The 69,563-nt window shown below is 44.2% G+C and overlaps 7 protein-coding genes and 1 non-coding gene across 10 annotated transcripts in view; 2 read left to right on the top strand and 6 right to left on the bottom strand.

Annotated features, from left to right (window-relative positions):
* Positions 1-3,247, bottom strand: part of LOC4335718 (nudix hydrolase 12, mitochondrial) — a 3,791-nt gene extending 544 nt beyond the window's left edge. Inside the window, exons 1-3 of the mRNA XM_015778234.3 lie at positions 2,649-3,247; positions 2,406-2,489; positions 1-347 (exon numbers count right to left, since the gene is read on the bottom strand). The exon at positions 1-347 is cut by the window's left edge and continues 544 nt beyond it. Of these exons, the coding sequence (XP_015633720.1) occupies positions 1-347; positions 2,406-2,489; positions 2,649-2,864 (647 nt within the window). The 5' untranslated portion in view covers positions 2,865-3,247. The remainder of the gene's footprint in view (positions 348-2,405; positions 2,490-2,648) is intronic.
* Positions 3,248-22,257: 19,010 nt separating this feature from the next.
* On the bottom strand, positions 22,258-26,378 carry LOC107277301 (small ribosomal subunit protein eS27). Its single transcript, XM_015781364.3, has 4 exons — positions 26,293-26,378; positions 26,094-26,195; positions 25,088-25,116; positions 22,258-22,617 (listed from the first exon to the last, which is right to left on the bottom strand). The coding sequence occupies exons 1-4, from the start codon at positions 26,293-26,295 to the stop codon at positions 22,491-22,493; spliced, it is 261 nt and encodes an 86-aa protein (XP_015636850.1). The 5' UTR covers positions 26,296-26,378; the 3' UTR covers positions 22,258-22,490.
* A 940-nt stretch (positions 26,379-27,318) lies between these two features.
* On the bottom strand, positions 27,319-27,399 carry TRNAL-AAG (transfer RNA leucine (anticodon AAG)). The gene has a single exon. It is a non-coding gene; the product is annotated as a tRNA-Leu (tRNA).
* Positions 27,400-29,171: 1,772 nt separating this feature from the next.
* LOC4335713 (uncharacterized) lies at positions 29,172-43,725 on the top strand. 3 transcript variants are annotated; one of them, XR_010740765.1, is made up of 29 exons: positions 29,172-29,405; positions 29,551-29,725; positions 29,842-30,510; positions 30,725-30,862; positions 31,000-31,098; positions 31,223-31,348; positions 31,876-31,938; positions 32,080-32,172; positions 32,754-32,864; positions 33,040-33,203; positions 33,779-33,857; positions 34,130-34,234; positions 35,085-35,141; positions 35,460-35,504; positions 35,599-35,689; positions 36,068-36,141; positions 37,382-37,456; positions 37,543-37,630; positions 38,343-38,415; positions 39,839-39,898; positions 40,131-40,224; positions 40,373-40,471; positions 41,090-41,200; positions 41,897-41,966; positions 42,054-42,209; positions 42,299-42,379; positions 42,463-42,525; positions 42,597-42,680; positions 43,213-43,725. XR_010740765.1 is itself a non-coding variant. In XM_015780210.3 (29 exons), exons 1-29 carry the CDS (start codon positions 29,224-29,226, stop codon positions 43,321-43,323), a joined length of 3,441 nt encoding a protein of 1,146 aa, XP_015635696.1. In that variant the 5' UTR covers positions 29,172-29,223; the 3' UTR covers positions 43,324-43,725. The 3 variants fall into 3 exon arrangements, 2 of the variants coding, with proteins under 2 accessions (XP_015635696.1, XP_066165644.1); XM_015780210.3 differs by having other exon boundaries at positions 41,892-41,966; XM_066309547.1 differs by lacking the exon at positions 42,597-42,680 and having other exon boundaries at positions 41,892-41,966.
* A 719-nt stretch (positions 43,726-44,444) lies between these two features.
* On the top strand, positions 44,445-45,710 carry LOC4335712 (pollen-specific protein C13). The gene is made up of 2 exons (NM_001402360.1): positions 44,445-45,016; positions 45,203-45,710. Exons 1-2 carry the CDS (start codon positions 44,854-44,856, stop codon positions 45,535-45,537), a joined length of 498 nt encoding a protein of 165 aa, NP_001389289.1. The 5' UTR covers positions 44,445-44,853; the 3' UTR covers positions 45,538-45,710.
* A 106-nt stretch (positions 45,711-45,816) lies between these two features.
* On the bottom strand, positions 45,817-48,569 carry LOC4335711 (probable glucuronosyltransferase Os04g0398600). The gene is made up of 4 exons (NM_001402361.1): positions 48,205-48,569; positions 47,044-47,432; positions 46,612-46,853; positions 45,817-46,527 (listed from the first exon to the last, which is right to left on the bottom strand). The coding sequence occupies exons 1-4, from the start codon at positions 48,320-48,322 to the stop codon at positions 46,014-46,016; spliced, it is 1,263 nt and encodes a 420-aa protein (NP_001389290.1). The 5' UTR covers positions 48,323-48,569; the 3' UTR covers positions 45,817-46,013.
* Positions 48,570-51,101: 2,532 nt separating this feature from the next.
* On the bottom strand, positions 51,102-53,828 carry LOC4335710 (cytochrome b-c1 complex subunit Rieske, mitochondrial). The gene is made up of 2 exons (XM_015781275.3): positions 53,531-53,828; positions 51,102-52,063 (listed from the first exon to the last, which is right to left on the bottom strand). Exons 1-2 carry the CDS (start codon positions 53,718-53,720, stop codon positions 51,417-51,419), a joined length of 837 nt encoding a protein of 278 aa, XP_015636761.1. The 5' UTR covers positions 53,721-53,828; the 3' UTR covers positions 51,102-51,416.
* A 3,274-nt stretch (positions 53,829-57,102) lies between these two features.
* On the bottom strand, positions 57,103-62,082 carry LOC4335708 (glycine--tRNA ligase, mitochondrial 1). Its single transcript, XM_015780993.3, has 9 exons — positions 61,763-62,082; positions 60,472-60,854; positions 60,278-60,395; positions 59,877-60,071; positions 59,541-59,765; positions 58,999-59,058; positions 58,781-58,861; positions 58,289-58,694; positions 57,103-57,642 (listed from the first exon to the last, which is right to left on the bottom strand). The coding sequence occupies exons 1-9, from the start codon at positions 62,063-62,065 to the stop codon at positions 57,392-57,394; spliced, it is 2,022 nt and encodes a 673-aa protein (XP_015636479.1). The 5' UTR covers positions 62,066-62,082; the 3' UTR covers positions 57,103-57,391.
* Positions 62,083-69,563: the final 7,481 nt, after the last annotated feature.

Below are 69,563 nucleotides of genomic sequence, written 5' to 3'. Positions count from 1 at the left end.
TCGGCGGCGGCTGCGGCGGCGGCCTTGAGCATCGCCAAGCCGTACACTCCGGCGTGCTCGCTCGGCTCCGGCTGCGGCGGCGGCAGGAGAAGGAGGCAGCGGCGGTCGAGCAGCGCGGCGAGCGCCTCGCGCATCCAGCCGTAGCGGGAGAGGCGGAAGGCGTCGGCGGGGGGTAGCCAGCGGCGGCCGTGGGTGGCCTGCTCCGGCCACCGGTCCATCTCCTCGGTGACCTCGAGCTCGAACATGTAGCCCTTACACGCGCCGCCCCGGGGGCTCCGGCTCGCCTCGCCGCCGCCGCCGCTCTGGCTGCTCTTGCTCCTCATCACCCACATCCCCAGCGACACTCTCTGCATGCATAGTTGATTTGTTCAGAAAAAGAAACGAAAATTTTACACCGCATCAGCATCAGCCAAGGAATTCGTCTTCTATTTCTTTAGATGATAGAATTCGTTCAGTTCTTTACTTTCGAAATGCTATAGTTATAACTAATACAATGACAACCAATTATTCTCTCTACGGAGGTTTCTGTTCCAATTCGTTGTATTGGGATAGGTTATACTCCCTCCGTTTCAAAATGTTTGACACCGTTGACTTTTTAAGCCTATGTTTAATCGTTCGTCTTATTAAAAAAATTGCGAAATATATAAAACTATATGTATACATGAAAGTATATTTAACAATGAATCAAATGATATGAAAAGAATAAATAATTACTTAAATTTTTTGAATAAGACAAATGGTTAAACATATACTAAAAAGTCAACGGTGTCAAATATTTTGAAATGAAGCAAGTAACATTTAAGAACAGATGAGGAAGTACTTATATAATTTAGCAATTTAGGGGATTAATTAGATTATGTGTGTTGGGCGAACAGTTGACAGGCCACATGGTTGATGGTCTCCATGCATGCATGCAATCAATATAGTACAAGATAAGATGATATGAGCAATCTGTTGACTTGGATATCTGAAAAATTATTTCAGGTCTTTCTGACGAACGAACGACAAGGCCAGCCAAACGACAAATAAAAGAAGCAATGGTTCACACTTCACAGTTCACACCGAGGTGACACGATATGTAATCTCTCTTTCTTAATTTGTTGAAATAAAAAACATATATGATTTTGAGAGAACAATTGGTTTATTATTATTCCTTAACTTGTACTTCCTCCGTTTCATATTATAAGACTTTACAGCATTGCTCGTATTCATATAGATATTAATAAATCTAGACATAATACGGACAATGCTAAAAAGTCTTGTAATATGAAACGGAGGGAGTAGTATTTACTCTGGTTTTTATCATGTCACTGAGTCAACAGCCATGTCTTCCTGTCCTGTTGGTTCTGATCAACAAATGCTCCCGGCAAGTTTTGTCAACAGGGAAATTTCCCTGTCGCTTTCCTGGCTGGCTCATCACTGATCACTGTTGGCTCATTTACACACTGCTACTTTATGAAATAAATTATAAAAAAAAAGAGTAAGTTTTAAGATGGGTCTCTACTATTTACTTTAGAATAGTTATTAAAATTTAATCAATTATATCCTAAATATCAAATATTTTTACCTAGAACAATAGTATTAACTCTGGTTTGAGCTTTAATGGTCAGGCTTTTGTCGAAATACGGCATATGTAACTTGCACTTGTATCATCCACATGGTTTTTAGGCTGAACAAACTAATGTATTTTGGCTATAACTAATAAGACAACAAATAGAAGATGAGAGTGTTTGTTGTTATGCATAGTTGATTGTGGACACGAGCAAGACACAGAAGTAAAAACATCCACATTATCTAAAAAGAATGCAGGCCGGGGTTGCTTGCATGGACAATATTCATCCACATAAGGACGTAGACAGGCGACGTCGACACAGCTACGTACTTTTCTACAGGCTTCTGCTAGCAGATTGCTACAAAAAGACTTATTGCCAGTTTGCTTGCTTGGCACTGTGCAAACAGCATGCAAGAACGTGGTACACGTACATATATTGATATATACTCGCAATATTCAAATTTATAGTCAAAAATCTCTTTGTCTTTAGGGGATGAAAGGATTAGCTGAATCTGCTTCAGCTTGAAAATTTTGATCAACTGAAAGTCGTTCCGGAGGAGAGAAAAAACGATGAGAAATACGGGAAAATGGAAGCAGTGTACCATGGAGGTACGGTAACAGCGGGTTTATATCCTCTACCATGATATCACTACCATTACAGACACTGACGTGTAGGATAATAGGAGGTTACAACCTGCCCGTATATCAGTGATTGTGATGGTAGTAACATTATTACGGTAGAGGCTCATCACCTAGTAACAGCCGATGATGTAAATTATTTTCATTATCTTTAAAAGGAAATTAAAGAAAGAAAAATGGAGGCGGAGAGAGGTCAGGAGAGATATGGGCTTACGTTGATGTTGCCCTTGACGCCGGCCTCCTCCATCGCCTCCCGGCACGCCGCCTCGTACACGTCCTCGTCGTCCTCCCACCCGCCCTGCATGTCGCAGCCGGCGATCGTTAGTGATGAATCAAGCAAAAGAGCGAGCTAGCTAGCTAGGTGATCGTTCATGGCATTTTCATGGTATCGATCTGATGATGATGACGACGACGATGGCGCTAGATGTTGTTTGGTTATTATTATTGTTATTATTACCTTGGGGAAGACGAGGTCGGCTCGATTGGGCGTGGACACCATGAGCACCTCCAGCTCGCCGCCGCCGCCGCCGCCGCCGGCGGCGACCACACGGTACGGCACGCAGCCGGCGACGAGGCGGTACTCGCCGTCGTAGCGCTGCCTCAGCCTCCCCTTCCTCGCCGCCACGACCGCGACCTCCTCCTCCTCTTTCTTCTTCGACGACGACGCCGCCATTGCTGGATCGATCGATCGATCGATCGGAGCCGTAGATCGATGCGACGAGCTAGCGACGGGATGGGTGTCCTCGGCGAACTCTCCTTCCCGCGCGATTTATTTAAAGGGGCGGAGAGGCGGGGGTCGTCGTCGTCATTGGGTCAACCGCCATTAACGCACCCCCAGCAACACACAAAATTAAACAAAGCAACAACTCGATTCTTTCTCTTCAACTCCCAAGAAGAGGAAGAAAAGAAAGAAAGAAGAAGAAGATGGATAAAAGAAATCGTGGAGGAACGAATTGGGCGGCGCCTCGAGCCGGCCTATGATTGAGATCGAGGAGGTGCTCTGCTCCTGCTGGCTATTCTATTCTTGCTCTCTCTGTTTTTGGGTTTGTTCTTCCCGGGAGGAGGAGGGATGGACGGACGGGGGATTTATAAATAAATGTGTGAATAGGTGGGAAGGACGAAGCTACGTGAGAGGGGGCCGGGAGGGTGTGGGGCCCATATGGAAGCATATCCTCCGTGGCAATCACAGTGAAATATATATTCCCTCTAACATACTCCCTTTGTCCCATAAAAAACAAATCTGGCACCAGATGCGACATATCCTAGTACTATGAATCTGAACTAGCGTATGTTCAGATTCGTACTATTAAAATGTATCACATTCGATACTAGGTAAGTTTTTGTGGGACGGAGTGAGTATTATATACTCACAGTAGAAAACACAGGTAGGTTGTTCCCTTTTTTACCCAACTCTTCTCAATTGTCTTTCATATGCACGCTTCCAAACTACGGTGTGTTTTTTTAAAAAAGTTTTTTATAAAAAAATTGTTTTACAGAAATCATATTAATCTATTTAAAAAAATAGCTATTAATCGTACGCTAATGAGTCGCTTCGTTTTACGTGCGTGAGAGATTAGCTCCCAACACCATAAAACGAACATAGCCTAACTAAGGCATGAACAATGGTGTGATGTTAGCGTCTAATGGAAAATGTTTTATATAAATAATATACGGTCTAATGAATATGTTAGTATAAACAATATACAGTCCAGATATGTTAATAAGTACTACCTCTGTTAGATGTAAGCATTTTTTTAAGATGAGTACGAGTATTAAGGAAGTATGTGAAAATGATCAAAGAAAAATTATGATTGATTAAGAAAAGAAAATAGATAAAGAAATTAAATGTAGAATGATCGTGATTGGTTAAGAGGAGGATAGGTGAAGAAATAGCTTCATTTTGGGATATAGTATTATGCTTAAATTAGTTTCATTTAAAGACATAGGTAGTGCATATATACAGTCTGACAAGTCATCTATAGAATCGTATCATTAATTATATTTGTCGGTGACATGGGGCCGGGGGTATCGTGACTAGAGGCTTGGGTAGCCACGGTCACCCACGTGGCCTGACCCCCTCGGGGGGGTTGGGCCCGAAGGAGACGTGGCCACCCCTCCCTCTGTCTCCCCGAGGGGTCGGGCCGCTCCCGTTTCGGCCCCGAGGGCTGGGGCGCCCCGACCCCCTGTGGTTTTGGCGCCACGTGTGTGGGTTAGGTGAGCACAGCGGCGCTCACCTAACCGCATTTATAGCGGGCTAGACGAGCGCGCCACGCCGCATTCAATGCGGCGCAGCGCATGCTTATCCGGTCTGTGACCAGTCGCGGTATGTGACCGGTCACAGACCGGTCAGATCGCGGGTTAGGTGACAACAGGTGGCCTGTCACACGCCTCGCCCCGTCCCGTCGGAATGATGAGAGCTTCCTAGCTCTCGTCCCTAGCCGGAGCCGGCGTGCCAACTCCAGGAGTGGGTATGTCAGTCCCGGTCAGATTCATTCCAGGCTTCAGCGCAAGTATGGCAAGGAAGTCGCTGGCCAGTAAATGAAGGTTGAAGTGGGCGTCCACCGGGAGAGCTGACGAGCGGAGCAGGAGACGTGTGTGCTGCTTGTCAGAGGTCATTTTCGGCTGTAGATTAGCCCTCATTGCAAAAAGCATGTTTCTTTTCTTAGGCAGCTAGAGGCCTATGTGGTGACCCCTAACCAGATAAAATAAAGGAGGCCCAGGCCTAAAGAAAGAGGAGGTCGAACTCTGGGGAGGGGATGGGAGAGTCTGAACTCTCTCTCGCTCTCGAGCTCTCTGGCTCCAGAGCTTTCTGTATTCCTTCACACACAGATCCACCAGAACACAGGAGTAGGGTATTACGCTTCTCAGCGGCCCGAACCTGTCTACGTCGCCCGTGTCTTGTGCATTTCCTCTCTCGCTGACATTCCTCAGATCGAGGGCGAAGAACCTCACTTAGCGCCCCCGGCCGAACCGGCAAAGGGGGGCCTGCGCGGTCTCCCGGTGAGGAGCCCCACGCTCCGTCATCTGGCGCGCCAGGTAGGGGGCGCGCGTGTCTTTCTAAGCCCTCGTCCTCTTTCGTGTGCGCCAAGCTTCGCCCGCTCAGCCCAATGGCCGAACGGGCAGTGGCGCACAGCCTCTCTCCGAACGCTAGCGGTGACGACGGGGAGCAGAACCCGCGCCGTCGGGCTCGCACCCCACCGTCCCCCTCTCGCCGAAATCTTGGGCGGGGGGAGGCGCTCAGGGAGGTCGGAGGATCCGCGACTTCGCCGCCCGCGGGCGACGGGGGAGGACGACGAGACGGGGCGCGTCACCGCCTCGTCTACGGCGATGGCGGCACGCCCCAGGGCGCGCTCCAGGCTGCGGGCGCGCTCCTGCGTCACCCGCCCGTCGTCCCCGATCCAGAGACTCCAGCCCGACGTTGGCTGGATGACGTGGCCGACTTGGTCATGACGGCGCAGCAGCGACTAGGCGCCGGCGGGCGGTCCTCCGCCACCGAGGCCTCTGGTGCTGCCGCCGCCGGCTCCAATTCGTCGAGGTGGAGGGCGCGGCGAGCGGCGGCCGTTACCCGCCGTTCGTCCGCCATTCCCTCGTCAACGCCTCCAACCCAAGAAGATGTGCATGGGGGGCCGGATGCCCGCCTCGATATCGAGCGCCGGCGCGACGATCGTCGCGCCGCCCACGCAACGGAGGGCGCTTCCTCGTCCGGAGCGCCGCTTCGGTCCGGGCACGGGGGCCGGCCCCCCGTGTCCCCGGTTGGCGGTGCCGGCTGTCGAGCCTTTGTGGCGAGCCTTCGGAACGTCCGTTGGCCCCCAAGGTTCCGGCCCACCATCACCGAAAAATATGACGGAAGCGTCAACCCCGCCGAGTTTCTCCAGATCTACACGACCGGGATCGAGGCCGCCGGGGGTGACGACAGGGTCATGGCGAATTTCTTTCCCATGACCCTGAAGGGTCAGGCGCGGGGTTGGCTAATGAACTTGCCACCCGCGTCGGTCCACTCTTGGGAGGATTTGTGCCAGCAGTTCACCACGAACTTCCAGGGCACATATCCGCGCCCGGGCGAAGAAGCGGACTTGCATGCGGTACAGCGAAGGGACGATGAGTCTCTTCGCTCGTACATTCAGCGGTTCTGTCAAGTCCGCAACACCATACCGTGCATCCCCGCACACGCGGTGATCTACGCGTTCAGGGGGGGCGTGCGGCACAACCGCATGCTCGAGAAGATCGCCTCCAAGGAGCCCCAGACCACCGCGCAGCTTTTTGAGCTCGCGGACCGTGTGGCTCGCAAGGAGGAGGCCTGGACCTGGAACTCCACCGGTTCTGGTGTGGCAGCTCCGGCCGCCCCCGGGTCCGCCGCTCAGTCAGGGCGGCGGGACAGGAGGAGGAAGAAGGGGTCGGCCCGTTCCGACGACGAGGGTCATGTCCTCGCCGTCGAGGGCGCTTCGCAGGCCCCCCGAAAGGGGAGGCCTGCGAGCGACAAAAAGGAGGTCGGCGCTCCCAGCAGGGAGCGCCCAACCGGCAAGTGGTGTACCGTGCACAACACCTCCCTCCACGACCTCGCGGACTGCCGCGCGGTCAAAAGTTTGGCTGAGCGGACGAGGAAGTGGGAGGAGGAGAAGAGGCAGGAGCGCCGTGAGGGCAAGACCCCGGCGGCTCCCGCCGGCAACCGGCGAGGTGAGGCCAAGCAGAAGGCCACCGCCGAGGACGTCGACGATGGCGACGATGACCTGGGGTTCCAGGAGCCTGAGGCCACCGTCGCCACCGTCGATGGGGGAGCGTGCGCTCACGCTTCTCGCCGGAGCCTCAAGGCCATGAAGCGAGAGCTTCTGGCCGCGGCCCCTACCCATGAGGCGACGCGGCGGGCGCGGTGGTCGGAGGTTGCCCTCACCTTCGACCAGACCGACCACCCGCCGTGCGTTGCCCGGGGAGGACAGATCGCGATGGTGGTTTCCCCTACCGTTTGCAATGTGAAGTTGGGGCGTGTCCTCATAGACGGGGGTGCAGCCCTCAACATCCTTTCCCCCGCAGCCTTTGACGCCATCAAGGCCCCGGGGATGGTGCTCCGGCCGTCCCAGCCGATCATCGGTGTGACGCCGGGGCACACCTGGCCGCTGGGTCATATCGACCTCCCGGTCACCTTCGGTGGTTCCGCCAACTTCCGCACGGAGCGGGTGGACTTCGATGTGGCGGACCTCAGTCTGCCCTACAACGCGGTCCTGGGGAGGCCCGCGTTGGTGAAGTTCATGGCAGTGGTCCACTACGCCTATCTCCAGATGAAGATGCCGGGCCCCGGTGGCCCCATCACCGTCCATGGCGACCTCAAAGTCGCGCTTGCTTGTATGGAGCAGCGCGCGGACCACCTTGCCGTGGCGTCCAAGCCCGTAGGTGGCGACGAGAGACTCAGCACCTCCGTCCCGGCCGCCCCAAGGCGGCGGATGGTCACGTGCGACGAGGTCCCGGTCAAGGAGGTTGCCCTGGGCGACGGCCCGTCCAAGACCACACGAATCGGTGGTCTTCTGGACGACAAATAGGAAGACGCGCTCGTCTCCTTCCTGCGGGCAAACGCCGATGTCTTCGCCTGGAGACCGGCGGACATGCCCGGGGTCCCCAGGGAGGTGATTGAGCACCGTCTCGCCGTGCGGCCGGGCGCAAGGCCGGTCCGGCAGAAAGTGCGGCGGCAGGCCCCAGAACGTCAAGCCTTCATCCGCGAGGAGGTGGCGCGACTTCTGGAGGCCGGATTCATCCGCGAGGTCATCCATCCGGAGTGGCTGGCGAACCCTGTCGTCGTTCCCAAGGCGAACGGCAAGCTTCGGATGTGCATTGACTACACCGACCTTAACAAGGCATGTCCTAAGGACCCTTACCCCCTGCCACGCATAGATCGGATTGTCGACTCCACCGCGGGGTGCGACCTTTTGTGTTTTCTAGATGCATACTCTGGTTATCATCAGATTCGCATGGCTAGGGACGATGAGGAAAAAACTGCATTCATTACCCCCATAGGAACTTATTGTTATACGACAATGCCTTTCGGGTTAAAGAATGCAGGTCCTACTTTTCAACGTACTACTCGAATTTCTTTGGGTAGCCAGATAGGACGCAATGTTGAGGCCTATGTTGATGACTTGGTTGTGAAGACGCGCAACCAAGAGACCTTACTCTCGGATCTAGCAGAAACTTTCGAAAGTCTCCGCTCCGCCCGCATAAAGCTGAACCCCGATAAGTGCGTGTTCGGCGTGCCTGCGGGCAAGCTTCTCGGGTTCTTGGTCTCTGCCCGAGGCATCGAGGCCAACCCCGAGAAGATACGAGCTATAGAGCGGATGCGCCCCCCCAGCAAGCTTAGGGATGTGCAGTGCGTCACCGGCTGCATGGCCGCCCTAAGTCGGTTCATATCGAGGCTGGGAGAGAAGGCGCTACCCCTATTTAAGCTCCTCAAACGCTCCGGGCTGTTTACCTGGACGGAGGAGGCTGAGCGGGCCTTCACTCAGTTGAAGGCGTACCTCAGTTCTCCCCCAGTCCTGGTCGCCCCGGAGCCAGATGAGCCGTTGCTACTCTACCTGGCGGCAACCCCGCAGGTGGTCAGCGCGGCGTTGGTCGTGGAGCGCGACGAGGACAACCCTCGCTCCGCGCATCCCCACCCTGTGTCGACTTGACCCGGGAGAGAGCAGGGAGGAGAGGCCCCCGAGCCGAACGGCGGCCCGAGGCCCCCGACGGCCGGAGCTGGCCCTCCGCCTGCTTGTCTGACGGTGCCAGGCGCCCCCGACCCCCAGGATGGCCCCGGGGCCACTGCGGGAAGGCCGCGCCTGTCGCCCTCTGACCCCGAGGTCATCGGCACAGAAGCCGAGTGCGCCCCGCGTGGCCTCTCGAATGAAGAGCGCCCTGGAGATGCGACCCCTGGCAAAGGGGATCGGCCCTGCCGAAAGGTGCAGCGGCCCGTCTACTTCGTTAGCAAGGCCCTCCGGGACGCCAAGACCCGATACCCTCAGGCCCAGAAGATGCTTTACGCTATTCTGATGGCTTCGAGGAAGTTGCGCCATTATTTCCAGGCGCATCGGGTCACGGTGGTTACGTCTTACCCCCTCGGCCAAATCTTGCATAACCGAGAGGGTACTGGACGGGTGGTGAGATGGGCAATCGAACTCTCTGAATTCGATTTGCGCTTTGAACCACGCCACGCGATCAAGAGCCAGGCCCTCGCCGACTTTGTGGCGGAGTGGACCCCAGCTCCCGAGCCCGTCTCCGCCCCCGAGGTCAGCTCGGGCCCCTCGCAGCTACCTCACACCGCCTACTGGGTGATGCAGTTCGACGGCTCCCTGTCTCTTCAGGGCGCCGGTGCGGGGGTCACGTTGACCTCGCCGAGCGGAGACATCCTCAGATACTTGGTCCGCCTCGACTTTCGGGCGACCAACAATATGGCGGAGTACGAGGGACTCCTTGCGGGACTCAGAGTGGCAGCTGGGCTGGGGATCCGCCGCCTCCTGGTGTTAGGCGACTCCCAGTTGGTCGTTAACCAGGTCTGTAAGGAGTACCGGTGCTCTGACCCGCAGATGGACGCTTACGTGCGCCAGGTGCGGCGTATGGAGCGCCATTTCGACGGGATAGAGCTTCGGCACGTGCCCAGACGGGATAACGCGGTCGCCGACGAACTCTCAAGGCTCGCTTCCTCGCGAGCCCAGACCCCACCGGGCGCCTTTGAAGAAAGGCTTGCCCAGCCGTCGGCGCGACCCGACCCCCCTAGGGAAGACGGACGCGCCTGAACGGCCCCCGAGGCCCGTCGGAGTCCAGGCCTCGGGACCCGAGGGGAGCGCTCTCAGCTCCCCTAGATTGATAGCTTAGATCACTGAGATCCAGGCGTACCTCGCAGATAAGACTCTACCCGAGGACCGCGAAGGGAGTGAACGCGTCCGGCGCATCTCCAAGCGCTACGTGCTGGTGGAAGGGACCCTCTATCGGCGCGCGGCTAACGGAGTCCTCCTGAAGTGCATTCCTCGGGAACAAGGCGTCGAGCTTCTCGCCGATGTCCATGAAGGCGAGTGCGGAGCCCACTCCGCCTCACGCACCTTGGTTGGCAAGGCCTTTCGCCAGGGTTTCTATTGGCCGATGGCTCTCAACGATGCGGTCGACCTGGTCCGACGGTGCAGGGCGTGCCAGTTCCACGCCAGGCAAACCCATCAGCCGGCCCAGGCCCTGCAGACCATACCTCTTTCGTGGCCGTTTGCTGTCTGGGGGCTCGATATCCTGGGTCCGTTCAGGCGGGCCCCGGGCGGGTTCGAGTATCTGTATGTCGCTGTCGACAAGTTCACTAAGTGGCCCGAGGCTTATCCGGTCATCAAGATCGATAATCACTCCGCGCTTAAATTCATCAGGGGCATCACTGCTCGGTTCGGGGTGCCTAACCGTATCATTACGGATAACGGCACCCAGTTCACTAGTGAGCTCTTCGGTGACTACTGCGAAGACATGGGCATCAAGCTCTGCTTCGCCTCCCCCGCCCACCCCAGAAGCAATGGCCAAGTGGAGCGCGCCAACGCGGAAATCCTCAAGGGCCTCAAAACCAAGACCTTCAACATCCTCAAGAAGCACGGCGACTCGTGGATCGAGGAGCTGCCAGCGGTGCTCTGGGCGAACCGAACCACGCCAAGCCGAGCAACCGGGGAAACGCCTTTCTTCCTCGTCTACGGCGCGGAGGCGGTCCTCCCATCTGAGCTCACCCTGAGGTCCCCTCGGGTCACCATGTATTGCGAGGCTGATCAAGATCAGCTTCGCCGAGACGACCTCGACTACTTGGAAGAACGAAGGCGGCGCGCGGCCCTCCGAGCCGCGCGCTACCAGCAGAGCCTGCGGCGCTACCATCAGCGTCACGTCCGGGCCCGATCACTCTGCGTCGACGACCTCGTCCTACGCCGCGTCCAAACGCGTGCTGGACTGAGCAAACTCTCACCAATGTGGGAGGGTCCGTATCGAGTGATCGGCGTCCCCCGGCCGGGCTCCGTTCGGCTGGCCACGGGCGACGGCACAGAGCTGCCTAACCCGTGGAACATCGAGCACCTTCGTCGCTTCTACCCCTAGTGGGGGTCGGGTGTCATGTCTCGGGCTCGGGCCAACCCCGCACCCCCCCCCCCGGGCGTGCAGGGTTGGCCGGGGGCTACCACATGCATATCCTTATCTTTTTTCTCTTCCGTGTTTCAATAAAAGCATTTTCGATTTCCTGAGGATTGTGTCTGTGCCATCGTTTCCTTTTGAAGAATCTTGGCTTGAATTAGCACGCTCGTGCTCGACCCTGCCCTCGGTGGCCCGGGCCGGCTAAAATCGCCAAACGGGGCCCAGAACCGAGCCGTGCCCCGGGGCGTGGTGAACTCCGGGGGGGAATCGGCAAAGGCCCACAATCGGGTCATCCATAACCCTCGGTCACCACGCTCCCGGCCTGGCCAGTCTCGACACGCGGATCTCCCCAGGCACTAGCCCCGACCCGCGCCGCTTGAGGTTGGGACCTGGGCATGAGCCCTCGTTCAAGCCAAGACACAGAAGGACCGCGACACAGACCATCCTCGTCTCATACACACAGCAAACAGAACTGACGCAGAAATTGCCTCTTTACTTGATTACAGACTAAATCAGTCTATACAAGAAGGGGCCCGAAGGCCTCGGAAGAAGAAGGAAAAGCTATTAAGATTGGCGGGGGCCTGGGGGCTCACTCCGGCGCCCCCGGGCCGTCGGCCTCGTCGCCACTGTCGTCCGCACCGTCGTCACCGCCCTCCTCGTCGGAGTCGAGCGCGAACGCGAGCCGAGGGGCCGTACCCTCGAAGCTATGGACGATGTAGTCGGCGGCGTCCCGGACCCGCGCGCGCGCGCCATCCTCGGTTCCAGGAGGGAACTCTTCCAGCGCTGCCCACGGGGAGAAGTCAGGGTCCCTAGCCTGGTAGCTTGCCAGTACGAGCTCAACCGCCCCCCGGGCGAGGTCCCTCGAGGATGACTTGATCGTCTCCTCGAGCTCCTCGGGGAGCCGCTGGAGGGCCCCGGCCATCTCTGAGAGGCGCTGGGCGAGGCCCCCCCTGGTTGGCGGCGTACTTCGCGTGCCGCCCGCCCCAGAGACCCGCCTGCCGCCCGGCGCGGTCTAGACGGGAGACGGCGTCCCGAAGCATGCCGGGCCCTACCTCGCTCGCCAAGCGGAGGGCCTCGACCTCCCCGGCGGACGAGTCCAGCGCGCCCTGCAGCTCGGCGATGGTGTGTTCGGCGGCTGCGAGGCAGGCGGCTAGGTCGCCGTGGCCCGCGGCCGCCCCGCCGCTGTGCGCCCTCGCGTCCAGCTCCTTCGCCCGCGCCTCGAGCTCAGCGGCCCGCTGATCCAGTGCGGCCCTCTCGGCGCGGGCGCCTTCCAGATTGCGGCGCGCCTGCTCCTCCCGCGCTGCCTCGCGGAGGAACAGGCTGTCCGCCAGCCGCTGCGCCGCGGCCTCGGCCTCCTCGAGAGCTCGCTCCCGTTCGGTGAGCGCGTCCTCGCGGAGGCGGAGTGCGGACTCTTCTTCGGCGCAGGCGGCCTCGTGCGCCACCAGTGTTGCCTCCCGGGTGGCGACGGCGGCCTCGCGGTCCGCCAGGTCTCTCTCCTTCGTGTCCAGGGCGCGGGCGCGCTCCTCCAGCGCCGTGGCGCGAGCCTCAAGGGCCTCTTCGCACTGCCGGGACGCCGCCTCGTTCTCCGCCGCCCGCCGTTCCCGGGCAGCGGCGGCGTCAAGGACTCCCCGGGCGGCGTCGAGTTTCTCCTCTAGCTCCGCCGCCCGGCTCCCGTATTGGAGGCGGAGGTCGTCCCGCGCCTCGTCGAGCACGGCGGTGGCGATGAGGGCAGTCTCCCGCTCCTCCTCCACCTCCCTGGCGATCTCCGCCAGGTCCCTATGATGGGCCTCGAGCTGTGAGGTGTGCCGGAGGTGCGCCTTGCGGCCCGCCTCTACCATGGCCTCCACCGAGCGCCGCCCCTCCTCGACGCGTGCCCACGCCACGTCGAGCTCCGCCCGCTCCGCCTGCAGGGCCTCCATCTGGGCACTTAACCCGTCCAGCACCGTGCTGTTCGCGGCGGCCAAGGCCTGCAGGAAGGGCTCCGCGCTCAGTGGGGCAGCGGAAGACAGAGGGGAGAGCCGCCTCGGTGTGGGCGACGCGCGGCTCGGCCCGCCGATCGACGTGCCGGACTCGGGGGCGTCCCTCGAGGCTGGCTCGTCCCAAGTGTCGCCCGAGGGGTCGGGCCCGAGCCGCGCGCCCGCGGCCTCGTCGTGGGTGGCCTCGGAAGTTGTCGTCCCCTCGGGCGGAGTCGGGTCGGAGGTTTGGCAGGCCGCCTGGCGTGCGCGCGCCGCCTCTGCCTCCCGGACGGACTCCCCGGCCCGGCGGAGTCTGGCCTCCTCCCGAGCGGCCTCCTCAGCCTGGCGAACCCGGACGGCCTCCTGGGCAGCCTCCTCGGCTTCCCGGAGGCGGTCCGCGGCTTCTCGCCGGTCGGCTTCCCGCCTCCGGGCCTCCGCGGTCGCCGTCTCCTCGGCCTCAGACCGGCCGGACTTGGAATGGCGGGGGGGCGCGACGGGATCTCGCTGAGGCAGAAGAAAAACCAGAAGACAAAAAGAAACGGGTGAGTGAAAACTCGCCTTGGGAGATGGGAGAATGAATACGGCCGCGGTGGGCGCTGGGACAAACCTGCGGGGAGGTCGGTTAAACGACCACCTTGGGGGCGAGATGAGGTTCCCCCGGCATGGTACGATCCCCCCCATCTTGCGGAGCCGTTTCTTCTTTCGCTCCCCCTCGGGCTGCGGCGTCGGCACGGCACCCTCCGGGCGCCTGCTGCTGGCACGCACCGCCCCGCCCCCTCGGGGAGGAGATGGGGGAGGAGTACCCTCCTGCTTCCTCTTCCCCCGGGCGTCGGCAGGGCGGCTGCCCCCCGGGCCCCCGTCGCGGGGCCCAGAAGCACGACCCCCTCCCGGGGTAGATTGTTCCCCCCTGCGGCTCCCGCCCGCGCCATCGTGGCCTCAGGGGGCCCGCTCCCCCGACGCCCCGACCTCCTGCATGATGGTCAGGACGTCGGCGCGCTCCGGATCGCAGCAGAGGGGGAGGACCCCTTGGGGGATGAGGGATGCCTCCACGGAGCTGAGATTCAGCACCCGTTGGACCACCATCCTGAAATCCTCAGGGTCCCAGTCCCATTTGCGCCCCTGGTGGGTCCTCATGATGTCCTCGGGCCCGGTGTACTCCCAGGCGCCCCGGGCGCGCCGCTGGAGCGGCGCGATCCGGCGACGAAGGTAGTCGCCGAACACCATGGCCCCCGTGAGCCCCTGGGATCGCAGACCCGCCAGGCGGTCAAGAACGGCGTCGTAGCCGTCTCCCAGATCTACCGCCACCCGCCAGTTGGAGGCCTGCGCCGGAGGCTGGCTCGGAAGTCGGAGGCGCGCTTCGTCCGCGAGGGAGGTGTAGAACCAATCGCTCTTCCAGTCGTCTCACTTTTTGCGAAGGACGCAGGGAATGTAGCGGTTCAGCACCTGCCCCCGTGGCTGGAAGTAGCAGCCACCGACTACCGTCGGCGGCGACACCGGCTGTACGGTGAAGAACCACCGGAACAGCCGGAGAGATAGGCGCACCCTGACAAACATCTCGCACAGGTGCGCGAAGATGGCCAACGTCATTATCGCGTTGGGGGTGAGGTGCGCCATCTGGAGATCATAAAACTCCAGAATATCCATGAAAAAAAATAGAGAATGGCGGGACCAGCCCCGCCATTGTGAAAGAGAGGAAGAAGACGGACCGCCCCGGGTAGTGCGGCGTCGGGCGTCCCTCGCCCAGCGCGACCACCTCCCGGCCGGTGGCAGATTCCGGCATGAATCGGCGCGGCAGCCCGGCCTGCCTCTCGCTCACGATGCGGGAAGGCGGCAGCACGCTACCCTCGAGCGGTGCGGAGCCCCGTGCCATGACGCCGGCGGAGGAGGAGCTTGAGAGCGAGCGAGTATGGCAAGGGTAGGGCGCAGGAAACGGAGAGTCAGAGCACGAGTGGCAAAGGCAAGGGGAAGAGTGGCGAGAGGAAGGAAACAAATCCCTTTCTTGGCGTCTTAGTACCCTTGCCAACGCTATGCCCGGCTCCTCGATTCCCGCGCCCACTACCTCGCCCCCTCGTCTCTCGCGCCCATGCCTCCACTAACCCCGCTCGCCCGTATGCGGCGCACGCGGCAGATGTGCGGCTGTGGCAGTCGAGATGGGGCAGATCGTGCGCGCATTAACTACGCCCGCCAACCGTGAAATGCGCCGTCATCATGTCTCCAGGCGAAACGAACCGGCTCGTCCCGATTCGCGCACTGCTCGAGTAATGTAGTGGTTTTAAAGAGGCCGCTCATTATTGTCGGTCGGTTTTCCCTTGCCGATGCGCGCGATTTGCGACCGCTGGGTTTCTGCCCGCCTGTAGGGACCAGCCCCACCTGTCACCGGGCCTAAGGAGTGGCGTCACGCCCGAGCGCTTCCCTCGAGGGGGGCGATCGCCCTGGCATAACGCCGGGGGCTACTGTCGGTGACATGGGGCCGGGGGTATCGTGACTAGAGGCTTGGGTAGCCGCGGTCACCCACGTGGCCTGACCCCCTCGGGGGGGTCGGGCCCGAAGGAGACGTGGCCACCCCTCCCCCTATCTCCCCGAGGGGTCGGGCCGCTCCCGTTTCGGCCTCGAGGGCTGGGGCGCCCTGACCCCCTGTGGTTTTGGCGCCACGTGTGTGGGTTAGGTGAGCACAGCGGCGCTCACCTAACCGCATTTATAGCGGGCTAGACGAGCGCGCCACGCCGCATTCAATGCGGCGCAGCGCATGTTTATCCGGTCTGTGACCAGTCGCGGTATGTGATCGGTCACAGACCGGTCAGATCGCGGGTTAGGTGGCAACAGGCGGCCTGTCACACGCCTCGCCCCGTCCCGTCGGAATGATGAGAGCTTCCTGGCTCTCGTCCCTAGCCGGAGCCGGCGTGCCAACTCCAGGAGTGGGTATGTCAGTCCCGGTCAGATTCATTCCAGGCTTCAGCGCAAGTATGGCAAGGAAGTCGCTGGCCAGTAAATGAAGGTTGAAGTGGGCGTCCACCGGGAGAGCTGACGAGCGGAGCAGGAGGCGTGTGTGCTGCTTGTCAGAGGTCATTTCCGGCTGTAGATTAGCCCTCATTGTAAAAAGCATGTTTCTTTTCTTAGGCAGCTAGAGGCCCATGTGGTGACCCCTAACCAGATAAAATAAAGGAGGCCCAGGCCTAAAGAAAGAGGAGGTCGAACTCTGGGGAGGGGATGGGAGAGTCTGAACTCTCTCTCGCTCTCGAGCTCTCTGGCTCCAGAGCTCTCTGTATTCCTTCACACACAGATCCACCAGAACACAGGAGTAGGGTATTACGCTTCTCAGCGGCCCGAACCTGTCTACGTCGCCCGTGTCTTGTGCATTTCCTCTCTCGCTGACATTCCTCAGATCGAGGGCGAAGAACCTCACTTAGCGCCCCCGGCCGAACCGGCAAAGGGGGGCCTGCGCGGTCTCCCGGTGAGGAGCCCCACGCTCCGTCAATATTAATCTGTTTTAAATAGCTAAACATTTTGTATGTGTTGTCATATATTGTATAGATATGAGTTAGAAAGATAATATAGACAACATTCGTCTAAACCATTACTCATACTCTAAAACAAGAGAATTATAACGATTTACAAAAATTGTGAACAATATCATGCAACATATCGTAGCAATAATAGCTATGTTGGTCGCATTTTTTGTTGGAGTAGTGATCAATCTCGTGCATTCGTGTATGATTCAATGGATGAAAAGAGCTAATGTAGAGAGTCTTGTAAGTGGCTCTCTATCCATGTCGTTAGGAAGGTAGAGAATCCCCTTCAGGATAGGATGGACTGAGGTCGGTTGGTGGGTTGATATGTTTGGGGTGTTTATAACTTCAGATGTACAAAAGGAAGGTTGGTGTCACCTGATTTTAATCGGATGGAAACTTACTGTGGCTATGTAAACTAGCCTTTGATTGATAAGATTGTGCTTTTACTATGTAGTTAATATTTAAATCATAGGTATCTACATAGATTCATTTTTTCATGGTTATTTGAATATATAGTTGTAGTTTAGCATGTATATATATAAATATATGGTGCAATATTTATATACAAGCACCTAAATTGCAAAAACAAAAGCATTCCATCGGGATACCCTTTTGAAATTTTTAAGGGTTTGGTGACAACATTAATTTTATACCCATATGCATATCCTCTAACCCCTAGCACATAAATAAGGCTGATCCTCTGACATATGTTAGAGGATGTGTGTCCCTGACATATGGGCCCATGAGGATGGGCATCACATATCAATGACCCACGTGCCTATGATATTATGTCCAAGAAAAAGCAATATTATGGCATTCTTTGTAAGCAAATATATATTCTAGTAGTTGTCTCTGTAGGTGTGCATGAGTTTTTAATATTCTTTTTCCTAAGTGTGTGTTTGGACTCCTGTACCAGGATAGCAATCACATCATTTACTTATTAAGTAAATTTCACTTTGGTCATATTTTATTATACTGATGTTTCGCTTTGGATCATTTTTAACCAATGTTTCCACATCAAGCAGGTTAATTCTACATTTGTGACACTTTGGACTGCCCTCAACTCTTTTATCCATCTATATCTAACTTGTCATATATAAAATAAATTATCTATATACAGTTCGAGTAGGAGTCGACGTACTCGAGATTATTCATATGCTTGAGAAGAGAATTAGGGTGGTACAAAGTGAAACAAAAGTAAGATTACCTGATTCAAAGTGAAAAAATATTAGTTAAAGGGTGGTTCAAATTGAAACATTATTAGTAATAAAAGGTTGTTCAAGGTGAAATTTACTCTTATTTTTATCTTATAAAAATGTCGGTTCCTCATCTTATTTTTGTACTCACTAATAGCTAAGTATGCTGCATAGCTTTTTCATGTGTAATTCTCACGACATGGTAACGCACTTGATCAATGCCTACAATTTTGGTATTGGTTTGCCAACAGTTTTGCATTAAATTTATCCAATATCTTAACTAGCTAGGATCAGTAATGATATATTAATCGTTATTAAATAATGAGACTTCAACCTCTAAAACCAATGATTTCATAACAGCTTAGATCTTAGAAATCAAAGCAAAATCTCAAAATAATGGCATCAACGTATAGTCAGTAGAAGCCAACATAGCTATTTGGCTTAACTAATCTCACCATACATTATATGATTGCTTTTAGTTGGCACCCAATATATACTAGTCATCTGCTAATTATAACTTGAAGACCAATTCCCAATCACATGCTGAGCCGATGTGAAGATCACCATATTATTTTTCTCTGTATAAACGTTTAAACAATTCCTTCACTGTCAAGTAGTTAATTACCAGCAGGTAAATCTCTTTTGTTGATAACAAATAGTTAATTGCTAAGGCTGATTTTGCCTTTGGTTTAGCCACATTAACTAGCTAGCTAGGTCTAGAGACGAGACTTGGTTCCATTCCGTCAAGTCATGCCTAATAAGACAAGGTCCATGTCTAGCCGTATCAGATCAGGAGCAAGCCTGCCCACCTCTGCAGATTATTTTTCACACTACACATTTCCACATGGATATATATCAAATAAATTAAATGAATGTTTCTGCGGCTCAATCACATGCAATGTCCTTGACTCTTTGGGAGTCAATGACATCAGTAGCGGATACATGAATTTTCTAGAGCTTGAACAAAATATAGATATATGGATGTTTGTTGTTATCATCAAATACCAGTTGACGCAAATACACCTATTGTATTGCGGTGGACGATAAGCCTAGATGGTTTTCTAGGTTCGTCTCTCATCAGGCTCTACTCAAGTCCACCAATCAATGAAAATAAATATATTACATTATTAAATGGTTTATTAATTTGTAAATTACATAAATAAATGGTTTATGAGTTTTTGTTTAAGTTTTAAATGTTTTTTTCCAAAGGAACTAGTGTGTCCTCTGTCGTGCTCATGTGCTCTCCATGACCTTCTCTTGATAATTTATGTTTTAAAAAATAAATTCATGTAGCCTCACTAATTCATGAACTAGCAGTTGCAAAAAGAATGGATCTCCAACACCACCCAAACATGTGTACTGTCTACACACCACATTTACTGCAGATGCACATGCACATGTTATTGTTTGGGAAGTACAATGCAAGTCTACATCCATGTTGCCATATTGATTTAGATATGTTGATAGCACAGTTTATAGAAAACAATCTGAAATTATGTATTATTGGGTTGCCTCCCCTTTGACTAGAAATCTTTTGATAGATCTGAAAGTGATGTTTGGAGTTAGATTTATGTGAGGGAGCAACTTAGTACACTATCATCAACTTGCACCACCCATTCAAGTTGTGATGCAGGCTCAGTGTAAATTAAATGGTTCCAGCAACTTCCCAACGGATGTCTAATAAATCCAATCTTCAAAATCTCAGAATTTCACATTATCACCTTAGAGCTTTTTTTTTGTTTTTTACGAACGCAATTTTCCAACTGAAAAGATTAAATAAAAAATTAGACTGGTCACCAGAGGAGAGAGCTTCCAAACCTGAATTTCATAAAAGGGTGAACATAGTGCCGAGTCATACAAAAGCATGAGAATGGAGGGAGGAAGAGAGAATTTGTTTCCAGGATTCAACTATAATCCTGTCGGTACAGTTCAGGCTAAGTTTTTTTTGCCAGAATGACCGAAGGAGATCATTCAATATAATTAAGAAAAATTACACTGCTCTGCCCATAAGGTTGCCTCTTCAATACATTTTGAAATTAGCCAAGCCAAAGAGGGAGTCTGATCGCGGAAAACGACGTCATGACGATGATTCCAAAGCCCTCATAAGCAGAGTAAGTAGAACACCTGAAAGTGCTTGGCTGGGGCTTGTGCAGGCTTCTGCAGGTTATGCAGCTCGTTCATCGAGACAATATCTTGTTACTTGTACTTTGAGGAAAGTACAATCCCACATCCAATGTATGATAAACTTCCAACTCGAAGATACACATGTATCTACATTTGTAACATCTAAAAGATCGGCTTCATCTTTATTTTTCCAAGCTTTCTTCTGCTTTTGAAGTGTCACAGCTTTGCTTGGCACCATTAGTTGCATCTGCGCCTTGCCAAACCTGTGTAATTTTTTGCGAAAAAAATGCGCTTACGTTGTGGTAGGAATCATCACTTTTATCAAGAAAAAAAAAGATATGCATTTTGGTTACATCGGCAGGGTTCTTTCGATTTCGCTTCTTTTGGGAGTGTGTCCATCCTCATCACTAGCTGCTCAGGAAATTTCCAGGAAATTTCGCTGCTAGAAAATCCGTGTTCTCTCCACTCAACAGAAAGTGGTGGTAAAGTTGACATTTGTAGATTGTTTGCATCTATTCTGATGATGACTGATACGAGTGATAGTTAAATACTTAAATGCAAACATACTTTGTCAATTGATAGAAGAGGTTTGATGCCGTAAAGATCACTCAAAGAAAACAAATTTGAGCTGACAACAATCATAATTACTAACCTGAACTGAACGAACACATCAATCACTCTCATCTCATGCATAATTTGGGTGAGTTAATTACTGAATTATCCCACAACGATAACGATTACTGTGTCTGAAAGTATGAAGCTAGCCACAAAAAAAATATGGTGCTAAGCCCAGCCAGGAGCCAAGATTGAGCAGACTAATGATCACCTAGAATCCAAAATGTCAAATCATGTCCATGCAAATCTACACACCTGTGCCATATATCTGCCATATCTTGCAGGCTCTGGAACAAACAAAGGAAGAGCCAAACAAAAAGGCTAATCTTACAAGTCCTAGTTTAATCATGCCAAACCAAAGCGACAAGTCTGAATATAAGCAACAAGCAAACAAGGTACAGCATCATCATCAAGACATCAACAACAATTCAGTCACGGACAGCCGCAAAGGCAGAGGAAGACGACGACGGCGTCCATTGGTGGCTCTCCTCGTGATGTGTGGAAGCATGGCGATGACGACTCGACGCTCTCGCGGCAGGACGGATCGGTTCGAGCCTTCCATTCCCATATTGTTAAATGTTTATGTATTGTTAATGTATGTAGTACAAAGCTATGGGCTTTGGGGCAGGTTTGCACATTGTTTTTCCAGGTAGCCTGGGAAAGTTATTTTGCAACTTATGCATACTTATTTCGTCCAATAAAAAGTTAATCTAATACTGGATGTGATACATCCCAGTATTACGAATATAGACATATTTCTTTGTTGTACTATAATGTGTTACATCCAGTGCTAGATTCGGTTTTTTTGGATTGAGGGAGTGCATACTCATCTCTTGCATATCATCTAGGGTATGCAATTTTTTTAAAAGAAAAAAAACTGGCACTGAAAGGGTATGCACTGTTTTTTTTTACGAACCGGCACTGAAATTTTATCGAAGATAGCGAGAGAGAGAGGGAATTGTACAAGTTCGAGGAGAGAAAGTGAGAAAAGGAACAAAGGCACAAGTTTCGAGAGCAGTTTTGTTGATGTATGCAACTATGCACTCGGTTGTTAAAATCCAATGCACTCGAGTTGTCGAAATACATCTGCCAGTGCCAGGTAGCGGTCAGTGTTACTAAGTTTCTAGAGGTTTGGCCATAGCTGAGCGTTCGGTTTCTAGAGGTTAGGCTAACTCGTGGGATAAGTTGGGACTTGGGATAGCTTTGCCTTACTATGCAAAGTCTTGGCCTGTCCAAATATTCAGTACAAATCTCAAGTCGAAGCACTGAAACCCTGAGAGTTTCCAGATGGCTGTTCTTTTCTTCCCGAAAGCTGTTCCTTGACAGTCCTTGTTTGAGGCACATAAACAATATCCTTTCATCTCGGACCAAATGATGTCTAATAAGCTCCAGTTTTCAGGAAGGTACACAGCCCAAGCAACAGACATAGGGAACAACACACATTGACAGAGAACAGTGTTGAAGCAAAACAGGATTATGTTTCGTTTCAAATCAAATGAGACAAACAAAACAAGTTTACTGCATGAGAAATCAAGAGGGATAAGAGCAGAAAAGGGAAACCAAGGTAACCAGGAATATCAATTCATTCATGCCAAGCATACGGTTGTTCACGTAGCCCTACATCTCATCTTACTCTCCAGACCAACCAACAAAGTACCAGAGTCATGACATAATCCCAGAGATTAAATTACCAAACATGGGGTTCACTTGACAGGCATTGCAAAATTTTCAGACTACATCCTGGAGAAACTAAGCTCGTTCAAGCCTTTTCTTTTTTTTGCTTTCAGATATTTAGATCTTAATCATTCTTGCGGCGGAAGGAGCACCCCTCCGTTAGCCTGGCCTTTCCACCTGTAGGCTGGCAAAGCACGGTTTGGCAGCCCGGGCAGACCACCACTGTCTGGGAGTGGCTGAACACAGTAGTGCTGCAATCACAAGAGAACAGTTTCAGTACATCAAACATAAAGCTCAGTGGGGCATAAAGGACGTGTTAAATTACAATTACAGCTACATACATCCTGTAATAGAATTTAAATGGCAGACGTTTCATTGTAATCAGTAAACAGGTAATACTTGACGAGTCTTAAAAAAGTGAATAAGCATGAGTACCCAATTACAATGGCAGGTTTTTTTCCATGGACCAGTGGTGTATCCACATTGCTAGGTCGATTTTGCTATATATTTGTTGACAAATTTTCTCCCAAAAATTTGACGGATGTAATTACAGTACAATCGTAGTGTAATTACACTGTAACTTGCATGTAATTACACTGTAACTATAGTGTAACTTTCAAAAATCTCTATGTGATATGTTATTTCAGTAAAATAGAGGTTGTGGGAACAAATCCTTACACATATATATGTGCTGTGATTTTATTTTTCTTCCTCACCAAAACAAATCTTGTAATAGATCTAAAGATTCAAAATTACATGAAACTTATATACAAGTTACACTGTAGTTACGTGCAAGTTACAGTGTAATTACATATAAGTTACAGTGTAATTACACTACGATTGTACTATAATTACATCTGTCAAATTTTTAGGAGAAAATTTGTCGACAAATGTATAGGTTGTCCATTGCTAGGTACATATAGTTAGGAGCAAGGAAAGTTTGCCACATAAAAAATTAATGAGTTACAGTGGCCTAAGGCCCCGTTTGATTCTGCCCCTTTCGAATCAAAAGGTGGGCTGAGCTGATGTGCTGCATGCAAAACGAGGCAGGCCATTAGCAATTGATTAATTAAGTATTAACTATTATAATCTTTAAAAATGGATTTCTTCAAATTTTTAAATAAAACTTCTATATATAAAGTTTTTGCAAGAAACACACCGTTTAGAAGCTCGGGAAGCGTGTTTACGGAAAACGAGGAAGTAGCCAATTCATAAACCGGTAAGAACAATGCCTTGGCTGCTCCCTCGTTTTCCGTGAGCACGCTTTCCAAACTGTCAAATAGTGTGTTTTACAAAGCCTTTCCATTGTTATCAACTCACGCGATTAGTCGTAGATTATTCATAAAGTCTGTCAGACCACACAACTAGAGGCCAACCAAATAGCAAGTTGAGCCATTTAATCGACCTGTTCAAATAGAGCCACGGAGGCAACTACACATCGGACCGATAGGGGTGGAAAATCGGACGCCCACGTCATGCTGGCGTCAGCAAGCATGCATGCACAGCACAAGTATTTGGGAGACAACTACCGCTTGGGCGCTCGATCCGGGGGTGGGGAAAACGTGGGCGCCCGATTTTCCCACCCCTGGATCGAGCGCCCAACGTGTAGTTGCCTCCCAAATACTAGTGTTGTGCTATGGGTTGGGTGGGCAGTGGAAACACGGTATGGGCCTACCCATGAGAGGAAGGGATACCAGTATCAAGCAGAAAGGAGCACCACCAAAGGCATCTTGAGGCCAGGGGCAAGAGCAACACCACCCAACCTCCTCCTTCCCTGCTCTCAGCCTCTCTTCCAACGCTGGTTTCCTGTCCCCTCCTAGATCTACTCTTCCATCTCCCTGGCTCCCTCTTCTTCCAAATCGTTGTGTGCAACTAGCCTCTTCTCCCAAATCACCATACTAATAATGGTGTGTTTAGAAATTTAGTTTTATTTCTTGTTGACTTATTGTCTTGCTGGCTACGCCATAATCCATAGTTTATACTTCGTTTCATAATATAAGTCGTCTGACTTTTTTCTTAGTCAAACTTGAAGACTTTTTTCTTAGTCAAACTTCTTCAAGTTTGATAGAGTTTATAGCAAAATATAGTAATGTTAAATTTAGTGAAACTAGTTTGGTGTCATGGATGTTGTTAAAATTTTTTACAAACTTGGTCAAACCTAAAGAATTTTGACTAAGAAAAAAGTCAAACGACTTATAATATGAAACGGAGGGAGTACTATAGATAGTGCATCCCCTGTTTTCACACGACCAATTAATGGACTAGTCAACAAGTCACCAAGTCGATCCAAGGGTACCTCAACTCGACTATATGACTTGACCACCATGTTATGAGCCTTTCTATATTGTTTCTTAAAAAAATAAAATAAATCAATTTTCTAGTTTATAATAGTTCATATTTAATTAATCATGCACTAATGACCTTCCTCAATTCACATGTGGCTGATCAGTTCATCCTAGAATCTGTTTCGAGCACTGCTAAAGTGTATGCATAGTAGATTATAATTAAAACCATCCTCTTGTGCAAAATGAATATAAAATCAACGTGATGCTTGTAAAATGTAAACAAATCAGAACCATGTTAGCAATATAAATTTTTGATCGGCAGAGATTATGTGTGTAGCATTGAGGGTTGACCAAATGAAAATGCCTAAATTTCTGTATCTACTTCATTTTGTATTAGTATATCACATCACAGCATAAAAGAGGAGGAAATATTTACATGCTGAAGCAGCCCTGGCACTTGACATCCTGCAAAAGATGCAAGTCATAAAGTTAGAACCAACAATACATCAATCATCAAACAGACAAGATAATACATCCCAAACTTTAGAATGACTGATGCATCCTTGAAACTATCCCAGCCTGCAAGCTGAATGCAGGATTTAGATAATTAGACAACTCGGCAACTTCACTAAAAATTAAGCGGATTTAGACAACTCAGCAACTTCACTACAAATGCATAACTTGGAGCTACTGTAACATTCACGGTTAAATATGGATACTTCCATGACCCAAATGAACAATTCTAGTCTGATGCTCTCTAAGCAAATACTCCCTCCGTTTCACAATGTAAGTCATTCTGGCATTTTCCACATTCATATTGATATTAATGAATCTAGACATATATATCTATCTAGATTCATTAACATCAATATGAATATAGGAAATGCTATAATAACTTACATTGTGAAACGGAGGAAGTACTTAGCATGGCTGATGCATCCATGAAACAGCAAGCTATTACAAACTTTAGCAGGACTGATGCGTCCACGAAACTCAGTCTACGAGCTATCAACATGCGAAAATTAAGAGGATTTAAGCACCTCCGCAACGTCCCTAAAAAATGCAAAAAAAAATGGCACTAAAGCTATCACAGCAGAGCTAATTCGGTCAGATACTCGCAAAGAAATGGTGCCCACCCACCCACCAACACATAGAACTAAACTACCGCTCGCTTCAAGATTAACCACAACAAGAATTTCGATACTGGTTAGCAATGGCACAAAAAAAAGGATTCACAATTGGCATTGCCCTTCAATATGCTCGCTCACAACCCTCACCACAGCCCAGATATCACACAGCAACATCAAGAACCGAAAATTCATCTAATCTAACCGCGAAACCCACCTACCACATCCTAGCAGGAGACATACATACATGCATGCATGCATTACATCAGTCGAGGAAAGGAAAGAGGGGAAAAGATCGGGGGGTGGGATTATTACCATGAAGAAGGAGTTGGGGGACTGGACGAGGCGCTTCTTCTTGTGCTTGAGCTTCTCCAGCTCCGCGGGCGGGTTCAGCAGGTCGATGTCGTTGGAGAGCACCTGCAAACGCAAAAAAAAACAAACGGTTGAAAACCACACCGATCATCGATCCAGCGAAATCCGGCGAAGAGACGGGTGGGGACCGCGGCGAGCGTACCATGGCTGAAGGGTAGGAGGAGGGGTTTGCTCCGGCGGCGCGCGCGCTCGCTCTGGTCTCTTCTTCCCGGAGAGGAGGGCGGCGGCGGAGGAAGAGAGTGAGAGAGGGTTTAGGGTTGGAGGCGTGGTATTTATAGGGGAGGCGTGAGGTGGTCTGCGCCGTCGGATGGATGGGACGCGACGAGATCTCCCGTGGGGGCTTCTACTGCTGGGCCGTGGGTCTGGATAGTGGAGGCCCAAAAAGGGATGGGCTGTTTATTGTTGGGCCGTCTCTGATTTTTTCTTTTTTGTTCATCTTCTGCCATCTCTGTTGTATTTGCACAAGGAATATAGAACATAAAGTGGAGCGAATATGGTCTGGTTTTTTTTTTCAAATTTAAATTTTGGACTTCTTAATGATGAATATATGTAAGGGTGCGTTTCGGATGATACAAGGGCGAATTGCTGTGCTGTTGAATGTTGGTATCTGGGAGTACCTATTACTTCCCAAGGATTTTATCCAGAACGTTGGTTTCTTTTAAAGAGATCTCACTTTAATTCAGAACTTCTACGAAGTGACAAATAATTTTTCTAGTAGTGACTATTACTTCCCAAGGATTTTATCCAGAATGTTGATTTAGTCCAGAATGTTGGTTTCTTTCCGAAGAGAATCAAATGACCCAAAAAATTAAATTGATAAAAAAAATTGAAGACAAATGACCCAAAAAATAAAACACAAAAAAAATTGAAGACAAATGACCCAGAAAATAAAACATTAAATTGATAAAAAAAATTGAAGACAAATGACCCAAAAACCCAAAAAATAAAACACAAAAAAAATTGAAGACAAATGACCCAAAAAAATAAAACATTAAATTGATAAAAAAAATTGAAGACAAATGACCCAAAAACCCAAAAAATAAAATACAAAAAAAATTGAAAAAATAAAACATTAAATTGATAAAAAAATTGAAGACAAATGACCCAAAAACCCAAAAAATAAAACACAAAAAAAATTGAAGACAAATGACTCAAAAAATAAAATATGTGTTGAGAGTGGGATTTGAACCCACGCCCTTTCGGACCAGAACCTTAATCTGGCGCCTTAGACCAACTCGGCCATCTCAACTTGCTTGAACCGAATCACCCACAAATTATTTTATCCAATACTATATGTTTTTTCACATCACACATCTCCCATGCATTGCCATCTGCGCAGCAAAGCTAAGCATCCATGTCGCATGCGTGCGCTTCCAAGATCATCTCCACTCAATACTGATCCCATCATGATTTCGCCATTTCACCATGGCACATATATAGCCACCTCTATCTACCTGCATATGCAAAACCCTTCTCCCCTTTGCCGCCACAGCATTCGATCGATCTCCTGCCCAAGAGCTACGTGCCATGCATATGGCCGGTGCAGGCGGCAGCAACCGCGCCGTGCGGTGCGCGGCGGCCGTCGCGTTCATCGTCGTCGTCGTCGTCGTGGGCTCGGCCGACGGCAGGGGCGGCGGCCGGGGCGGACACGTACTACATGGCGGCGGCGGCGGGGACGACGACCCGGGCAACTTCCGGAGCAGCATGGTGGACTGCATGATGGAGTGCGCGGCGGAGGTGGTGAGCTGCTCCAGCGCGTGCGCCGGGAAGCCCCGCGGCGAGGCGCCCACCTGCGCCGCCGACTGCGTCCACGGCGACATCAGCTGCCTCGCCGGGTGCGGCGCCCCCGCCCCGCCCGCCGCGTGACCCACCCAACGCAAAAACCACCTTCTCCCATTCACGCCCCTGCTGCGCATCGACGTTTGCGTGATGAAATGGAGTAGTATATCTGATGTGATCCACTATATATATGGAGTAACTAGTTAGTTCGATTAATTTCGATGCTGGATGTGTTTAGTATATTTACCTACTGTTTGACATATAATTAACGATTTTTAGAGTGATTAATTCTAAATACAATTTCTTTTTTTAAAATCAGCAATTTTATTATCGAGAGGTGATATGATAAATAAATAAACGGTTAATTTTGCATTCAAACAGGGTTCACCAGCTACCCTATGCATATTATAATAAATCTGGATAAAGACATATTCAAATCGCAGGATGAGATTTTGGGATGAATGAATTACATATCATTATGTATCGTCGCACCCTGTTTTGAAAATAATCTGTCCAAGAACACGGGGCTTTTATGAGATACTACCAAAACGCAAAAAGTTATAGCCCACTAAATCCTAAAGCTCAATATGCAAAGATGTCACATCATCATGCATTAATAAAATGCCACGTCATCATCCACTAACAATTATTACATTTAAACATCATGCAAGCATGTTATATTATCTATAATTTTATAATTTAATAATTTTTAGAGTTTTAAAATGTAAGCATGTCAAATCATCATTCCACATAATTCACACAATATTTCAATATATATCTTCATCATTTATGGTAATATGATATATACCTATATGGTTCATGTTCACTTATTAAGTGTTATTTCTCTTTTCTCCCATTAAATCATATCACATCAATTATTTTTAGCCTTAGATAATTAATCTATGGTCCAAACTATTTCACTCCCTTTTTTCTCTCATAAAATTGCATCATCTTACTTTTACATTTGAATCATCTATATACTATTTAAATTTAAATCATCATAAACCATATCAACTTACGTAAGTTTATATTGTTTAACTATCTTACACATTATTTTTATTTATCGTTATCATACTAAAATCTCACAGCAACGCTCGGGTTTTTCCTAGTTTTGAGATTTACGTGCTATTTTGTGAAATTCACTTTATTTCTTTTAAAAGTACGCCTTCGAAGCACGATTACGTAATGGTTGCATTACGCGTTCAAGCTTACTTGGCTGATTTGTCTCTCGGCTGGGGCCGCGGCTTCTCCTCCCCAACCGACCGAAGTACCGAACTGACCCAATCACCCAAACATGGCGGAGGCGGGGCCCAGCCGGCCGGCCGCCGCCGCCGCCGTCGCCGCCGGCGACTTCCCGGAGCTCCTCGCCTTCTGCGCCCGCGCGGAGGCCCTCATCGCCGAGCTCCTCCTCCTCTCCGACCGCGCCCCGTCGCAGTTCGCCGACCGCCGCTTCCACCCCGTCCTCTTCGACTTCCGGTCATCTCTCTCTCTCTCTCTTCCTCTCTCATTCTTCGACGCGGTGAAAAATTCTGCAGCTGCAAGTGTCCTCACCTTCCATTCTACCGTATTCTCAGGCGGTGAACGATTTTTTTAACCGAGATTTTCGCTTTCGCTCGCGCAGATACTTCGACTCCCCGGGCGAATTCGAGGCGAGGATCGAGGGGAACATGGAGCTGGAGGCCCTGGAAGACGAGCTCCGCGAGTCCTGCGGCTCCTACATGCGGAGGTTCTTCGCCTTGCTGGATGCCGCCGTCGCTTACCACGACGAGCTGTGCAGCTACCTCAACGACCTGCAGGTTAGGCCCGATTTGGGGAACAGCTTCATCGTTGCTGTGGACTCGTAGCACCACACGATAGAACTTGTTAATTGAAGCCATTGGGATAAATAATTGGTACTGATTTTGTTCCGTAGGAAGGGCTGTATGTGCATTGCACATTGGATGGTGTACTGGAGAGTAACTGGGCTTGCCAATTGCTTACAGAATCGATGACTTTGTTTGGGTGTATGGCTTTGCTAATGGAGCACAGGATTAGCGGATTGCTGCGTGAGAGACTTCTGGTGGCGTATCTGCGGCACGAGCGTTGCTTCAGCTTCCCTAATGTGGAGCGCATATGCAAGCTCTGTCGTCGGCACGTGACTACACCTCCTTCGCCTGGTGCCTCCGGTTCATCGTTGCATACTGTGGAAATCATCTCTGTACAGAAGCCTGAGGATCTGCTTAGGAGGTTTCAGTTTCCTGAGCTCATTGTGGATGCTGTCATAACTTGCTTGAGAAATGGTGATGTTTACAACAATGTCCGGTTCTACCCTGATCCGCAGCACCGGACAACCGCTCTCTCATTGCAAGGTGGACACATGTATGTGTTGTTATTTTATTCTCGTGACCTTCTACACAACGGTTTGGCTATGCGGGAGATTGTTGATCGCTTCTTTAAGGACAACTGGGTGGTTCCCATCTTCTTGCATTTCTCGGTAGATTTACTTGTCTCATGGGATGCATTCAAAGAAGCGAAATCATCATTAGTTTCTTGCCTTTCTCCCACCTTCGTACGTGATCGCAGTCTATACCACTATACAAAGGTCAGTGTAGCAAAACCTTTTTGGTTTTAACAATTTTGAAGAATTGCCCTTTTCATTTTTCTAATTTTCCAGTTTAGCTCAGTGATGTGCTTCTATTCCTACTTATTGATTGTAACAAAAACTGAACTTTGGACTTTCCTCTGTTCTGTTTTATGATTGAAGCTTCCTATTTTATAACTCTTCATTTTGATTTACACACCTTATTTGGTCTCAGGTATCTTCTCTTCTAGCTGACCTGGATAGTCATATGCATGCGGTAAACAAGGAATATGTTCTGGATAATTCTCTGAATCTTCTTTCTATCATCAGAGAGTGCAATTGCACACTGCGTTGGCTTTTGCTTCACCGCATGGTAATCCCCTATGTAGGTCCTCGGAGTAGACAACCATTTCCTATTAGATAATCATTAAGCATTACTTCCATAAGATACTGGATCAGAATTAGGCCTGTGTTTCTGCCGTCTCACATTTGTAACATATAACTTCCTAGACAAATGATAAGAAGGCAAGGGACCTAGTGATCTGTTTAGGGTCATCACAACATGCTGACGAAGGGAAGCTGTTACAGCTCCTGATGAAGACTGCTAAAGTAAAGTTTCCTATCTGAATACTTGAAATGTGTGTATTATCTTTTTTTTTGGAAGAAGTGTTCTGTATTATCTTAGTCGTAGTCCAGTATTTGTTGCCTTATTTGTTTTCTTCTGTATATACAGCTTGAGTTTGAGGTGAAGGAACTGCATGCTGAACTATTGAAAACCAGAAAAAGTATGTGGTATGAGAAGAGGCATGATGCTTTGGAATGTATGAAGGACCTGTCTCAGAACTATCTTGGGACTTGGGTACGTTCTGAACTTCCAACATAGTCTTGCTAGAGACATTAAAAAGAAGAGTGCCACCTTTCACTTTTTGTCTTGGAAAATTCCAATGTTTTATCCAGTTGATAATTTCCTGTTGAGACTTGTTCATATGTTTTCATCTACACAATATTCTCTTCATTTGCACCTGCTTAATTTCCACATTGGTTGAAAATACGTTGGCCAAAATATATTTCATCCACTCTAAAGCCCCCACAAAAAGAGTTCCATTTAGTCATTTACCTTCTATAATCTGGCTGTAACAATCTATAATGCTCTGGTTCATGTTGCCAGACATTTAACATGCAGCTAGCACTGCCGAATTGCTTCGATGGGTATAAAAATAACACTCGTGCACTTTTTGCAGTTTGATAGTTTTCTACTGCATATTTTACTCTTAGTTCTTGAAAGTTAACTCTTGCAACTATTCATGGATATCATTCTATGAGGCTTATCCTAAAATGTGAATGCCTGCCTTAGGTGTTTTCTTCTTCTTATTCTTTTGACTATAGGCTGCGTCATGCAAATTAAAAAACAAGAGCATCAAAGACTGGTTGGAGCACCTGTCATCAGAGGTCAATTGCTGTTCAAATTTTCATATTTCTCTCTTTTATTTGTAGTCATGGAAGCTTCTGACAATTTTGTATGTGAGTACTAGTGGTTTCTATACTGGAGTTTTTTAATCCTGTAGATATATCTATATTTGCGACTAACAGGTTAGCTCCCTGGATTATGCCACAATTGGAAACTCCGGCAGGATAATTCATCGTGTGCTATCTACGCTAAAAGATATTGAGCTACTTCACCAAGTAAGAAGCTTCTCATCCTCTTTAACATTAATGAGCACAATTTTGATAGAACTGACCCATACCATTGTCATGTCTTCGAACTAGATAACACGATGATTAATTGTGGTGTGTGGGTGGATGTGGAGTTGCGGTTTGTGGTGACTAGGAAGAGTCGTGCTGTAGATGGAGATGGTGCATAGGTGTTAGGACCTAGGCAGCAAGAAATGGGGTTCTGTAAATGATGGCATACCACCAGTCCACCATGGTTGCTAAGTTCACAAGACAACAAAAAGGGCAATTCCATGTGTGACCTGGACTTGCTTCTTATTTTAACTAGAATTGGCCGTTCCTTGATTTTGTGTTGACCAAAATATTGTTTAGATTCTGGGAAAAAAGTTAATGCAGAAAATGAGGATACTGCCCTGAATTGTTGAAACTTATGGGATGGCACTTTGGGAGCTAATAGTAATACATCTTGGCTTTTGAGTAGTGATAGAACTGTGCATGCAATGGGAGACTTGGCATGCCCACTAATATTTTTTCTTTTGAATATGCTTTTCAGATATCCATATTTATTAGTTTTTTCTGACTAAATAATGCAGATCAAAGAGAATATACAGATAAAGCATGGCTTCTCCAAAATACAGAAGAATCTTCATGATATGATAAAAGTTCTAAACCTAAACCAAGAGTCCATAAGTGTTTTCTCAGTGGTAAGAGTTGTATCTGAGATCTGTGTCCATTCTATGAAACAATTGTATTTATCATGTTGCTAATATGCTCAGCATTGGTGAGTTACTTCTCCAAAATTGGAATGTTGGGATATTACAAAATTGCTGTCCTTTTAAGCTTAGCCGTCAACAATAACCATATGCTTCTCTCTCTCAGATTACTGATGGTAAGTATGCATGGGGTTATCTTACTTATTTTGAGGAACTTCTTAAGAAGAAGATCAGTCAAGATCCATCAGAGTCTTTATTTTTGCATACGATGTTTCTTAAATTTCAATCATGGTTGGATGCACCGCTGCAGAGGATCAAGCAGTATGAAAGGTTTCTCTCCTGATCTAGTCATTTAATAGGAAGTGCTGTTAATGCTAGCATGGTGTTCCAGATTCTTCTCTATGTTATTATTAGTTATGTTTTTATGACTGGTAATAACAAGCTCTCAACTTTGGTAAACAAACTATGTTTTGAAAGAATTGGTAAACAAACTATTGCTTCTAAGATCACAATGTATGACATATTGTTGTATATTGTGCCATGTTGAATGCATTCAGTAAACATACTGGAAGTCATTTCTTTGTTGTTCCATTTAAGGGAAAGATAGTGTTCTGGATGTATTAAAGTATCCTCATTTCAATTGTTGCATGAGTTTATTGCATGGTTTAGATATTTCACTACATTATTATTTAGTAACAAAGTTGTGACTTGTGAGTTACATGAATTGATAACCCCCTTTTTTGGTGAGTTTGTTTCGGCACGAGTTGCTATAATTAGAGAAATTCCTTTTCCTTCGTTGTATAAATACTCTCCGTATCAATTTATCATATATGTTGATGTGTTGAACTCATACTTATGGAATATGTAGATCTTACTTCTGAATTTCAATTGTCAAAACTTGACAGTCCAGATCTTCAGTATGTCTCAACCTACTATGCTTCAAAGTATGCAGCTAAAATATTTGCAGTTCTAGATATTATCCCGGTGAGTTTCTGGATTAAGGTGCTTCCGTCTGTTTATTTCTAGCCAAACATGATATTATGATAGTGCTATCATAGTAAGGTGCTCACTTGGTAACGTGTAATACATGCTAGGGTTTTATTTGGGAATATATTGATTTTGGTAGACAATGATGCTCTTATTATCCTTTACTTTATATCTTTCTTAGCAGTTTATGCTCCATTAGTCTACAGAATTGCCTCAATAAGAATCGTTTGGTGGTCTCATGTACATTCATTTTCTTTCAAAATGCGCAGGCTATATTGCTTAAAATTTCTATTGATGTGGATTACATCAATGCTGAACAGTCCACTCATCTAATAAATCGCATCAACAAGGAAACATTGGAAGATCTCATGCAGGTGTTTGCATTATAATTTTACCTTATTCTATCAATTTCTTTTGGTATTTTAAAGGTTCAAAGCTATTGCACATGAGAAAATGGATGCACTATTATGATTTCAAATATTATTTTCATTGAACACCGTGTGATCAAGTGCTGCCCTTTATTCCCCCTAAATATATCTATTCATTTACCTTTGCTAAGAAACTTGTGGTTGATTGAGAAACATAAACACCAATTTTGCTTGTGTTTAGATATTTGAATACTTGGTACATGCTTGATAGGATCATTATTGTTTCCTGCATATCCTAAGTAAGTGCTCTGTGCAATATATTACTTATGTTTTGATTTACTTTATATCATGGATAAACCCCCTTTTTTGTAAAAAAAAAAGTTTCTTCATATCACGGATAAAAAGATAACTTTTCAACATACTATTAGAAATGGAAGATAGACACACTTGTTTTGGCTGGTTGGCTGGGTTTTATAGAAAAAAAAAAGAAAAAGGAAACTGTGCCAAGGTGGTGGGAACTGGTCTCATTTTTCTCATGAAACATGAGCCACTGCAAAATTCAGCATCTAAATATCCCCTGGATCCAATACTGGGTGACTTTTATTTTTGGAAATGACATTGGTTATTAAAAATATTAGATCTCTGGGCTCAGATGAAACATTAGGGATAGTTGCTGAAATTTCATGACGTTACCTGTTGTCTTACTGAGATGTCATTTTAGCTCCACGCATACAGACCTAAGAAGTAAGAAAATATGAAATATGTTTTTCTTGACATATGTCGCCCCTATTCAAAGATAGAGTAAGGTTCTTTACTTCGTTGTTATTTTGTTTCTTATGTTCTCTACTTTTCACAGTTGGATCAACAACTATGCCAAGCACAGCAGGCTGCCAAACTATGCATTGTTTCAGAGGTACCTATTGTTTCTTTTCCAAGGATTCGTCGGAACTTATTAATATGTGCATTATTTGCCACCATATAATCTTTTACTAGCCTAACCAAAGAAGAACAATCTAAGAAGCTGGATAATTTAAGTAAAGAGACTACCTATAAGGCTATAGCTCTTTGTATTCAGTAGACATTTTTTTATCTAAGCAAATCTGGTTGAATTTCTTTTTGATTGGCTTGGAGGTATCAAACTTGGGAATTGGGATATAACTCGATAATGATATATTCTGTAATTGCTTGGTTCAGTAACATGTAAATATTGTGATATCTTATGATAATGCAGGGCCTTTTGAACATGTCAAAGAACTTTGATGGCCTTATAGATCTGGTGTGTGCTTATCTTTGCTCGTAGATTTGGTTCAACTCTCTGACATAGTTCTTCCCTTTCAATCATGCTTTTTTACATCCTATTTTGTATGAAGAATTTAGGTGGATGGCTTAAGCAAATGATAAAAAAGGAGTTAGTAAGCCAACTACAAGGCAAGCTGAAAGCCTTATCATTGCTCATTTATGGTATGGAATCAAAATACACTGAACTAACATTTTACTCTCTGGGCCTATGTGATTATATTTTTTGTTTAAGTATTGTTGTTAGCATTGGTGCACACACTTCTAGAGTTGTAGTGAAAAAAATATTCAACTTTACGTTAATCATAAATACAACTTTGTAATCTTATACTTCATTGCAAAAAAGATGTGGTATAATTGTAGAAGAAACTGTTGATTCTGTACATTTTCTCAACAACTATGCTGACGATGATTATATATGCCATCCTTTAAGAACTACATTCAGAACTATTTGTATTTGGAGCTGTTTTTCTTTTCAAAAAAAAAAATCAATGGAGTAACTGGATTAATATGTGATTCTGTGTGTTTTACACTTCTGAGCAGGTGATATAGAAGGCAATCTCATGTCATTGTCAAATTATATGCTTTCACAGATGCAGAGAATGGAATTCCTACAGGTATTTTTAGTGAATCTTACATTTTTCTTTCTTTGCTTTTAGAAATATCCATTAGTATACACCAGTCTTCAGTTAATACAACCATGTAAGTCAATTAATTAGAAGAGGTGACTCGGCATTAGTTTTCTTATTTAAGGTGTAAAAGAACGTGTTTGAAGTTTCTATGAATGGAGCTGATGTACCGAATAGTCAGATGAACACCCATAAGTGAGAATTTATTTTGTATGTACCAGCCTAATGATTTGCCTCCTGATGAAAGTAGGGTGATCAATGACTTAGGCTTTCAGTGCTCATGGTTAGCGGGAACATATCTTGTGCACACAAGTTTCGCGTGCACACTCTGTGCATACCAACTAACAAATGTCACTGAAAAATCTAGAAAATATTGTGCATATACTTTCAATAGTATTACACCTACATGTAAAATCTTAACCTCAAATTCATTATATTTTAGCTGTAACGAAAAAAAAACTGGCAGTCTTAAGGCTATAAATCCATAGAATTTTGTGTTTTATGTTACTCTCTATGTAGGATGAATTTGAAGGTGGGACTTTACACGTAGATGTAATACTAATGAATGTACATGTACTATTTTTTCTAGATTTTACGGTGACATTTGTTAATTGGTGTGCACGGTGTGTACACGTGAGAACTTGTGTGCATATGAATATGATATATGTTCTCCTGGTTAGCCATAGATTGGGTCAGTAACAATATTTGCTGATTTTTGAAATCAATATGTGTTCATTCTTTTTGGAATCTAGCTGCACAAGTTGGTGTGTTTTTGGTTTGGCTATGGCCAGGACCCAAGTAACTAAAGAGTTACCAGGCATGGTCAACTTTACATACATTGTTATAAAGAGGGCCTTGCCAAGTATCCCATTCCTTTTAGTTGACAATGAATATGGGCATTTCCACCAGTATTTGTGCTTAAAAAACACATGTTCCCTTGAAAATAACACATATCTAATGGTTTCTTCTAGTATGTTAAGATATTGATGCATATTTGCCTTTATCAGCACAAAGTTGGCCATAGAACACAGCTTAGTTTGACTAAGAAAGACTCACAATCCATATTCGATATGTGGTTGTTTAGTAAGTTATGAGGTTCTTATTGAGCTGAGAGCTAATTAGTGTCGGGAATCTTTAGTGTGCATTCATATAGTTTCATGCATTTTGTCCTTAATAGTTCATGAGCTACTGAAACTGATCTTTATTTTTGTTTCATGCATCATTGTAGCACATACTGCACATTGACGGGTGTTCAATCTGGGAAGAAACATTGACTGCTGTGCTAGAAGAATGTGCTAAAAGGGTATGCGAGTATCTCCCCGATTACCCTTACTATTTCCGTTACCATTCAGATTAGTCATACTTCTTTACCTTTTCTGTCTACAACAGGAGGTCTTAGAGTTTATGGGATGCATGCAACCATCCACTAATATGGTGAAACCATCGAATCATATGTCCAATCCGGGCACTTTTTTTGGTAATATTTTAGATTAATACACCTTAGAGCAGCGAGCTCCTAGTAATTGCAGCGTGCAAAATAAGTTGTGCATGTCAATTTACTGATTTATCCTCTATTCCCTTCGTTTTCACATATCTCCCCTGCATTGATAAGCAGCTTAACAACATATCACTCTGGTATCTCCAAGGTGTATTCAGCAGAGGGAAATAATAGAAATACCCTTAGACTTGAATTGTCCACCCATGGATCTGGAAAGTGGTTACGGACTAGCTCTTTGATTAACTTATGACTATTTTTTGGACCCAGGGAATCTACCCCCCCCCCACCAAAATAATAATAATAATAATAATAATAATAATAATAATAATAATAATAATAATAATAATAATAATAATAATAATAAAATAAAATAAAATAATTGCTCAAGCAAAGAAATCTCTTCATGGCTCAACATTTGCGCAAGGATATTCAGGTTTCACTGAACAACATAGATTTGTCATTTGTCATAAATGTATTGGACTGTCAGTAATCAATAGTCTTATGTTTTAGGGTAAACTTTTGATTTTCTGGCCTATTCTTTGTCAAATGCCTAGCCACTTAGCCAAATGTCTGCAATGCATACAAATTTCTGGCTGGACTCAGTCCAAAATTTAATCAGCTAAAAACGAACCACTGGTTTTAACAAAGCACAACAAATCTTTCAGAATTCATTTTTTCTGTCATATCACAGGTCACCTGCTGCAATATATAGTTCATTTAACGGATCCATCGCGCTCCATGTTTATAGAGGCTATGATGGGTTGGTAAGCATTTTCTTCCTTGATGTACTATTTCTGCAATTACTCTACACAACAAAAGCATTTTCCGACCATACTGACTAGCATAGTAAACCACCAAAGGCTTGGGTGCTTATTGATTCACGTGAAATAATTGTTTTTAGGGTAAAACAAAAAGTGATTGGCTTTTGTTTAAACAAAAAGTAATTATTTGATTGGCAAAACAAATAATTGTCCGTTCAATGTTTAAGCATATGCAAAGTATGATTTTGAAACTCTTAGAGATCCCCAAAACTGCTCTATAATACTATTATGGCTTTAGGCTCTAAGTTGGCTTCTAGCATTGCATTGGAGCGTCAAAGACATGTTTGATAAATTTGTGTGGGTCACAATCTAGTGACTTTGGGTAATTAAGTTGTGCCTGCTCTTATAAATGGAGTGTTCATATTTTTCTTATTAGTCAGTCACTAGGATGTAGGCAGAAAATATAACTGTGATATCATGGTTTGATAATTCACCTCTGATGGACCAATTCAGATTATCTAGTTAATGCATAATGTTTGTGCTTCTTGAATCTATCATATTTTAGGCCTGATTTGACCAGTCTATTTAGCATAGGGTGTTGTGATGCCTATGGATTGAAGCTAGTACTCATGGATTCTTGTCAGGATCCCCTTGTTCTATGCACATCAGGCAACTTTTCACCAGAGCTGATGGTTTTCAAACAACTCATCAACTGTGCTTTGCTGAAATGTCTTACTGCAGTGTTATTCCTTAGTTTGCCAGAAATAAATTTTAATCCATCAACTTAAGGCATCCTACTGAAATTGACTGACCATCTTCAACCTGTATGGACAGAGTGCACATAAAACCTTCATGTTAGTGCTGCAACTTTTGAGTCCTTGAACCAAACATGCAAAAAGGAAATGCAAAACATGAACTACAATAAACAATTGTTCTTAGGTTAGTTTTATTTTTGACAATGCTGCTTGAGATGCTCGCAAGTTACAAGCAGAAACTAATTTGCCATCTAAAATTTGGCAGGTTATGTAATTGTGTTATATAACTTTCAAGCTAGATAGACAATCAAAATGATGATGATGGGCAAATTACATAACCTGCCCAATTTTTAGTAATTGTCTAAATGATGATGATGGGCAAATTACAAAATGTATACTAAACTAGAAGCCAAATGTATTCCATCTAAAATTGCTCCTAGTTTAGTATACATTTTGCTGGACATGATGATGGAATACTGATGCTCACTGAACTAACTTCGCACTGCTTTCTTTTACCCTATTTCTAAACACCTTTGCCACGGCTATGAGAGTATGAACTTAGCATCGATCATCTGTTTAACTATGTAAAAATCCACATGTTCCTACCATTGGTTTCACCATCTGTTCTTTATTATGTGATTTGCCTGTTGACTTATGGTATTTGGCTCCAGGTTTGATGCAGGAGGAAATGAATTGCTTGGTATGCGCTTCTTTCATTTGCTGGAATCATGGTAACTTCTGATCCTATCAGCTGAGTGAAACATGGAAGTATGGAACTATAAGTAAACTTCTGCTTAGGAACTCATACAAAGCAGAATTCTGTTTTCACATTGCATTGTGCGCTTCTTTATTCTGGATATCAGCAACGGTCTTCATTTGTTCAAAAATTTTTTCTACTCACATGTTTTGGCATACTAGATTCTTTTGTTATGGCTCCTGATATGCAAATGTACTTTTCTTCAGTGTGGGACAAGTTGGATTAGCTTGCTTGGATTCCTTAATACATGTACTAGTAAAGCAGAGTGTGGAGCATGCAATGAAAGATTTACATACATTGGTATGTTTTAGCACTTTTAGTGGCAGCAACATGAAACATTTACAGATGTTGAATATTCTTCTATATGCTGTTGTTTCCATCTTATTTTATTATGAATATTATATCGTCGTTCACTCATTCATAATGAGATTGCCTCTTTTGGCTTTAGGTTGATGTTAAATGTCGAGAGGAATTGAATAAGCTGGATGATCTACTGGGGCCTCCCATGTCCATTCCTCTGATGGGTTGGTCATCATATAAGGAAATGGTATATGTTCCATGTTTATCAAAATTTTGATTAGCCAGAAGCTGTATAGCAGAAATATGCATCTGCTTTCCTTTATTGCTAGTGCTTACAGGTTTTTTAGTCCCCTATGCACATGATATAATCCTCTTTTTCCTTGATTCCATGCACTCATGTCTATATTAGAGTAAGTTTATTGTAATGAACCTGTAAACTTCCTAGTTATATTATTATGTTTACTATTGCCAATACAAAAGGCTTGTTCTTTTATCAGATTTTCTTGTTTCAAGACCAAATACATTTATGTTTCTTATGGTGCATTACAGAGTCTTAGTTGTAGACCAAATACCTTTGGGACTTTTAGAAATTGATATGGTTAAAGACTTGAAGGATGCGTGGCTCTTGCAATTTTATTTGCTTGCTTATCATAGGGTTTGTTGAGTAAAAATACAAAAGGGTTGCCAATTTATTGTATTTTTACAGAACTAATTTGGTGAGAACTCATGTGTGTAAATTGTCATAGGTTTAGCACAATGTGAAGTCTGTTGAATAACCAGTGCAATGAAGAACACTTTGTGAACATCAATGCATACCTGAATGTGCCGCCATACTAATTTACAGTGCCTTCTTCCTTCTACATAGGTGAAGATGTTGCATTCATCATGGGGACCACTGGTTGAGAAATTAGCAACAATCGGACAGCTGCAATTGGTTCGAAATCTCGTGTCCTTTAAATTGAGATCAGCATGCAAGGTAATGAAGGCCAACCTTTTATTGTACCACAGCTATTTCTTATGAAACTTCTTCTGATGTACCCAAATAGTAAGTTAGAGTTATTTGTGACAAATAGAATCATCATAAATTTGGGACCTGTGCTGGCACCTATTCAGCTGCCAACCATTAATGGTCCGCTGCCAACTATACATCATTGCTTTACATAAAAAAAACTATACATCATTGCTTTATTAGTAACAAATATTCAATCAACAAATATGGAATAAAAAATCATATACACTCTTCAGAATCAACAGCAAAGCGTGGCAACAAAGTGAGATAATATGAAATCATCATCTAGGAAAGCCTTAGGGTGAGCTTTGTTATATGACCAATACACAATTCAGATAAAAGAAAATACAGATATACCAACAATCGCTTTCTTAATATTTTAAAATAAAAAATTAAAGTTCAAATTTGTAACTTTTCACATTGATATTTTATTTGCCAGTTTAGGCCGATATGGCGACCACCGGGTACATTGTTTTTCTTCCTTGTTCTGAATCAGGATTCACTTTTTTTATCTATGTGCTGCTTGATATCTTTGCCAACCAGTCAAGAAACGTTCACTTCCATTACTTGATTTCTGGATCTATGATATTTCCTCTGCTCCATTGTCATAATCTCATCTCCCTTTTAATCTAAACCATAACTGTGATATTTCTGGTAGGTCAGAGCAAACACTATAAGCTCGGCTGTGGACATTTTGTCATCTTCAGTTTGTTTGCAGAATGGGAGGTTTGAGGTCAGCTTCAACAATAATCCACTTGTGACATTATTTTCTACAGCTGTGTTCTGATTCAGTAATATGACTCTGTGATTGTGCACTCAGACAGGGGCCGAGGATCACAATGTCAGACTCTTCCTTAACAATATAAAGGATCAGCAGAACTTTTGCGGCTTACTTTCACCTCTTCAGGCTATCTATATTTCTGAAGAGCCTCCAATGTTCTTGACCAGATTGCTGTGCATCTTTTCCATATCGCAGGTTTATTTACAAACAAGTAGGGAAAAATTACGAACCATAGTTCCAATCTTCAATAAACTCATGCAAACTCTCTTTTGATTCTAATGCAGTTACCAAAATATGTTCTTGACATTCACTTGGGCAATTTGACCAATCCACTAAAGAAATCTGTAGCTGATTTCTCTGCTCTGGTATACAGCTCTCTAGTACCTTGTAGCTGGAATATAGAATTCATTTTGCTGTTACACATTTACATATTTTGTATGTCTGCCAGGTCATAGGGCTTGGTACACTTCTGCAGCAGTTTGGTCCTTCCCATATAACCCAGTATATTGAGGTACTGTTATGTTGCTATCTTTGTCTGTTCTTACACGTGCTCAGCAGTGATTATAATCTGTCTGGTTTCAGTTTATGATTCAATATATACGGATGGCAGAAGCAGCATTTAATCCCACACCTGTTACAAACAAGGGATCTGCTCATTCCTCTGAGGTTTAACTTGTTATATAGTTTTGGTCATTCCGTCTATAATTAGTGCTTTCTGTTTTTCATCTACTCCCTCCGTCCCATAATATAAGGGATTTTGAGTTTTTACTTGCAACGTTTGACCACTCGTCTTATTCAAAATTTTTTGAAATTATTATTTATTTTATTTGACTTACTTTATTATCTACAGTACTTTAAGCACAACTTTTCATTTTTTATATTTGCAAAAAAAAATTGAATAAGACGAGTGGTCAAACGTTGCAATCATAAACTTAAAATCCCTTATATTGTGGGACGGAGGGAGTATTTAATTAGTACCATATGCACAGCACGTCAGACACATCTATTGCTTTTATACCTAGAAACTAATTTCATTCCAATGCTAGTAGTGCTCACTTTGCAACTCAAGCCCTAACTGAGTTCCAGTTTTATTTCCCCCATACTTTACACAGTACATTCCTGTTTTTCACTTTTTGGTAGAATTCCAGTTTTATTTCGCCCATACTTTACGCTTCATCTGTGATCACATTTTTTGCAGGCACCAAAGGCGTTATATTGGGTGATGTCCTTCTGCAAGTACATGGATATCTCCATGGATTTAGTCGAGTCATGCTTACCATCTTCCTCTCTGGCTATCCTGCAATCCTGACCCTTCTGTTGTAGTTATACATAGGTTTACAAAATCGGTTAAGCCTTAGAACTGTTAGCTTTTGAGCTTTTCTTCTCCATTCCATGATCCAGGGTTTATAACTTACGAGGTCGCAATGGTGCTAGTTGACACTTGACAGTGCCCTGACCCTGAAATGCTGCAAGTGCAGTAGCTCTAGTGGGATTCTCAGTACAGCTACGCTTTTGGTGGTAAAATGAAATGGAGTAGAGCGCGTACTGTTGAACATTCATGTGAGTTTTTCATCAGGGACTTGCGGTTATTTTCATGCGAGATTTTCTTAACCCTATCTTGTATTTTGGTGTGTTGAGCCAGTCAGAGACTACATAGTGGGAAGCTGGCCCATAAAAGTTAAAATAATAGATTTGACAGTATTATCCATCAGTTTTATGGGAGACTAAATTTTACATATGCATGCGCGTTCATGCAGTATGCAGTCGGGGTTGTTTGAAAGCCTCTGACGATATTTCAAGTGTGTACAGAGGACGCACATACATGTGTATTTATGATGAACGCGGATGCTCAAAACGGGCACATTCACTCCGCTCTTAGGAGCACATTTGAAAGACTGAGCTATAATATTTTAAGATTGTTAGATTCATTATGGGTGTCTCATTGTTGACAGGTATATTGTCTATGTATTCTAGGATTTTGAACTTAGATGGATTGGTTTCACCATAACAAATTTAATAATCAGTTAAGTTAAGCTCACCTTCATAAATAAGAGCAATTGTTGGTCAAAGTATTGTCGCAACAAAACAAAATGTGTTCTACATTTTAAATCCGAGAGAGTAAGGATGTGTTTGGTTGCATGCCTCAGAACGTATCAGATTCGTTTGGTTCATATCATAATTATGGCTCGTCACATTTCCTCTATATGACCCCAAATGTCACAAAGTCATTCTTAACAAAACTTGTCGCTAGCATTTTGCTAGCCACACTTTATGTGGCAGCACACCTTGCTCCTTTGGTGTGGTTTAGCAAAATCACTTAGCAACCAAACAACTGCGTTTGGATCACATGCGTCTGTCTGTGATTTTCAAATGATCCCATGGCATCCTTTAGAATGGAGGAATTTAAGAGAAATTGAGCTAAACTATGTGAACATCCTATGAAGTTACTGCATTCAAGGCGCCCAACATGAAATCTATTCAGGTTCCCAAGTTGTCTGCTGCTTCCGTAACGTCAAAATTCGACAGATTTCTGGCTGGCTAAAACACCCACAACGGCATAATAGCCTCGCTCGTCAAAACATTCACCCATTTTTAGCTTGGTCATCATCAAAAGTAGGATCAAATCAACAATCTGCCTTCTCTTCAGCCACTCGATCCCAACGGCATCTCCAACGATTCCTACTTGCAAGGACAGCCATGGAAATCCTCCAGGTTCCCCAGGTTACTTATACCACAGCTCGAATCCGTTCCAAACCAGGCCATTTCAGTACCCTCCTCTCACATTTTCCCCAAATAATAATAGAGGAAGGGGAAAAACACATTTGCAGCCACATCATCCATGGCCTCTCTCCGCACCATTCCGGTGATCTTCGGCATCCTCTTCTATGTCCTTGCCAGCACTGCCACTGCCACCGACGCACCGGACTACGTCGTCCAAGGCCGTGTCTACTGTGACACGTGCCGCGCCGGGTTCGAGACCAATGTCACCGAGTATATCAAGGGTAAGGAAATTCTTTTTTGGGTCAGGAGTCTGCAATGCAAATGCTGAAATGAATAATCTCCGAATATATGAGCAGCAGAACTTAGGAAGACCAAAGAAACTGCAGAGTTTGTGCATCAAATTGTAAACATGAAACGCTAACCTGGTTAGAAGTCCAGCATTGGCTCACCTGATCTCTTGATTGCAGGTGCCAAGGTCAGGCTGGAGTGCAAGCACTTTGGCACCGACAAGGTCGAGCGTGCGATTGACGGTGTGACTGATGAGACCGGGACATACAAGATTGAGCTCAAGGACAGCCATGAGGAGGACATCTGCGAGGTTGTCCTCGTCCACAGCCCCCTTGCAAACTGCTCTGAAATCGAGGCCGAAAGGGATCGTGCCCGTGTTTTGCTCACCAGGAATGTCGGCATCTGTGACAACCTGCGCTTAGCCAACCCACTCGGCTACCTCAAGGACATCCCACTGCCCATCTGCGGCGCGCTGCTCAAGCAGTTCGACCTGGCTGATGATGATAACGAGTAATGCGATGATCGTCATGGAACCACCGGAGAGGCTGCATTAATTATAAATCAGTTACATGGCTTGCAAAATAGCATGGATGTATCCGTAAAAGGCAGAATCTAAGCATATCTGTCCAAAAACATGAAAAATGTACATCTTCATTCATCTAATGTTACTTACAACCTTGTGACTTACCTGATGTGCAGTTCAGCATTCTTGCCACCAGTTCTTCGCCAATATATGTATGAGGGTATGCTGCAAAAACTTGGCAACCAAAATAACCACTGATCTAACTTGCCATTCTGATTCCAACGATACAATTTTCATTTCTTTCAAAATTTACTAACTTACAAAGATTCATTAAGTTAGATAAGGCCAAGGTGTACATTACACCCGGCACTGCACGTTGATTACATCACATTTCAGGAAGTATGAACTGATGACTGACCCTACGAGGTTTTCATACAAGGATCGTCCAAGGAGAGGGAAGCTGCTCACTACCAAGCTTTCAGATCTCCAACAGGTCCAGCAGTCCAGTTGAGGCGCTTGTCACTGGGTTGCAAGTATACTCCCTCTGGGTGTGGAAGCTTGCGAGCAAGGCCATTCAAGATCTGGTGGAACGCATCTCTTGGTTGGGCTGGCTGTGGAAACAACATGGCCTGCTTCATTGATGGATTTGCAAGCAATCTTTGCTTTCTTAAAATATCGTCGATTGGCATCGATGTGAGGATGGTGTCTAACTTTGGAACATCCTTCTCCTCAACAAACACGCCAATTTCCTCCCAAGGGATTGCATCGGCAAATGGTAGCACAATGTCGTCAGCAATGATGACTGGAATGCAGCCAAAGACCACAGCCTCAACCAACCTAGGGCTCCATGGTGCCCAGCCCAATGGGCACAGACAGAAGACAGCACGCTGCATGTCTTCATAGTAGGTGGGAGGGTGATCCGTGGAAATGTCGAATAATGGATTGTTCTTGAAGTTTTCCCATAGGGAAGCTCGCGCCCCTCTGTATAACATCACTGAAGTGAGTACATGGGACAAAACCAGAAGGATAAAAATTCAGATCTGTTACTTTAAAAACATTGCTAACCTTGCATAGTAACCACCCTCGGGGTCATTTCCAGTGTCATAGAATAGTCCCCGGAAGTAGACGAAGATTGAACGTGGAGTGTCAGGGGGGATCAAGTGAGCCTGCATTTTCTGTGGAGGAGCGTAGGGTGGTATAGTGATAGAACCCTCTTTTAAGCAAACATGGTTCTCCTGTCCAAATGTTTGGACCAACGTAGCACGTTGCAGCAACGGTAGAATTCCACGCTCAATAGCTTTTTCTTCCTACAAATAGTATACAACAGTTAATAACACTACTTCAGAACTTGTGAGTAGAAAAGGTCAAAATAATGTTTTATCCTTAGCGTTGACATCTAAAAGGGTATGTCCAAACTCCAAAGTAAACAATGAAATCAGAAAGAGAATTACACACAGACAAATCCAAATGTGAGATGCCAAGGGAATTAGCACACACCTGATAGTGAAAACATGCACCAAAATCATGCGGGACAACAAAGAAGTGGTCTGCTCCATCTGTTCTATTCCAGAAGGGCCACTTGTGCGAAATGTACTGGATCGCACTCCTCATCACCCTCGGCGACTTAAATGGCAAGGGCAGTCCAGCCGGAGTTAGGTCACAAGTAGTATAAACTGGCGTGTAAAACCAATCAGCCTCCTTGGGGTTGAGTGTCCGAACAGCACTCGAGAGCAAGAAGCGATGCATGAATATTTCTGCAGCAAACATGTGATTGAGGCACCGGGGATCCTTGTTGACCATCTTCTTGTTGTACTTTCTTGGGAGGTCATAGATGAAGACCTTCAACCTCCCCACAGGATTGTCTTCGAGCACATCGCCGGCACTCCCTACAATTTAACAATTGATGGTTTAGAAATAACACAATCGCTAAATATGAAACAATTAAGTTTCACAGCAACGAAGCATGAACCCATCTCTAAGACTCTTAACTATATTTGTGAAACTATACCAGCAGTAATACCAAGTTAAGTGTTTTATCACTTTCTTGAGAGCTGTGAAGTACTTATCACTTGAACATGATGAATTGAACCATGGAACGGCACGGTGCTACTTGGATTTGATCAAATTTGTGATTGAGTTATGTTCCTCTTGTTGGATCCATGAAATCCAATCAAAGGAACAAATATCACCATCAAAAATTGCATGTTACCGCATAAGCAATCTTAGCGGCAGGGAGGTAACAAAATCAAGAAAATTAACAAGGAAACGGGGAACAACCACCAATAGAACCTACAACCTCAGCTTGGAACTTTGCAGTGGATGGGGATGATGATGATGATGCACATAGGCCACAACTTTGACAGTAACATACTTGGACTGTAAACTAAAAAAGGAATACAATGGATGGCACAAGAAGAGATCTCCAACTGAATCTCAGATAGCCTGCAAACGATTGACCTAAGTCCTCTCAACTCCAAGCAACAGCCAAGAACTAACATACCCTCCTCCCAAATCGGCACACTAGATTAAGCAAATCATACCACCACACATCTTGGTTAATAGCATCAGCACACATCAAGGTTCCCAGCATCTAAAAAAGCACCCCTCTTTTCTATGTGAAAAAAAAAGAAAGAAAAAATCGGTCTTGAGAGAGATAACCTGAGATGCGCTCGCTGTGCTGCTCTGCCGCGCGCTCCGCCTCCCCGGAATCCGCCGCCGCCGCGGCGAGCACGACGGCCGCCGCCAGTAGCCACCACCCCACCGTTCTTGATCCCATCACCGACACCACCACTCACCGCAAAGGCGCAAACTTTCTCCAACCTCCGCCTCCTCCGGGTCACCGGAGCGGAGAACGAAGCAAAAAGCGAGGAGATTTGGTCTGGGAATTCGGGAAAAAAAAAGAGAAAAAACAAAGAAGAAGAAGTGGGGAGGAGGAGGAGGAGGAGATTGGGACGTGGAGCAAGGATGGATGAAGCCAAGAAGATTTGGTTGGGACAAATCGAGGGAAGAGAGAGAAAGAGGGGAGAATGGGTCCAGGTCTCTAACCACAGATAATGTGTCCACAGCAAATCACTTTCTTTGACCCTGTATCAAGTTAACACGTAGGAGTAGGTTAGTACTAACTAATCAACGTTTGTTAACATTAACATGGGATTAGAATAAGTTACCAACTAATCAGTGTTGTTTTTCAGGCTGTGGCTCTGTATTAATGATGCTCATTTATTAGAGGGAGTTTTATAAATGCAGTTGGGTGACAGCTCTGGTTTTATCTATGCCATCTGCTTAACAGTTAAGAAGTGGAGTAGTAGCATAATCAATACGTAATCTCTAATTGCTTAGCATAATCAACACGTAAGGTCGGTCTCGTACACTAATCGAAATACTTTAGGGTAATTCTATTTTGTTTGTTTGCTCCCAAATCCATTCTCTCCTCTCTCTTTTTTTTTTTATAGATGGTGTTCAAATTGTCCCTTGTATGATTATCGGCTCGTCTTTCTCTCCACCTAATCGTCTGGACGTAGTAGGGTATCACAATGCGGCCGTAGGATGGAGAAGGCCATGTTTTCCAAACCGATAAACAAATATGTGTTTTTTTGCAAAAAAAAAATATAGAAAAGTTGTTTTAAAAATCATATTAATATATTTTAAGTTTTTAATAGTTAATATTTAATTAAGAGTCACCACGTTTTCCTCTCCTCTAACGCAGAGTAAAATAGTAACAATATTTTTTCTCTCATGTCCCATCTCCTTCCTCACATTACTATTCTTGCCCTATAATTGCATAAGGCCCGTGAGATATATGCTAAAACCTATATTACCATATGCACCGTAACAACCGTCATATCTAATGCGAGAGGCCACTTTATTATGATCCAGTTGGACATTATACATTTTTCTTTGCCACATTTTCCAGTTAACAATATGAAAGACAGTTTACATTTAACTAGGGGTGAAAACGGTAACGGTAATTTCCGGCCGACCGGCGTTCGTTTTCGACTTCCTACCGGCCGAGCTATATGGTAATGGTAATCGACCGAAACAAAAATGAAAATGGTAAAAAATATGGAAATGAAAACGGAAATGGTTTTGCTGTTATATCGATTGTTTCCGTATTTACCGTATTCTTATAGAAATTACCGTTTCTTATAATATGGTAATTACCGTATTCTAAATATGTTGGGCATGTCTCTACTTGATCCATAGCTTACAGATTGATTGACTCTTCAATCAAATCTGCATGGCTAAAATATAGTTAATTTATAATTTATATAGTATAATCTTGAATTTATGTATACATATAACATATTTATGTAAAGTTAAATATATGTTTTTATAGTTTAATGTTTCCGTAATTGTTACCGGTTTCCGATCTGTACCGACATGTTCCCGTCCATATTGTTTCGTTTCTGGTTTTCTGATATTTCCGATATCGTTTTCGTTTCCGACTTTACCGTTTTCGATTTCGTTTCCGATAAAAATATGGTTACGGAAATGATTGAGGCTGTTTTCCGATCGTTTCCAACCGTTTTCATCCCTACATTTAACTATATCTTATAATTGAATTTTTTTTGTATTTTTTTCACCTTTTCATTTGATGGAGAGGAGCATTGATCGATAATTGCTTTATAAGCAGTTCTAGAGCTCGGATAACGCGTTGCAAAATCTCAATAACACAAACAGTGCAAATCTGTCTTTGCGATTGATCTAAGTGATCCAACGGCTGGCACACCACAACTAATAAACTGGAGGAATTTTATCCGTGGGCAGGGTCTTGATCAAACCCGTGTTTCTGTTTCTTCTATAGTAGTTTGTTTGTTTCCTATAGGACACGCATTGTCGGGTGTTGACGACTTCTTTCAGCCTAACCTTCAAACAGAGAAAAAAAAAACACACACATTGGCTCGCCTCTGACAAATTCCTTGTGCATGAACTTTCCTAGCAAAACAGAGGTTGCTATGATATGATATGAGCACCTAGGTTTACTAGTATTCTCTCCGTTTCATATTGTAAAACTTTCTAACATTGCCCATATTCATATAAATGTTAATGGATTTAGAGATATATATGTGTCTAGATTCATTAAGATCTATATGAATATGTACAATGCTAAAAAGTCTTACATTGTGAAACGGAGAAAGTAGCAAATTTGGTTCCAACTCCGTGTGATGCTTGGACCCTTCCAGTGGCCAATCGAGCTGTATACTATGTATTACCTACCTCTGTTATTCGCTCGGTTTCTGCAACAAAAAGCACAAATCCTCACGCAAACGCATCCTATCCTGGTTGATGCTACAGCCTGTAGTATCATGGACCATATCCATAAGCAACAGCTGGAAACGTAGCAGCACCAGCAGCAATGAACGCGTGCGGTGCAGCCACTGGCAGGTGGGCCCAGGCACCGTACGGTAACACATTCGGTGCCCAGTAGGCCCCACCACAGCACCATCAAGGGTCAGGTGTAACAAGCCACAAGTGATGTGTACTTGCATCAATCAACAACAACAACAAAACGGATTAGATAACAACCTTGCATGATCAACGGCATACAGGTGTGATGGAAGAACAAAAGGGCAAAAGCATTGGCCAAATTCATTACATGGGTGAAGGGCAGGTAGGTGCTCAGAGTGCTTCCTATTGTTTGTACCCCCAGAAATAAACGTCCCAGGTAACTTACAGATTACATTTCAGTAGCATCATAGTAGCAAATTATTTCGCGCTCCAAAATGCACCTCGGAAAGTAACAGCCAACATGGCAATAATCGTTGCGGAACAAAAAATTTTCTAGCCAAACTGTAACAAAATAGACAGCACAATAGGGACTCTCACCCCAGTGCAGAAGGTAGATAGATATAGAGAGTGGTCTCAGGCTCTTAGCCTATGAGGAGCTTGTTCTCCTCCAAGAAACTGTAGGTAGGGACCTCCAGGTTGAATGGAGCGGGGCCCTTGCGAATCCTGCCAGAGATGTCGTAGTGGGAGCCATGGCACGGGCAGAACCAACCTCCGAAATCTCCAGCATTGGGGAGAGGAATGCAACCAAGGTGGGTGCAGACGCCAATGACCACTAGCCACTCTGGGTTCTTCACACGCTCTGCGTCCTGCTGGGGATGGCGCAGGGACCCAACGTCCACGCTATTGGCCAGCGCTATGTCGTCCTCTGTCCTCCTTCTGATGAAAACTGGCTTCCCACGCCACTTCACCGTCACTGTGGTACCAGGCTCAATGCTTGAGAGATCCACCTCCAGGGAAGCAAGCGCAAGCACGTCCTTACTTGCAGACATGCTCAGCACGAATTTCAATACGAGGAGCCGCAGCAACGATGCATAGATGAATCTCCCACCACTTAGAACAAAGTAAGCAAATGCACGCTTGCTGGGATCCCCAGGTGCATGCCTCTCATGGTTGTACTCATCGTACACCACCTTTGGGTTGGGATTCTTCAGTGCAGCAACGGTTGCAGGTAGTTCAGCCAAGCCAGTATCTTGGTTCCTTGGAACAAGTGTTTCAGATGAAGAAAACCCTACATGAGAACAACACATTTCAATAAAAGACAAACATTGTTAACAGCATAATTGCAGTATAATATTGCAAAAAGCAAACTACTACTGTATTCAGTGTCAGCACAAACAAAGGATAAGCTAATTAGTAGAAGTTGGCAGCGATAGGAATAACATCTTAGCAGGGATGTAATTGCACAAGATAAACAGCAATATTGAACATCGGTGATTCTCATTTCCTGTAGATCTGAAAAATTACTGTTGTTTGAATATTCATTTAATTTGGTGTAATACTATCCTCATCGACAGTTAACAGATATCTAAAACAGAGTATGTGCTACTCTTGCAGGTTTTAGAATAAAAGAATATACAGAACAGCATGCAAAAATGCTATTTCTATACAATGTTATCCTCTGTTAAGAAGCATATAGCCATATACAGTAGAAACATATAAACTAAATCACAATCTACCTAAACCTTTTGGCTTTCTTCCAAAGGCCGAATCATTATCAAATATAATGGTCTTAACTCTAAAAAAAATCAGTCTACCTAAACCTTTTGGCTTTCTTCCAAAGGCTGGGTGTTATCAATATAATGATCTTAACTCCAAAAAATCACAGTTTACCAGTAGTCATTGACATGAGAAAATCACCAGATGCAAAATGACACAAGGCAGTTGATGAAAACATAATAAATACCACATTACAAACGCATACATAGACTTCTACAGCAACTTCAGGAAACAGTAGAAGCCATTTGATAGGCAAGAAAAGACTAAACAAGGGTAAACTAAATAAAATAATACAGGAGATTAAGTAAGATATTGGGGACTCTTATGTACAGTATAGAAAAAGATGGTTTTTAAAATGCCTATCATCCTCCACCTGTAAATTCGAAATTGACATCGAAGCGCAAAGCATCCATTTTATTATGTTCACAATCCATTCCACTTTCAAGTTTCAACTAGCCAGGTACAGCATGTTGCACTCATGTGGAGGGGTTCGCATGTTGCACTCATGTGGAGGTGTTCGCTTGTCAGGAATGGATGAAGTTAAGGTCTCAAGGGTGGATTCCAAAAGAACTACCACTAGTAACATCTATATATATATAATAAAAAGCTAAAAAAAAAGGGCAAGCTTTATAGAGGCAGATGGCACCTAAGCACAAAGATCATTCAAGCGCAGCAAGCAGAGTCCAAGCGCAGAATTACTCAATCCAGCGGAGACATCGCGGACGATCTATTAGCCTCTCGTCGTATGCAGCTAGGTCATCGATATGGGACGAGCCACGCACGCTAGAATAATCGCCGACATCAACGACAAAATGGATCAACGCGGAGCTCCCCCCACAACGAAAGCAGTAGGAATTCTAGCGAGCGGGATCACATCTCTAGACGGATCGGCCACGCTACATCCATCTTAGATCAGGGCGACCCTCCCCTCCCCCCCCCCCCCCCCAAATCAGGGACCAAATCTAGGGCGCGGCCGTACCTCTGGCGGCGGCGAAGAACGGGGACTCGATGGAGAACCGCGGCTGGACCCGGCCGTTGCCGTTGTTGTCGTCGTCGTCGTTCTTCCCGGCGAGCGGGCCACCCCTCGGCCCCCCGGCGGCCGCCGCCGCCGTGGCGGCGGGGCGCCATGAGAGGGACGACGAGAGCCTCCTCCCCGCAACCCTCAGCATCGTGGCCGCCGCTGCCTCCTCCTCCTCGTCGGCTTCCTCCTACTCCTCCTCCGGGGGATTGGGGAATCTGGTCGCGGGTTAGGGTTCGCTCGGTCGCCGGAAGAGGCTAGAGAGAGAGAGAGAGAGAGAGAGAGAGAGAGCACGAGAGGCGGAGCAAATATTGCGGGGGGAGGTGGGCTTCGTGGGCCAGAATATCACGGCCCACTAGAATTGTTGCTGCTAGCGCACCTTTTCTTCTTCTTCTTCTTCTTTTTTAATAGAGGCTGCTAGCCTTCTTCCTTGAAGGAGATATTTACTCCGTCCATACCAGAATATAGCAATCTTGAATCAGATGAGACGGATCCTATCTAAATTTATAGTACTAGAATCTATTCAATCCGTGCTAGGCTGCTATATTATGTGTGACGGATGGAGTAACTATTTGACATACTTAGATATGGCAATTAACTATTTGTCATCTGGACCCATATATTATTGATATATGGATGGCAAATCTAAGAGTGGCTAATATTTAAATGACTATCGTTCAAGATTCAAAGAACAACACTACATTTTCTTTACTATCTAAAAAAATCCGCAAGTTCTTAGAAAAACTTTCAAATCAAAATACAATATAGTCGTAATATAACTTCACCATATCTATACTATACTTAAAGTTATATAGAGATTACAATGTAGTTAGTTACTTCTAATAGTGTAATTCATACAAGGCACATTTGAATGTCTTTTTTTTAAAAAAAATATAATGGTATTTTTAGCAATTATTTTTCCAAACTGAACATGGCAAGTGTCGAACATTACAGATTGCGCTTAACTTGAGTTGGGTATAAAATTTTTCGAATTCTTTACTCTGCAAGGAGAAGACAATTTTTAACCCCCACAAGAGTTGTTCTTAACCACTAGCAAGACATCAGTTCTATCGCCTCCATCCTAATCTTCTCACGATTAAGGCTAGCTGGATTATGGAGGCTTCTTTGGCTTGTCACTTGCTGCAGTAAGCATGCCGAGTTATCTGTACAGTTTGAGCACAGATCGCCCGTGCGACCTTTGTCGTCAGGATTGATGTAGTTCTTCTAAGATTTTTACAGAGAATTCCATGGCAATCTTTCATTGAATCTGGCGAAGCTCACACAAAATCTATTTACTCAATAACAAACCTTAAAATTTGTTGTTTCCGTGGAGACAACCAAAGAGGTCACTGGTCTGTCAAGCGGTGTGCACATCATTAGTAGAGGCATGTGGATTTAGTCATTGCGACAATGCCACAACCCCCGTCGATTTCATCTATTACTTATATCGTTTTCATTTGCATATTTGTTTTCGTCATTCAGTTTCTCTTACCTTCTGTAAGGATGCTTCTATGCTGTAAGATTTTTTGTTCATGTGATGTAATGGAAATTATTTCCAAGAACTCTATCTTTAATCTATAATAAAAATTAGAGTAAATTTCACAAAACTACACATAGTTTTATCAAACTATCACAAAACTACAAATTAGTATTGTATCACAAAACTACAAATTTAGCAACAAATTTATCACAAAACTACAGATTTAAAGCATTATATCACAAAACTACAGATTTAATATTGAAGTTATCACAAAACTATAGATTCTAGAGTTTGAATCCCTAGCACTACCGTTATCTTAGAGCTGTAAATGTTGTAGTTTTGTGATTAAATTGACACTAAACCTTTAGTTTTGTGAAATATTTGCCACTTAATCTTTATTTTTTGACACTCCATCTTAAATCTATAGTTCTATGAGAAATTGTGTTAAATCTGTAGTTCTATGAGAAATTTTGTGATAAATCTGTAGTTTTGTGATACAACAACTTAAATATGTAGTTCTGTGATGGTTTTGTCAAAGTATCTATAGTTTTATGAAGTTTACTCTAAAAATTACGAGTCTTAAAAAAATAGATTCACCTATGGCATATGTTCTTTAATCTTTACCTACTTGTTGGGTGTAGGAATTCGCCTCTTCCACGGAATCGTGTAGGATGTTATTGTAAGCAATACGAAACATGCCACTATTAGCATGATATCCGAGAAGGGGATCATTGCCCCAACCTGCAACCTCCACCAACCACCACATGAGATGGAGCGCAGCAATTGAACGCGATATTTAGTGCGCGTCGTTTGCTTGCACGTGCTGCCTCCTAGGTAAGTTATGTGGTTGCCATGGTTTTCTACGAATCTGAGCAAAACTCTAAAGAAATTCGGACTAAAGATATCAATTTAACATTACAAATTGTTCTTAACTTAGGTTGAGCATAACTTTTTTTCAGAATACTTGTTCTCTAAGGAAAAGAAAAAGGTGTGTTTTAAACTCCACAATGGTTGATGTTGAGCACTAAGAACCTTAGAATTTGCGTTGTTGTGTTCGGTTACACTATATGTTGTCTACCTTGTTTGTTGGTTATATGAATCCACCCCCTCCATAGAAATGTGAAGGGTGTTGTATTGTAATAAATAATACCATATATGCTGGTTTTTTTTTTTGAGGGGGAGGGGGGGGGGGGGGTTGCCCCCTCCCGTAAACAACACCAAGCTCCATGTAAGCTAACGAGATCGAGCACATGGCATTACCTGCATTTGTTGTCTCATTACGAAATTGTGTGGCTACTGCAGTTTACTATCGAGTTAAGCGACACTCTGATGAAATGCAAAGTGAAGATATCAATTCAACATTATAAAATTGTACTCAACTTTGGTTGAGTATTAAATTTTCGGATTCTTTTTGCATAAAGTAAAAGTCAAAGTTTTTCTATAATGCAGATTTTACATTTGTAAGTTGAACAAAAGAATACCCTCCATCTTAAAGTATAAATACCCTCCATCTTAAAGTATAAGTACTCCCTCCATTTCGTATTGGGAAAATATATGTCGTTTTGACTTTTTTTTCTACTTAAATTGCTAAGCTATATTTCTTTATAAACTTAGTTAAACTTTTTTAGAAAAAAAAATAAATGCAACTTATAATATGAAAGAAACAGAGGTAGTAGTATAAAGTGCTAGATAAAAGATATTAAATAAATAAAACCTCTATTTTTATAGACCGAAAGTAGGTAAGGTAGAAATGAAGTACTTCTGCACAAAGTTGAATGGGTGTGAATGAAGTTTTTTTTTTTGGACGGACAGAGTATATAAACAACGCTATAATTGATATCACGAGGAAGTCATTTCAACTACAAATCTAATAGTATCGCAATATGTGACACTAAAAACATATATACACTTAATTCAATTATATCAGTCAAAGGTTACAAATATTGTTTTTTCCTAAAAATATTGACACCTTATATTTTGGAACTCATGAAGTAGTTGTGTACATAAAACCGACATGAATAGCTCTAGTATTTTTCGCAGAGAATCAACAATATGACAATGTAAAGACTGATACTCTAGAATGACCTTCAATCACACATTCACACGGTACAAACATTCATGTGCAAAACCAAGTACAGGGAACTATGTGGTAGACCACGCCAAATATCAACAGTAAACAGGAGAAAATCATCTGTAAATATGTAGAGAAATCATCGAGATTACAGAACAATGCTCAATGCTGCATTAGCATTCTGTTAAAACATGTATCAGAAAAGCAGGATGGCAACAACCATCTCAATTCCAGCCAGAGGTTTTGGCTTGCACTGCACTGCTTGCCCCCTTCAGGTTTCTGATGCTTCCTCCTCTTCAGCGGCCGAGGCAGTATGTGCCGGGTACCTCCACATGATGTCTGCCCAGGTGCTCTGCCCGTCCGTCACTTCCTTCACCACTGAGGCCACCTCATCGACCTCAACGCGGATCTGATCCTTGCTGTCCCGGTCACGGACAGTCACACTCGTGGTGTTGTCAACCGTGATTGCCAGGGGGACACCGATTTCATCGGTCCTTGCATAACGCTTACCGATTGTGTTACCTGCAACAACCATGCCAGAAATGACAGGTTTGCTAAAACATAGTGAACAGGACCACATTTCCCATGCTCTGACAATTGTTTTGCACAACTATTTAGTATTTACAAGGTTTGCGTAGTACCATAGATCATACATATATAGTTAGAAATTTTATATTTTTGAAGAGCTGAATTCATTTTATGATTAATTCAATGAAAGTATTTCGAAAGGAAAACAGCCAGGCACATAGCATACTCCTTCCACAAAACAATCAGTTGAAAGTGTACAGCAATCAAGTTTCACCATGGCAGATAACTGGACTGAAGTTTCAATAGTTTTTGTGTAGATGCCATCAATCTGGTTAAATATTGGCATTTGAATTAAATGGGTAGCCATTTTTAAAGGTGATAATTTGGACCTATGTAAGCCACCAAGTAGAAATAATTTAACAGCCATCTGACAAAACATAAGGGCTATTCCCCTTCTCTAGAAGTTAAATAATGCATGAAAACTTATGAAAATCCAAATAAAGTTAAGCAAAACACAGAAATTTATAAAAAACAAAACAAGGGGAAAAGGCTTTCTTATGCAAATTACACTGCTTCATATGATTAGAATTGAAATCAAACACAATAAATGCTATATGCTTCACATAGTTCAATAGTGTACCTGTCATATCAATTATGTGAGAAATCCCTGCTGCTGTCAATGCTTTCGAAATTTTCTTGGCAACAACTTCAAATTTTTCGATCTTGACAAGTGGAAAGACAGTGCACTTGATGGGAGCAACAAGAGGGGGGAAACCGAATACATTCAACTGCTCATCCTCCGCCTTGCCAGGTCTTTGATAGAAGCAATGTTCGAACAGACAGTAAATGATTCTCCCTATGCCAAAGGATGGCTCTATGACAGAAGGAGTAAATTTCCTTTGATGTTCCTTTTTCTTCTCCATGTTAATTGAAACCATGCTTTTCTTTATGGTGACATCTTTCCCAAGTGTACACACCTTAAATTCAACCTCCCCTTTGGATTCTAAAGCTGATTTCATATTCAAAGCTTCAGTCTCGCTCATTGCCTGCAAGCAGAGAAAGTAGGTGGCTGATTAACAAAACAGCAATACAATATAGGCATGTAGCTGGTCAATATGGATATGAAACTTACCTCCAATGCTTCAAGAACCATCCTTTGATTCCCTTTGAACGCAAGACCTAGTTCCTTCTTTGACGGGGTTATAACTAACTTCTGAATGTGTCAAAAAAGAAGTTATTAGCAAAGCATATAATTCAGGAAGGTGATCAAATAATATAGTAGAAAGAGCATAGTTCTATTTATTCAATTAACAGAGTACAGTTGTAAACTTAGAAAAATGTTGATCTCACCTCCACTTCTCTAGGCTCTGCAAACTTTTCATGTGCTTCAAGTGCAACACCACTTTTATCCTGGTCAATATTGACAAATATAATATATGAATAACTCCATTATGGTTATGTGCAAAAAAAACACTTCAGGCCTTGTTTGGATGGACCGTAATCCAGGCTCATCCATGTGTATGCGCCAGAATTTTAGATCATAATTCCTGGCTTATACACATGGATAGGCAAGGAAAGAGGCCCATACAAATAGGGCCTTGCAGAAGAATATATTAAAAAAAATAGTGCGGGACAAATGAATAGCAGTTGAGTTAATAAAGCATGTTAAAAAAAAACTGGAATCTGTTTAACGACGAAAGGTGGCACAATGTATATTTCACAAAAGTGAGTTTTTAGAAAGAAGTTCTGCTATCAAGCTCAGTAGATAGCTCTTGTAATTTCATTTTCACCAAGACATTTAGTTTGGAAGGGACATATATTTGATTATAATGAGCAAACTCCCAGCAAGTCCCCCAAGTGAGCGTAAGCATTTAATGATAGGTAATGCATACCGAGTGAGCACGCAGATCATATGCAGACCTATCAGCAATCCCAACACACTCAATCCACCCAAAAGAGCATTCAATCTCTGCATCCCAGCAATCAGCAGCATAATGAGCCATTTCATTTGGCAGGTGCTGTCGGAACCGTAGACGATCTTTGTCAATTCCAAGCTGCGTCAAGAAGAGATAGACCCTTCCAATAAAGTAGCCAAGGGTCTCATTGTTAACAGTCCCCTGCCGGTTGCAACAGATGAGACAGACAAAAGAGTATTAGGAGTAGAAAACAAGAGTTTAAATCAAATATAGTAATAAGGTATATAGCGAAGAGCTATCGAAATATAGTACCTCAGATACAGCCTGTCCAATGTTAAGTTTCATGGCTGATTTTCCTGTCAGTTGTTGTTCTCTTGGAAACATAAAAAATTCCAGATCAGAAACATCACGAAACTTTGGGTGGGATTTGTCCTCTGGGTCCACAAAGTGCTCAATCTCCGCTAAAGTAAATTCTCGGACTCTCAGAAGTCCTTGGCGAGGAGATATCTAGTGAAAGAAGTTTGTCTCAGACCACATAGGTTGTTTAGTCAAGTAACATACAGTAATTAGTAATTACTAGATCCCATTACCACTCCATTTTGCCTTAACAAGCAACGGAGTCTTTCTATCATTTATTTTACATCATATGGTAGATGCTGAAGATAATAAATAGATGATCTGAACAGAAGGTTTGGTGATTACGAAAATCGTGCCTCATTTCTGAAGGCCTGACCAATCTGTGCTGCAGCAAAGGGTAGCTTGTTGCCGTTGTAGTAATACAAGTCTTTGAAGTTTACAAAGATACCTTGTGCTGTCTCTGGCCTCATATACCTAAAAACCGAGGAAGCACATAAGTTTAAAGCAGAATAAATGAAGTACAAAAATATTGAGCTGTTCTTGACCTCACCCTGGGCTCAAGCCTGATGGTCCAATGGAAGTTTGAAACATGAGGTTAAAGGGGTATGGGTCTGACAACGGGTTCTTGGTGTCTGGAGCAACAATGCCATACTCCTTGATCTTAGCACCCAACTGTTCTGCAGACAGATCATCCAAGACAGCAAGAACATGGTTGAATTCTGCTGTCTTCTCTGGTGACAATGTATTGTCCTTCTCAAGCTTATCCTTGCAGAAGTCCTTGAGCAAATGATCAGCACGATAGCAGGTGCCAGTCTTTTCATCTTTAACCATCAGATCTGTAAATTTGTCGACATGGCCAGAGGCCTTCAAGACAACTTCAGGAGTCACACATGGGCAGTCCACCTCAAGCATCCCCTCCTCCAACACGAAATGCTAAGAAGGTACCAAAGTAGACGGTAAGTCAATGATGTATGCATAAATACTACATTCTCAGAATGTAACAAAGATAATACGTACTAGAATGATGCCTTTGGCACATGCTGAGATGTACATCTATGGAGAATCTAGTACTAAAAAAAAATTTCCTGTTACCGACAGTGATGATAGGGGAATTATTTCACATATATCCGAGTAACACCGGGCACTAACCATTCTCCACTAATAACATTTACAGTTACACTAGTTTCTATTGATATGTCACTGTACCCACATACTTCGCAAAATCGTTTACAACGATATAACAAAGAAAGAAGAAGATACAACAGCCGCGTAATCTCCCACATTGAGGAAGCATACCAAATACCGGGTCGACCGACACATCTACACATGAAGGATACCAGACCAATTATTCCTAACCTATAAGCAAAAAAAGACTAATCCCTCCCATTCACAATCAAGGAAGGAGAGGCTTCGCTCCGGAGCTTCTAGTGGCCATCTTTCCCCAAGAGGTAGTAGAAGCTAATTTTAGCAAAACCACCACATACCAACATCACATCATCACACCACAAGTAGTAAAACTGCTATAACAAAAAAAAAAAAAACAATCCCAACACGGCACATCTTAGCCACAACACCTCACTAGTCTCGCAAGTTGCAAAACAAAGGCCCGACCTCTCGCGAAGGCCACGGCCAGCATGGCCAAAACTAAGCACTCTAGTAAGCTCGCTCCCCGCGCAGCTCAACTGCGGCGATTCCGAACCGAAACCTGAAAAAGCAGCCGCGCCTTTTGCCCCCTCGAACCCCACCCCGAAAATTGGCCACTCCCCCAATCTACTACTACTACTACACCGAAGAGAAGAAGAAGAAGCACGGGTAGTAGTGGGGGGGTGGGGGGGGATAACCTGGCGCCAGAAGGCGAGGACGTTGGCCTTGACGGCGCAGCCGGGAGGGCCGTAGTCGTAGAGGCCCGCGACGCCGCCGTAGATCTTGAAGGACGGGACGTAGAAGAGGCGGCGCTCCAGCGTGTTGGTCACCGCCACGCGGAACGCCTCGCGGTTCCCCGCCGCGGACGCGGACGACGCCGGCGCGGCCGCCATGCCTGCGGCGAGCTGGCGGCGGAGTAAGACCGCGGCGGCGGCGGCGAAGGGTTCAGGCGAGCGGGGTTTTGCGGCGGCGAGTGCGCGTGAGGCGGAGGAGAGGAGCATGAGATGTGGAGGGGGTTGGGGATGCGAGGTCGAGGGGGTGACGTGACGCCGACGTGTGGGGCCCACCTCTCAGTGGGCGCGGGCAGCTTTCCTTCCTGGTTTTGCCGTGTGGTTCCGTGCGTACAAACGGATTGGGTTGACAATCGGGCACTATAGAACTGGGGGAGAAAAGGTTAAAGGAATTGGAACAGATTGTAACTTTGGAGGAAAAACATAAATTTTAGAGGATTTTAATCCTATAGAAAAATTTTCTATGAAGTCCTTTAAAACAAAGGATTAAATCCTATCTAATCCTTTAAAATTCCTATGGAATGGACAATCGGATTTTGGAGGAAATTTAGCAAGAGCTTCAACCTCTTGCTAACTTTCCTTTGAGTCTATATCTCTCATCCAATTCCTATGTTTTTCCTGTGGTTCAATCAAACGGTCATTCCTGTGTTTTTCCTGCGTTTTGCAATCCTCTGTTTTATACTTACATTCCAATCAAAATCCTACGTTTTTCCTATTCCTATGTTTTCTCAATCCTGCGATTCAAAGGGCCCTAAGGCTGTGTTTAGATCCAAAGTTTGAATCCAAACCTCAGTCCCTTTCCATCACATCAACATGTCATACACACACAACTTTTCAGTCACATCATCTCCAATTTCAACAAAAAATCCAAACTTTACGCTGAACTAAACACAGCCTTACTCTTATATCCGTCTCGAAAAGAATTACTTGGAAGGGGACGTGACCTCCTAGAATAATGTATCTAGACATAGGGTGTATATACATTGTCCTAGAAGCTCCTAGGTTGATTCTTTTTAAACAGAGGGAGTAAGAGCGAGCGAATTCAACGAGATGATTTAAGCGGACCATACAAATTATCACATCATATTTGTATTTATGTGGAGAAGAGAGAAGAAAAACGGGCTACATATTTCTAGCCAGTTGTACTACGAACTTCAATAAACTATGTGAGAGAGATACTTGTGTTAGATATTAATGATACAGTACATATCTACAACTAACTATTGTAAGAGTGAGATATTAGGTTGGGTATAGATGATGTGTAAAATTTTGAAACTACTACCTCCTTACACAAAAGTTACACCTATTACTTTTATCCCTGAGAACAAGCACAAATTAATTTATCTTGCACACATGCAACCAATAAGTATTAATATGACTCCTCGGGTTTTGATCAAACATTTAATTTATCTATCTATTTAAGTTTTGTATGCATAAATACTATAAATAGGAACAACTTATTTGAAAGTAAAATATGAAATAGGTCTGACTCTTGTGGGCGAAGAGAGTAGTAGTTAACTACTCCCTCCGTCCCACAAAATTTCAAACCCTAGCTTCCCAAGATGAAATTAAGGAGAAAGGCAAATGACCAAAATGTCCCTAATTAGTAAGAAAGTTGTATTGATGGATATGTAGGTGAGGGGTATTTAAAGGATAAAAATTCTTGATTTGTGAACCGGTGGTAGCTAAGAAGGTAGAAGTTGGTTTATTTTGGGACAAAATTCAAACCTATAAGTTGATTTATTTTAGGACGGAGGGAGTATATTATTACCTACTCTAAGTCTAGCAGTTAATGAGCAGTTAATGAGCCTTTGGAAACCAAACTTAAAGTCAAATGTAAACTACTTTATCAACGTAGTACTAGTATAAATGCATATAAGCTCAAAGCTAAGTTAAGCATGTATTAAAGTCAACCATTACGCTCCCAACCTCATCCCTCCAACTTTTGAGTTATTTTTTCACCTTAAAAGTATGTATTCCAATGGATCAAAATACACCACTGATTTTTATTTTGAGAGAAAGGGGAATATGGAACTTTAGCTAGGTGTCATATCTATGCATGTATAGTTACATCCCACTAATTTAAATTAATTACTATAAAAAAAACTCTCATGTATATAGTTGTGTCATCAAACTACGTAAGCCATTGAATCAAAGTGTCAATGAGATCAATGCTTCTTAATAAATGAGTTTAATGCCATATTATAACGTATCCACTAGCTAGTTCTAAATATGAGCCTCAGTTCCTCGCATAAAAAAGAGTTAAGTGACAAAATAGATGCTAGCTATTGGTAATACAACAGTCAATTGGTGTTTAAATTGGAACACAACAGCTATGGCACAAATTTTAACTTCTAAGTGGTCTCAGTTCACCTATTCCTTGTGTGTTTCCGCTGCCACCACCAACACCAACGCCACAAAAGTTGTTGTTGACCGCTAAGAACATGGAATTTTTGTTGCTAGGGTTCAGCTACACTTGTTCTTTGGTGTAGGAATCCACCTCCTCCATAAAATCGTGAAGGACAAGAATAGCATTGTATTGTAAGCAACACGTAACACGCCACTTTCCCAAGGAGGCCCACTACTTTTGATTGGAACATCCAATTTTACTAAAGGTTATCAATTCTGTAAAAGTGACGCGCGAGAATTGCTATGTTTGGAGAGTTTGTGGATTCTATGGTATTATTAGATGGTTTTCGTCTATTCCAATATTCTCCATAAGTCGGCAATTATCTCCTCTATATGGATTGAATTATTTCCAAATGAGAAATTTGAAGATAACAAGGTTTGTATTCAGTTTGGATAGCCTAGACAATCTGATAAAAACGGTCGTGGATTTCGCATACGGACTCCGTTTTGGAAAATTGAGTACTTGTTGGAGAGCTAATTTATTGGCCCGCATCAAGGTTTTAGTCCCACCTTCAAATTGTTCGTGGTTTATCTGCAATCTACCAAACTAATCAACAATTGCTGCAGGAGAAGTTTCTTTCTTCGTGTCCAAGTCATGTAATGAGTTTGTTTATTGTTTAGAGGTCTTAGGGTTGCAATATAAGCAATAGGTGTGCATCTATTATAGAGGAGGACTCGACATTATGAATAAAAGTTAGCTTTTAGCTACAACTATGTGAGGGTCTTGCCACCCGTTCTTCCTATGATTTGGCACAACCACATATAGGGGAATATGATGATCCTAATTAAGATCATGCTTGCTTTCCGCTGGGATTAAGGGTTAGATAGTTTTATTAAGCATCTACTAGTGATTTTGCATATTCGTGGTTAAAGGTGTGTTGCACGGGCAGCGTGTTGTTCACCCAGTTCGTGAGGTTTCACGGTATATCTGGATCCTACGTCGAGAAGATCGGGTTACTTCCCGTATCAAGTAATGAGTTAGCTTGGTTAATTATCTGATTTTTTTTATCTAAGAAATTAAATAAGGTTGCAATCCACCGGCTAGAATGATGAAACGACATGACGATATGTACGTCATCCATATATTGAATGACTCGATGCATTCAATTTTAAATTGATGCTATTCCCTCCATATCATATTATAAGTCGTTTTGAATTTTTTTTCAGTCAATCTTCTGTAAGTTTATACAAAAATTTAGCAATATCTACAACACCAAATAAGTTTTCTAAATGTAACATTAAATATATTTTGATAATATGTTTGTTTTTATTTTATAAACTTGGTCAAATTTTAAAAAGTTTAACTAGAAAAAAGTCAAAACAACTTATGATATGAAACGAATGTAGTATTTATTATCTACCCTATAATTCACCAACTGATGTACATCCTCATTCCTCATTGATCGGTCAGGATTGTCTCGCTCGAATCCAACGTCCCAAATCACTCCCACCATCTCCTCACACCGCTTCGTCCCCTCTCCCAATCTCCCGTCATCCACGCCCCCAAATCGCACCCCTCGATCGAAATCGCTGCTTCCCATCCGTTTCCTCACGCACAATTTGCGCTCCCTCTCTCCCGAGTGCAGCCGTTGCCGCCGCCGATCGATCATCTCCGTGCGCCCCATCCATCCCTCCACGCGCAATCTCCGCTCCTTCTCTCCCATCACTCCCTCTCTCCCGGAGCGCAACCGTCGTCTCAACTCATCGCCGGTGACCAACGTTACACCGGGGTCATCGCCCTCGCCTCGCCTCCTCTGATCTCCTCACCACCAAATCTCTTTTGCGCCGCAACCGGCGCCCTCTCCACAGCGCCACCAGTCAAGTCGTCTTCGATCCCTCGCGCGCTGCCACCGGCGCCCTCTCCACCGTGCCGCCATCAGTTTGTTGATCCCTCGCACGTTGCCACCGGATTCCACCCCACCGCGTCGCAAGTCAAGTAGTCATCGATTCTTGTCGTCCACTCTCAGTCGCGCCACCCCTAGGACTCCTCGCCATCGCAGGTCATCGAACCTGCCGGCCAACAAAGTAATTAGGTAACCATCGCGATTTTGCATTTTAATGTAGAAATGCAAAATCATTATATCAGTGGATGTGATTAATAATGCAACTTTCATGTTTCTTATGTGTGTATGCATATCCCACTACTAAACTATCAATGACGATATCATGGTTTAATAAACTTCATTAGCATCTGCATCTTTTTATATAATGCAAATGGTTTAACTTGATTATCATCTGCATTGTGAAATCATTTACTTCTCTCATGATTGGGATGTTTATATCTGAAAATTCAGAGAAAGCGCTTAAATTAGCAGCGTTGGAATGCTGCAACAAATGAATTCTGATCGAACTCATACAATGCTAATTTTTTTTAACTTCATTGCTTGGTCAGCAACATAGCCCAGGAAACCAATTAAATTGATAGACATGTTGTGTGCTCTTTTAAGAGAACACCATCTGAATTGACATCCAAGTTAAAAGAAGACATTTAATTATCTGAATCATGATGCCAATATTCAGAGCTTCTTTTACTTTTAGTTGTATACATTATTCTGTGATTATTCTGTGATGTGTACCGAAGGTTATATACAGAATGAGAATTTACCTCAGTGCTGGAATTGTGCAGTGATAACTTCTGATTTGTGCAGTGATAACTTCCTTAAAATGTTAGATTTGTGCAGTGTTATTTTTTCCTTTAAAATGTCAAATGTGGTTTACATTTTTATTCATGACACCTGAATATGTACATATCGTGCATTAGTAATGTGCAAGCACTTATCGATGTATTGCCTAAAGGAACACTTTTTCAGTTAATTAGTGAACTTATGAAAAAAAATCAGATGTTTAATATCTGAATAAATTCATATTCTCTTCTCTGCTCATGCCTTCATCTGTTCATCAGGATGAGGTAGTTACTGTTGTACTGTAGTTGACAAAGTAATTAGAGTTTGTTGCATTGATTTCTGTGGACTGAATTTCCTGATTCAAGTCTCTTGTTGCTCACTGACAGCCCGTGATATGCCTTCTTCTCAGACAATATCCCCCAAAAGTCAAGCTCAAAGGTACGCATCCTCCTTCAATTTGAAGAAATATATTTTATATTTCACTCAGGTTTGTTTACATAGCATATGTTTAATTAAGGGTGAATAGACATTTAAAATTGTTAGCATTTTCAATAGTGACAGGAAAATATAGGTTACATGAATTGACCATGAATACATCCAAATCCTTAAGAAAGTCATTTTTTTCCAAATCAATATATTTCAAATAGCTGATACATGTGACAAAGGAAAATATAGGAGAACGGCCACATAGTAATCTGTTAGCATTTTAGTTTTTTTACATTAATCCATCAGTCCAGGACATCTTCATAAACAATATTCCCAAACCAAGTGGATCAAATAATATGGATGTTAGCATTTTGTTTTTTTTAACATTAATCCCATGTGCATAAAACCTGCTATCTCTTTTGAATCCATTTGCTAATTAAGAGGCGCGCTCTAGGCGGGACGGAGTTGCCGCCAAGGAGGTCGAGCTCCAAGCAACCTAAAACCTTATTGTCAGCTTTGAAAGAGATCGAATTAACTCTCTTTTCTATTTATTTTTTCAGCTTTGAATTAAATATTGTCGAGTGATGAAGCGAAGAAAATACTTAGTTTTTATCTTGACTACTTGTTTAAACCATTCATCCATTCCTTGGTTATCATTCTGGCAAGGTACATGTGATGCGCTGGATTAATTAGAAAAATTTTTAAAAAAGAGATGACATAACAGAAGATGGGCCACTTTGTTCCTTGAGCCAACTAGGCAAGCTAGCTACCGTGCATGCAGCAGCAGCTCAGCTGTCCTTGGGCCTAGCCCATGGCGACTGAGCAGTGCCGAACAGCAGCAGCAGTTGCAAGTTTAGTCCCACCTCGCCTAGCTAGCTTGAGGAGCACCAGCATATAAGGATACAATGCCCGAGATTGACTCTGGTTTTTTTTTTTGTGTGAAGCGAGGATAGTGTAGGTGTGGTCCAACTGAATGGGTTGGATCGAAAACGATGGACCCTGGGTCACAATATGCATGAATGATAAATTGATTGATCGATTGAAAATCTGGCTATTTTTTTGGTGAGATGGATTGATTTGTTGGTTTCTTAGGAATCTGTAGCACAGTATCAATTTCATGGAGTTCATCTATGGGTGGGTGGTGGACAGTAATGTGTGTGGTGCGTCAGTCTTAAGTTGTGCTAATTATTTTTTAACATGTGGTTTTTCTTTCTGACATGCTCTTTCATTGCAAATGGTTTCAGTAATTAACCATTATCTATTCACATACTGTTTAGGTGTTCGCAAACAGTCATGCTTGTAAAATCTCTTGCCCTTTTCCCCTTGGAATGTTAAATTTAATAATGTTATGCTCTTTTTAGGATTTCCCCTTGCCAATAGCATTGGTGGAGATAAAGTGGAAGGTGGAAAACTAATGACCATGGGAAGAAGGTCTGACTATCTCATTGTCTTATTTGACCTGTATTTCAGTATGCGTTTAGCTTCTTGGCAATCAATTGTGGATGCAAGAGAACTGTTTGAGCTTCTTGGTACTAAATCTGGGTGGTACTTGTATGAGCTAGATTCGTATTTGGATATCCGTACGTGTTGGTGTGGGTCCTCGAGACCGGGAGTGTAGCTGAGAGACTGATGATGAACGTTGTGTTTTTCATGGGCGATGGTGATCTGGTGGTGCTGATGTTTGACACGGAATTTTTAGATAAACAGAGTAGCACATTTTTGATAGACTAACAACTCTCTGAGTATTTGGTTTATAGGATTGCACTTGAAAAAATTCAGGATATATGGGATTTGTTGGAATATCTGTATAGCCTATACATCTGCAGTTTAAATTTACAGCATGTTCTGTAAACTAATTCATATGGTCAAACAGATTAACAAGTCTAAACTATAAAGGACAAATTTCAATTTTCATGATGCATAGTGGGGAAAATTGCTCTTACACTCTCTAACATGCTTTGTGAAGACATGAAGGCTGGTCCAGATAGGGTTCTTGTTCTTTATGATCAGATGAGTTAGACAATGACTTGTGAGTCTTTAGAAGATAAACTCTGCATAATTGTAACTTTCTATCCAGCTCAAATTTGTCTCCTGTGATCAATATAGTTTATAAAATAATAAAAATGCTTTTGCTTGTAATATGAAGTTTGGTTTGTATTACTTCTACGCAATATGTTTAGTTTGTATTCCTAAGCGCATAAGGAATTAGATTGTTTTCAAACATGCAAAAAAGTTGCAATTTGAGTTTT

This window comes from Oryza sativa, chromosome 4 (assembly GCF_034140825.1).
Source record: "Oryza sativa Japonica Group chromosome 4, ASM3414082v1".
NCBI classification, from domain to species: domain Eukaryota; kingdom Viridiplantae; phylum Streptophyta; class Magnoliopsida; order Poales; family Poaceae; genus Oryza; species Oryza sativa.
This window is presented reverse-complemented; position numbering and strand designations above follow the sequence as displayed.

Coding starts and splice junctions, on each gene's coding strand:
- LOC4335708 (XM_015780993.3), bottom strand. CDS start 62,065: ATGCTCCTCTCCTCCGCCTCACGCGCACTCGCCGCCGCAAAACCCCGC. Junction 60,855..61,762: donor TCCTCGCCTTCTGGCGCCAG/GTTATCCCCCCC, acceptor GTACCTTCTTAG/CATTTCGTGTTGGAGGAGGG. Junction 60,396..60,471: donor CCATCAGGCTTGAGCCCAGG/GTGAGGTCAAGA, acceptor CTCGGTTTTTAG/GTATATGAGGCCAGAGACAG.
- LOC4335712 (NM_001402360.1), top strand. CDS start 44,854: ATGGCCTCTCTCCGCACCATTCCGGTGATCTTCGGCATCCTCTTCTAT. Junction 45,017..45,202: donor TGTCACCGAGTATATCAAGG/GTAAGGAAATTC, acceptor TCTTGATTGCAG/GTGCCAAGGTCAGGCTGGAG.
- LOC4335711 (NM_001402361.1), bottom strand. CDS start 48,322: ATGGGATCAAGAACGGTGGGGTGGTGGCTACTGGCGGCGGCCGTCGTG. Junction 46,854..47,043: donor GTGCATGTTTTCACTATCAG/GTGTGTGCTAAT, acceptor TACTATTTGTAG/GAAGAAAAAGCTATTGAGCG. Junction 46,528..46,611: donor GAGGGTGGTTACTATGCAAG/GTTAGCAATGTT, acceptor GATGTTATACAG/AGGGGCGCGAGCTTCCCTAT.
- LOC4335713 (XM_015780210.3), top strand. CDS start 29,224: ATGGCGGAGGCGGGGCCCAGCCGGCCGGCCGCCGCCGCCGCCGTCGCC. Junction 39,899..40,130: donor TTTCATTTGCTGGAATCATG/GTAACTTCTGAT, acceptor ACTTTTCTTCAG/TGTGGGACAAGTTGGATTAG. Junction 41,967..42,053: donor TGCAGAATGGGAGGTTTGAG/GTCAGCTTCAAC, acceptor TTGTGCACTCAG/ACAGGGGCCGAGGATCACAA.
- LOC107277301 (XM_015781364.3), bottom strand. Junction 25,117..26,093: donor CCCCCAACTCCTTCTTCATG/GTAATAATCCCA, acceptor CATCTTTTGCAG/GATGTCAAGTGCCAGGGCTG. Junction 22,618..25,087: donor TGCCAGGGCTGCTTCAGCAT/GTAAATATTTCC, acceptor TTGTGATTGCAG/CACTACTGTGTTCAGCCACT.
- LOC4335710 (XM_015781275.3), bottom strand. CDS start 53,720: ATGCTGAGGGTTGCGGGGAGGAGGCTCTCGTCGTCCCTCTCATGGCGC. Junction 52,064..53,530: donor GTTCTTCGCCGCCGCCAGAG/GTACGGCCGCGC, acceptor GTTCTCATGTAG/GGTTTTCTTCATCTGAAACA.